This window comes from Furipterus horrens, unplaced genomic scaffold (assembly GCF_987537825.1).
Source record: "Furipterus horrens unplaced genomic scaffold, mFurHor1.1.pri manual_scaffold_17, whole genome shotgun sequence".
Taxonomy (NCBI): Eukaryota; Metazoa; Chordata; class Mammalia; order Chiroptera; family Furipteridae; genus Furipterus; species Furipterus horrens.
Window position 1 is genome coordinate 26,712,632 of NW_028327187.1, and position 72,089 is coordinate 26,784,720.

The 72,089-nt window shown below is 41.6% G+C and overlaps 1 protein-coding gene and 1 non-coding gene across 3 annotated transcripts; one reads left to right on the forward strand and one right to left on the reverse strand.

Moving 5' to 3' along the window:
* Nucleotides 1-15,934: 15,934 nt before the first annotated feature.
* Nucleotides 15,935-16,039, forward strand: LOC149990730 (U6 spliceosomal RNA). The gene has a single exon (XR_016508734.1). It is a non-coding gene; the product is annotated as a U6 spliceosomal RNA (small nuclear RNA).
* A 5,516-nt stretch (nucleotides 16,040-21,555) lies between these two features.
* ARHGAP36 (Rho GTPase activating protein 36) lies at nucleotides 21,556-52,631 on the reverse strand. Of its 2 annotated transcripts, XM_090264516.1 has the most exons (12): nucleotides 52,574-52,631; nucleotides 29,364-29,522; nucleotides 28,093-28,158; nucleotides 27,335-27,579; nucleotides 26,944-27,136; nucleotides 26,679-26,734; nucleotides 26,340-26,490; nucleotides 25,736-25,884; nucleotides 25,394-25,570; nucleotides 25,061-25,158; nucleotides 24,813-24,919; nucleotides 21,556-22,805 (listed from the first exon to the last, which is right to left on the reverse strand). In XM_090264516.1, exons 1-12 carry the CDS (start codon nucleotides 52,629-52,631, stop codon nucleotides 22,648-22,650), a joined length of 1,617 nt encoding a protein of 538 aa, XP_090120642.1. In that variant the 3' UTR covers nucleotides 21,556-22,647. The 2 variants fall into 2 exon arrangements, with proteins under 2 accessions (XP_090120642.1, XP_090120641.1); XM_090264515.1 differs by lacking the exon at nucleotides 52,574-52,631 and having other exon boundaries at nucleotides 29,364-29,616.
* Nucleotides 52,632-72,089: the final 19,458 nt, after the last annotated feature.

A 72,089-nucleotide genomic window follows, 5' to 3' on the forward strand; every position in this document is an offset into this window, starting at 1 on the left:
TCCAGTTGTCCACTCCCCCCCTTAGTCCATGACCATTGGTTGTACATATGGTTCTTCTCAACATCTTCCTGTATACCCCACTCCCTCCTACTATGCTTCTTAATTCCTGTACCATCTCCCTCACTTTACTCCCTTTCCCCTCCCTGCTCACCTCTCCCCATAATGTTCCCCATACCTATAATTTTTTTCTCACTCTCATTGCCTACTTAGTTTGCCTTTGTTTCGGTTCCCTGGCTTCTGTTGTTTGTTGTGATACAGTTTTCATTTTAATGTTCATAGTTTTGATCCTCCTTCTCCTAAACAAGTCCCTTTAACATTTCATTTAAGAGTGGTTTGGATCTGATGAACTCCTTCCGTTTTACTTTGTCCTGGAAACACTTTTTCTGCCCTTCTATTCTGAATGACAGCCTTGCTGGACAGAGTAATCATGGTTGCAGGTTTTTGTTTTTCATTACTTCGAATATTTCTTGCCTGCAGAGCTTCTTTTGAGAAATCAGCTGGTAGTCTAATTGGGACCCCTTTGTATGTAATTCTCTTCTTCTCTCTTTCTGCTTTTAAGATTCTCTCTTTATCCTTAATTTTTGACATTGTGTCTTGGTGTGGTTCTCCCTGGGTCCAGGTTTTTTTAACTCTCTTTGCTTTCTGGACCTGTAAGTCTATTTCCTTCCCCAAGTTGGAGAAGTTCTGCTTCATTATTTTTTCACATAATTTTTCAATTTTTAGTTCTTCTTCTTCACCTTCTAGCAACCCTATGATTTGGATGTTGGCCTGTTTATGGCTGCTCAATAAGTTTCTCAGCCTCTCCTCATTTTCCTCACTTTTTGTTTCCTTTTTCTGCACTGGTTGACTGTTTGTCCCTTCCCTATGTTCCGATTTGTTGATTTGATTTCTGGTTTTCTTTCCCTCACTACTAGTTTCATATGTGTTTTTGTTCATTTAAGCAGGACTAGCCTTCATTCCTTCCACATCTTGTTTAAGGTCTGCTGTTAGGTCTGTAAGCATTTTTATAACCAAAACTCTGAACTGAGCCTCTTTCTGATGGTCTGTTAGATTAGGTGTTTGCTGTCACCAGGATCTCTCTCATGATCTGTGCCATCCTGACAGTTTTATGTTTACCTTTGTTTCCTGGGTGGGGCTGTCACACCTCCTACGCTATAGGGGGCAGATCCCTGTGCACTCGTCACAACTGGGTGACCCTTCTCATCACGCTGTGCCGTTTTCTGTGGGGATAGGGGTCCAAGATGGATTCTTGACATTCACTCTCCGCTGAGAGACTGGGAGTCTTCTCCTCCATCCCTGCTTGCTCTGGGTCTCACAGTCCAAGGCAATGGAGGTCTGCCTTCCCCGGCTTTGGAATTGCAAGCTGATGCGTCTGGTCTGCAGCCTGGGGTGCTCCCCAGGTGCTTCTCGCCTACCCTTAAATACGGGTGTCTGTGCTTACCTCTGTGCTTACCACTGTCCCGCCGCCATCACTGCTGCTACCACCACCAGCACAGCTTTACCTCTCCGCTCTGGCTTCGCCCTTCCTACCCATCCAGACAAGCACCACTTTTTTATAACTTCATAGGTTGGACTTCCATTTATTTTCTAGAACTTTTGGTCATTTCTCGTTTGCAGTAGTTGTATTCCTTCTTAGTTGTGGAGGGAGATGGAGCATGTCAGTCTAGGCCTCCATCTTGGCCGGAAGTCTCCTGTGTGTGTTTGCCTCTGTGTCTTAGGTAGAGCTGTTGCTCCTGTTATATTGTAAGGGGCAGACCCTTAGGAATTCATCAGTACAGGGCAACCTGTTTCACCATGTCGTGGTGCTGTATGTGGGGGAGGAGTCTGAGAAGGAACAATGCCACTTAACCAGCACTCGCCCCTTTTCCAGGCACTCCCCCACTTCTGTATGGGACTGGTGCCTCTCTAGCTGTTGCTCTGGCTGTCGTTCCTAGAGTGGATGGGTCTGCAGATGTTCTAGGACTGTGGGGGCCCTTTAAACAAGCAGACTCTGCTGAGAGACTGGCAGTTTGTGCCTCCTCCCCAACCCCTACTGGTTTGCACAGTCAAAAGCAATAAGGCTTGATTTTCCGTGGTGCTGGGACCATGAGCTGAAAGGTCTGGTGAGGAGCTGGGAATGCTCCCCAGGTGTCCCTCCTGACTTTCTAAAATGTGCAACTGCGCTCTCCGCTGGCCTGCCACTGCCGCCGCCACTGCTACCACCACACCGCATCCTCTCCACCCAGCTCCACACGTCCTACTTGTCTGGATCAGTATTTCTTCTTTATATCTTTGTTTGTTGAACTTCCACGCAGTTTGATTTTCTGGAACTTCTGGTTGTTTCTAGTTTTGAGGTAATTGTATTCCTTCTTAGTTCAATATTTTGTATTTCTTTAATGTCAGTTGTTATTTCACCTCTTTCTTTTCTGATTTTACTTATTTGGTTCCTATCTCTTTTTTTCTTCTTGATGAGTCTGGTTAAAGGTTTGTCAATCTTGTTTATCTTTTCTAAGAACCAGCTCTTAGATTCATTGGTCTCTTTATCTTTTTTTTTAAACTCTATTTTGTTTGTCTATACTCTGATCTTTCTTATTTCCTTCCTCTACTCAAACTGGGCTTTGTTTGTTGTTGTTTTTCAAGCTCCTTTAAGTGTAAAATTAGAATGTTTATTTAAACGTTTACTTTTTCTTTCTACTTTTTTTTTTTTTTTTTTTTTTTTAGATAGGCCTGTAATGCTATGAATTTTCTGCTTTGGATTGCTTCCCCTGTGTCCCACAGATTTCAGATTGTTGCGTTCTTATTTTCATCAAGGTGTCTTTTGATTTCATCCTTGATTTTGTTGTTGACCCATTCATTCAATGTTTAATATATTATTTAGCTTCTGTGTCTTTGTGTGGTCTTTAGTGTTCTTGTGATTGATTTTTAGTGTTATAACATTGTGATCAGAGAAGATACTTGATATGATTGCAATCTCCTGAAATTTATTGAGACTTTTGTGTGTCCTAACACCTGTTCTAGCCTAGAAAATGTTCCATGTTCACTTTTACGGTATGTATATTCTGCTGCTTTGGGGTGAAATGCTTTGAAGGTATTAACTAAATCCACTTGATCTCTTGTGGTGTTTAAGGCCACTGTCTCCTTGTTGATTTTCTGTCTGGACTATCTGTTCATATAAGTCAATGGGGTGTTAAAATCTTCAACTGTGACTGTACTTCTGTCAATCTCTCTCTTTATGTCCATCAAGATTTGCTTTACATATTTAGGTGCTCCTATATTGGGTGTGTAAATGTTTACTAGGGTTATATCCTCTTGGTGGATTGTTCCCTTTATCATTCTTTGTCTCTTACTGTAGCCTTGGTTTTAAAGTCTATTAGTTAGATAAAAGTATTGCTATTTCAGCTTCCCCTCAGGCTAATGCCACTTGGAGAGGAGTGCTCTGTCTAGGAAAGATAGCCATCTGCAGTATGGGGAATGGTTCAGCACAGGGATCCTGGTGACTATTCCTTCAGTTCTCTCCCCAGAGCCACCAGCCCCAGATTCTCCTCACAGATCTCTAGTTCACTCTGCCCTCCCTCTGCAGGAGCCCTGGGTAAGTGGCTGCAAATGCAATTTTGTGCATTGGTCCTTTAAGAGGCTCTCTGCATTTCCAGTTATTTCTGCCTTGCATACAGAAAACCTCCTGCTTTTCACAGCTTGGTGTTATCTGGGTTCCTTTCCTGCCTCTGGTGATGTAAACTGAGGCTCCCAGTTTAGGGTTTAGATGGCACACTTCTCAGTGGAACCCCCTGGATGGTGAAATATCCCTCCATAACTTTAGCTGTTACCTGTGGGAGCCCAACCAGCCCTCTGTTGCTTTCTCCACACCCCCTACCAGTCATATTGTTTTGATGAGGCTTCTTCTGTCTGTCCATGGATATAAGGCTTTTCTCCAGCTAATGTTCAGTTAATTATTCAGCATTATTTCACTACGATTTTGTTGTAATTCTATATTGATCCTGGGAAGAGGTTAGTGTATCATCTACTTATTCCTCTACCATCTTGGGTCTCCCAGAGGAAAACTTTCAATCTTTCATTAGTATAAAGTGAGCTGTAGGTTTTTTATATATGGCCTGTATTATATCAAGGTATGTTCTTTATATACTCATTTTATTGAGAGTTTTTGTATTGAAGGGGTGTTGAATTCTATCAAAAGTTTTTCTGCATCTATTGAGATGATCATATAATTTTTTTATTATTTTTATTCCACTGTGGTTGGAATACAATATTATATTAGTTTCACGTGTACCCCCTAATGGTTTGACATTTATATACCTTATGATGTGATCACACAATAAGTCTTACAACCATCTGTCACTGTGCAAAGTTATTATGATAGTGTTTACTATATTCCCTGTGCTGTACACTATATCCCCATGTCTTATTTATTTTAAAACTGGAAGTTTTAACCTCTTATTCCCTTTCACATTTTCACCTATTTCCCTACTCCCCTCACCTCTGGCAATCATCAGCTTGATCATTGTATATATGAGTTTGTTTCTGTTTTATTTGTTCATTTGTTTGTGTTTTCTTTAGATTCCACATACAAGTGAAATAATATGGTATTGGTCTTTGTCTTCTGACTTATTTCACTTAGCGTAATGCCCTCAAGGTCCATTCATGTTGTCACGAATGGCAAGATTTCATTTTTTTAATTGCTGAATAATGTTCCATTATATACACATATAACACATCTGGTTTATCCATTCCTTTACTGATAAGACACCTAGGTTTCTTCCATGCCTACTGAATGGGAGAAGATATTTGCCCATTCATGTGAAAGGGGCTGTTATTTGAAGGGAATGATGCAGAAATAAAATATGAATGGGAGGAGTATTAGAGAAGAAGATGACTTGGGGCATAAAAAATGATTGCTGATTGGCCAGAGGACCCAGCTGAACTTGGAAATTACATTAGATGCACAAATATCTGGAGTGCTACTACTTTCTCTCACAGTTGTCAGTATGAAAATGGAGAAATTAGGTGTTTGGAAGGGCCCAAAACTGAGATGGAATAGTACAAATGATGTGTTTGGAGATCATGGGGATAACGATGCAGTAAGTTCTATATCAAATAGTCCTGAGATCCTGGCCGGATAAAGAAAGAAGTGAAGAGAAACGGGAAGGTTTGGAGGCACTGAACACCTCAATGAAGTCAAATAGCATAAGACAAGGGACCTAGTCATTGTTAGGAGATTTGAGTGAGATATTGGAGTTAAGTCTTTTATTTATTTATTTATTTTTATTTTGGTTTTTCAATTACAGTTGTTCCCTTTTCCCCTGATTTCTCTCCCCCACCCAACCCACCCCCTCTCCCGCAATCATGTACCTCCCCGTTGTCCATGTCCATGAGTCTTTTATACAGGCTCTTTAATTACACCCTTCCCTTCCTTATCCCCCTTCTCTCCCTCTCCCCTCCCCCCTATTGACTGCTATTCTGCTCTTTGTTCTATTTAGTTCCTTTGTTTGTGTTGTTCTTTAGTTTCCTGTATTAGGTGATATCATATGGTATTTTTCTTTCTTTGCCTGGCTTATTTCACTAAGCATAATTCTCTCTAGTTCCATCCATGTTGTTGCAAATGGCAGGAGTTCCTTCTTTCTTTCTGCTACATAGTATTCCATTGTGTAAATGTACCACAGGTTTTTGATCCACTCATCTACAGATGGGTACTTAGGTTGTTTCCAGCACTTAGCTATTGTAAACAGTGCTGCAATGAACATAGGGGTGCATAAGTTCTTTTGAATTGGTGTTTCAAGATTCTTCGGGTATAATCCTATCAGTGGAAACTCTGGATGAAAGGCAGTTCCATTTTTAATCTTTTGAGGTAATTCCATACTGTTCTCCATAGTGGCTGCACCAGTCTGCATTCCCACCAACAGTGCAGTAGGGTTCCCGTTTCTCCACATCCTTGCCAGCATTTGTTGTTTGTTGATTTGTTGATGATGGCCATTCTGACTGGTGTAAAATGGTATCTCATTGTGGTTTTTATTTGCATCTCCCTGATGGCTAATGATGTTGAGTATTTTTTCATGTGTCTATGGACCCTCTGTATGTCCTCTTCGGAGAAGTGTTTGCTCAGGTCCTTTACCCATTTTTTAATTGGGTTGTTTGTTTTCTTGATGTTTAGTCATATCAGCTCTTTATATGTTTTGGAAATCAGTCCCCTGTCTGTGATGTCATTGGCAAATATGTTTTCCCATATGGTTGGTTTCCTTTTAATCTTGTTGATGTTTTCTTTTGCTGAGCAGAAACTCTTCAGTTTGATGTAATCACATTTATTTGTTTTTTCCTTTATTTCTCTTGCTTTAGGAGATGTATCCGTGAAGAGATTGTTACGTGAGATATTTGATATTTTCTTGCCTATGTTTTCCTCTAGGACTTTTATGGTGTCGCGGCTTACATTTAAGTATCTGATCCACCTTGAGTTTATTCTTGTGTGTGGTGTAAGTTGGTGGTCTAGTTTCATTTTTTTGCAGGTCCCTATCCAGTTCTCCCAGCACCATTTGTTAAAGAGGCTCTTCTCACTCCATTTTATGTTCCTTCCTCCTTTATCAAAGATTAGTTGACCATAGAGGCCTGGGTTTATTTCTGGACTCTCTATTCTGTTCCACTGATCTATATGTCTGTTCTTATGCCAGTACCATACTGTTTTGATTACAGTGGCTTTGTAGTATTGTTTGATATCTGGTGTTGTGATTCCTCCTGCTGTGTTCTTCTGTCTCAAGATTGCTTTTGCTATTCGGTGTCTTTTTTGGTTCCATATGAATTTATGGAGTATTTGTTCTAGGTCTGTGAAATATGTCATTGGTATTTTAATAGGGATTGCATTGAATCTGTAAATTGCTTTGGGTAGTATGGCCATTTTGATGATGTTGATTCTTCCCATCCAAGAACATGGTATTTGCTTCCATTTATTTGTTTCTTCCTTAATTTCTTTCTTCAATGTTATGTAATTTTCAGAGTACAGGTCTTTTATCTCTTTGGTTAAGTTTACTCCTAGGTACTTTATTTTTCTTGTTGCTATAGTAAATGGTATTTTCTTTTTTGTCTCTGTCTCTGCTATTTTATCGTTGGTGTATAGAAATGCCTTAGATTTCTTTATATTTATTTTGTACCCTGCGATTTTGCCAAATTCACTTATTATATCGAGTAGTCTTTTAGTGGAGTTTATAGGATTTTCTAGGTATACTGTCATGTCATCTGCATATAATGAAAGTTTTACTTCCTCTTTCCCAATTTGGATGCCTTTTATTTCTTTTTCTTGTCTGATTGCTGTGGCTAGGACTTCCAACACTATGTTGAAAAGGAGTGGAGAGAGTGGACAACCTTGTCTAGTTCCTGAGTTCAGGGGGAATGCTTTCAGTTTTTGTCCATTGAGTATGATGTTGGCCTCAGGCTTCTCATATATAGCCTTACTTATGTTAAGATATGCTCCCTTTATTCCCATTTTGTTGAGTGTTTTCATCATAAATGGGTGTTGTACTTTATCAAATGCTTTTTCTGCATCTATTGATATGATCATGTGATTTTTGTCTTTCATTCTGTTTAGGTGATGTATTATATTTATTGATTTGCGAATATTAAATGATCCTTGAATCCCTGGAATGAATCCCACTTGATCATGATGTATGATCTTTTTGATATATTGCTGGATCCTGTTTGCCAATATTTTATTGAGGATTTTAGCATCGATGTTCATCAGTGATATTGGCCTGTAGTTTTCTTTCTTTGTTGTGTCTTGACCTGGTTTGGGGATTAGGGTAATACTGGCTTCATAGAAAGAGTTTGGGATTTTCCCCTCTTCTTGGATTTTTTGGAACAGTTTGAGGAGGATAGGAGTTAGTTCTTCCCTGAATGTTTTGTAGAATTCGCCTGTGAAGTCCAGGACTTTTGTGTGCCGGGAGATTTTGGATTACTGTTTCAATTTCCTTTTTTGTTATTGGTTTGTTGAGACTTTCCACTTCTTCTTGATTCAGTTTTGGAAGGTTGTATGTTTCTAGAAATTTGTCCATTTCTTCTAGATTGTCAAATTTCTCGTCATACAATTGTCTGAAGTAATTTCTAACTATCATTTGTATTTCTGAGGTATCAGTCGTGATTTCTCCTCTTTCACTTCTGATTTTGTTTATTTGTGTCTTCTCTCTTTTTTTCTTGATTAGACTGGCTAGAGGCTTGTCGATTTTGTTGATTTTTTCAAAGAACCAGCTCCTAGTTTTGTTGATCTTTTGGATTGTTTGTTTAGTCTCTATGTCATTTAGTTCTGCTCTGATCTTGATGATTTCATTCCTTCTTCTTGACCTAGGCTTTGTTTGTTGTTGTTGTTCTAGTTCTTGTAGCATTGTGGTTAGGTTTTTTATTTGAGATTCTTCTAGCCTTTTCAGATATGCCTGTATTGCTATAAACTTCCCTCTCAGGACTCCTTTTGCTGTGTCCCACAGGTTTTGGGCTGTTGTGTGCTCATTATCATTAGTTTCCAGAAATTTCTTGATTTCTTCTTTAATGTCATTGTTAACCCATTCATTATTTAATAGCATGTTATTCAATCTCCATGAGTTTGGGTGTCTTTGATTTTTTCCTCTGAGGTTGATTTCTAGTTTCAAGGCATTGTGATCTGAAAAGATGCTTGATATGATTTCAATTTTCTTGAATTTGTTGAGGCTTGTTTTGTGACCTATCATGTGGTCTATCTTTGAAAATGTCCCATGTGCACTTGAAAAGAATGTATATTTTGCTTCTTTGGGGTGAAAAGTTCTATATATATCAGTTAGATCCATGTGGTTTAGTGTGTTGTTCAATGCCTGTATATCCTTGGTGTTTCTTTGCTTTGATGATCTGTCTATTGTTGATAATGGAGTGTTGAAGTCCCCTACTATGAGTGTGTTGTTGTTGATATCCTTTTTGTGGTCTTCTAGTATTTGCTTTATGTATTTGGGTGCTCCTATGTTGGGTGCATATACGTTTATCAAAGTTATATCTTCTTGATGGATTGTTCCTTTAAGTATTATGAAATGTCCTTCTTTGCCTCTTTTTATTGTCCTTGCTTTGAAATCCATTTTGTCTGATATGAGAACTGCTACCCCGGCTTTTTTTTCCGGTCCCTTTCCTTGGAATATTTTTTTATATGCCTTTACTTTCAATCTATGTAAATCTTTTGTTTTCAGGTGTGTTTCTTGTAGACAGCAAATATGTGGGTCCTGTTTTCTTACCCATTCCGTTAACCTATGTCTTTTAATTGGAGCATTTAATCCATTTACATTTAAGGTTATTATTGACGTGTATTTATTCATTTCCCTTTGTACCTCTGTTCCTCTCCTCTCTTGTTTTTTTCTTCTTTTTTCTTAGAACACTCCCTTTAGCATCTCTTGCAATGCTGGTTTCGTGGAGATGTATTCTTACAGTCTTCCTTTGTCTGAGAAACTCCTTATTTCACCTTCTATTTTGAATGAGAGCCTTGCTGGGTAGAGTATTCTTGGTTGTAGGCCTTTGTTTTTCATTGCTTGAAATACTTTTGACCATTCCCTTCTGGCTTGTAATGTTTCTGTTGAGAAATCAGTTGATAGCCTTATCGGAGCTCCCTTGTATGTTATTTGCTGCTTTTCTCTTGCTGCTTTTAGGATTCTCTCTTTGTCTTGGAATGTTGCCATTTTAACTATGATGTGCCTTGGAGTCGGTTTTGGGGGGTTCCTCTTGATTGGAACTCTCAGTGCTTCTTGGACTTGCATAGCTTTTCCTCTCATCAGGTTCAGAAAATTTTCTGTCACTATTTCTCCTATCAGATTTTCAATTCCATGTTCCTTTTCTTCTCCCTCTCGTATTCCGATCATCCTTAAATTATTTTTTCTCATGCTATCCTGTAATTCCCTTACATCTTGTTCATATTTTTTCAATCGTTTTTCATTTTGCTGTATTGTCTGGGAGTTTTTCTCTACATTATCTTCTAACTCACTAATCCGATCCTCTGCTTCGTTTAGTCTGCTTTTGACTGATTCTACTGTGTTTTTCAGTTCAGAGATTGTATTCTTAAGTTCTTCCTGGTTCTTGTTAACAATTTCTATGTCTTCTTTTATGCTGGTGTAGTTCTCTGCAAGTTCCCTATAATTTTCTTGGAGCTGCTGGTAACTTCCTTGAAGGTTGTCATAGTTGATTTTAAGGATGTCGAGTATATTGAGCTTCTTTACCACCATTGTTTTGAATTCCATGTCTGACATTTGGGCTATGTCTATTTCATCTATCTCTCTTTCTGAGGATTCCTCTTTTCTTTTCATTGAGGGGTTATTTTTGCGTCTTACCATGTTGGATTCTTTTTGTTTTTATTTATTTATTTATTTATTTGGATTTTTTTTGGGGGCGGTAGTCTGCTTTGACTTCCCTCCTTTGTGGTGTAATATTCTTTATCGAAGGTCTGGGAGTTTCAGTGGTGCAGTCTCTTTGATATCCTCAGCCTTATGTTCTTGAGTTACCCTTTATGTTATTTGTTTATGCTGTTCGGTTATATTTCAGATGTTCTTTGATAGGATCTTCCTTCTGGCTAGTTGGTTGAGAGTCACTCTATCCGCTTTGTCTTGAGTTCTTTTGTGGATATGCTGTTAAAGACATAAACACACAGCCCAGGCAGGAGACCCACACCCTCAAAAAGTATCCCCCACTCTATCCTGCTGTCGTTAGCCAACTAGCCCATATTAATATAAATGTAAAGAGATTGAGCTGTTATACTATAAGAAGAATAGATAAGAGTTGTTTTGGGGGGGAAAAATATAATTTTTGATAGAGGGGTTGATAGATTAATAATAGTTGAGACTGTGTAAGCCAGTAAGTAATATTTACATTGTATGTTAATAAAAATAGAAGAAAAAGATAGAAAAATACATAATATAGTAAGAAAGTGGGATTGTATTGTATTTGGGTTTATATAGTAATTATATTATATTATTTAGAGTGATAGGGGGGCTAAGCTAGACACACAAACGAATAAACCACGATTAAAGAGAAAGAATGAGAAGGAGAGGTTATATGCAACACGTTAGAGATAAAGTTTGTTATTATTGGAAGAGGAGAAGGAAAAACACCCCCCCAAAAAATCCCCAAGAAAATAGAAGAAAGAAAAGAAAAGAAAGAGAAGAAAATAAAAAATTTACCACAACCCCCCCAAAAAAAACCCCAAAAGGGAAGAAAGAAAGGAACAAAGAAAGATAGAAAAGAAAGAATAAGGAGAAAGAAAGAAAGGAAAAAAGAGAGAAAAAATATTGAAAAAAAAATATGTACCCCCCCAAAACCCCCCCAAAAAAACCCAGGAAAAGAATAAAGAAAGAAGGAAAGAAAAGAAATAATTAAGAAGAAAGAAAGAACAAGGGAGAAAAAAATTGGAAAAAAAAATTGGAAAAAAAAATTAAAAAAGCAATGTTTTTACTCCGTTTTAGCCTTGGTGTGTTGCCTTCTTTTTCTGGGTCCGCAGCTGGTCTAGTGTGGCAGGTCAGAGGTTCTTGTTTTTTGCAGGACTGGTGTGCGCCCCCGGTTGCCTGCACGGCGCGCTCCCTTGCTGCCCACTGGAGCCAGTTGAGGTGCCCTTGCGTGCGAGCCCCTGCGCGCTCGGGCAGCCCGAGAGTTTGCCCCGCGGTTGGAGCCTATTGTTGCCGGGCCTCGGTGGTTCCCCGTTCTCGCCGAGGTGTCCCTGCGCGCATCCCTGCCCTCGCGGGCGGCCTGAGAGCTTTCCCCGAGATTGGCGCCTATTGTCCCCGGGCTGAGGTGTTTTCGCGTTCTCGCACCGCCCGTGCCCTTAGTCCCGCTGAGCCGAACTCCGGGAGTTGGTCTCTCACCTCTTAGGGCAGGGCCGGGGACACTTGTGCTCAGTGGAAGTGAGCGTCCGTGAGTCGCCACCTCCCGCTGTTCCCGTGCTGCAGCTGCCCACCTTCCCTCACCCGTCTGGGCGGGCACAGACAGAGCCTGCACTAGTGGTTTGCTTTCCGGCCTGGGGCCCGGAGCCCACGGGAGCTGTCTAGGGGTATCTGTGCGCGGTTCTCTGCCTGTTCAGTGGTCCCTCCCTGTGCCCATAGGGGCACTGATCTTATGTCCATTGGGGAGTGTCCGAGGGATGCCTGGACTCACGGCCCCGCGCACCTGGGCCAATGAGTGAGAGCACTTCCCTATGTGTGCCCCCGCGACCCAAGGGTAGGGTTGGGGAGTGGATGAGCGCGCCTCTGCGCCTGGGCTCCTCCAGAACGGCCTACCACACCCAAACTTTCCTCCCCTCTCCACCATCCACTAGAGAAAAATATAAAGGAGAATTATGTTCTCACTTGCCCGGCAGCACGCTGTCTCCTGTCCTTCAGCGCCAATGCCACTTGGTCGAGTCCCGTCTCTGCCAGCGGGCAGAGATCCGCTCTCCGCCTGACTCCTCTCCGAGGCAGCCTGTGGTCGCCAAAAAGCCTTTGTGTGCTTCCTGCCGCAGCTCGGGCAGCCGCCCCAGTCAGGAATCCCATTCCGTCCCCTTTTTCTCCGCTATCCTCACTAAACAGGTTGTTCCCAGATGGATTTTCTCTAATCCAGCAGTGCCTTGGCTCAACTCCCACCAATGTCCAGCTGCTCACTGAGATGTTCTGTCTGCAATTAGCCCAAACTGCAGATGGGTCTCCGGATCCTAAAACCACAAACTCTCCTCATTCCTCCGCCATCTTACCTCCCGGTCAGAGTTAAGTCTTTTAGAAGTGAATTCATGCTCAGTGATGCCAAGTGACTGAGGGTAGTTGAGGTGTTAAGAAGTTAAAGGGCAGGGAAGTGAAGCCGAAATATGTGGAATAGGTCTTTCATGTGCACATTGTTGAAGTTGCCTAATATAAGGACAGGATTTGTAGCCTCAGGGTTTTTGAGCTGGTCTATAAAATATGGAGAAGAGTGAGGATAATGCACACATCTATTCACTACTCTCAGCCCAAATCCCTTGGTTAGCAGTCATCACTTAGGAGGAATATAGGGGAATCAATAGGATCAGGAGAAAACCTGGTTTCAGGGAAGACCAGGAAGTTAAATAAACATTTGGAAACAATTTACTTTCTCATTTGTAATGTGATTTACTTGGTGGTTTTCAAACTGGAAAAAGCACGGGATACATTTTAATATTTTGGCCCCATATAGTCCTGGAATGGCAATAAGATGGCCTGCCTCAATCTTAATCCAGATTTCTGAACTCTGGTAAGTCATTATGAACCCTAGTGTGACCATATAACACAGGGAAAAAAAATTTAACATAATTCCTGATGAGTTCCATTTTTCAGTTGTTTTAGACTTAAATAGGCATGCTGATTTCAAAACTGCAGTTAGTTTTCTTCTATCATGACAAGTTTTTCTCTATAGCTTATCTTAATGTGACCACTCTAGGCTGGATTGAGCCTGGATCAAGGGAAGCACTAGTGCTCTCCTATTGACTAAGAGCAAACCTCCCTCGAGTGGGGAGGGGTAGGGGTGACCTTGGAGACCAGCGACAGGTTCATACTTGTCTAGGTTATTTAGTTACACATGAGACAGTGTGGTGAGAGGTTGTGTGCCACTCTATATAGAGAATCATATTCCGAAGTATATTCTGAGTTCTTGTCTGTATACAAGGAGTTAGCAGAATTTATTTTTTTATTTACATACATACTTATTTCCTTTCCTTCAGATTATGTCTGCCTCTGCTATTTCTCATTGTAAGTGCCTAAACAACCCTGATACGTTTTGTTATATCTGTGGCAGTTTCACCATTCCCAAAGGACAAACATCAGTGCATTTGTCAGGCAGGCCTATTTTGCATATTTTAAGGTAAAACTTGGTGATCAAGATAAGTCTTGGGCCCCTCACAAGGTGTGCAAGCAGGGTGTTGAGAGTTTATGGATGTGGACAAAGGGAACACGTGATAAATTGCCATTTGGTATACCTATTGTTTGCTGAGAGCCCAGAGAACATTCAAGTGACTATTACTTTTGTATAGTGAAAATGTCAGGATATAACAAGAAAAATAAATGTAAAATAGTGTATCCTAGTCTACCATCAGCTATATGCTCAGTGCCTCATTCAGCTGAAATCCCAGTGCCAGTTTTCATTGAAGTACCCTTTTTTGAAAAACAGGAGTATGGTGAAGAACTAAGTGACAGCAATGGTGAAGATTTTGAAACTGAAGATAACTCAGTTCATAAGGGATTTGATCAGCATGAGTTGAATGATTTGCCACGAGATTTGGGACTATCCAAAAAGGCTTCAGAACTCCTAGCATCAAGACTGCACAAGAAAAACTTGCTTGAAAAAGGAGCGAAGGCATCCTACTTTCAGTCAAGGGAAAGTGCATTTCTGCAGTACTTTCGAAGTGATGGTGGCTTTGTGTATTGCCATAACACAGATGGTTTAATGGAGGAATTCGGAATTCCAATCTAGAACACAACTGAATTGCGACTGTTCATCAATAGCTCAAAATGGGACTTGAAGTGTGTCTTTCTCCACAATGGCAATTTATTTGGTGCAGTCCCAATTGACCATTCAGTTTGTTTTTGTGAAAAATATGAAAACATAAAGAGGGTCATTGATCTGTTGCAATATCACAACCACAGTTGGGTCATCTGTGTTGACCTTAAAATCGTCTGCTTCCTTCTTGATCAGCAACGCAGATACACCAAGTATCCCTGTTTTCTGTGTATATGAGACATCAGGGCTTGTGAGAAGCATTGGGTGGAGTCGAATTGGCCTCCAAGATATGACCTCAAACCTGGTGATCCGAACATTCTACATGAGCCACTTGTTGACAGAAAGAACATTATATTCACACCTCTGCACATAAAACTGGGTCTCGTGAAGCAATTTGTTAAAGTTTTTCCAACTGAAGGAGACTGTTTCAAGTATCTCATTTTGGCATTTCCTAGTCTGTCATTTGAAAAGATAAAATACCTTAATATGTATGTTTGGTACCAGAACTTTACTACTTGTACACAATTAGACTTACAATAACAATATATAGCCTTTATATGAATAAAATAACTCTAAATAAACAGTAAATTATTCAGGTAATTTTTTCTTTATTTTCCTTTGTATGTACATTTTGTATGATTTTTGGGACAAACGGTGGGTATCTTGTACCTTAAAAAGTTGATGCGATAGAGAAAAAATGGGGTCATTTTTGGACTCAGATGCCAAACGTTAGTCAAAAACAAGTTCAGGTCTAACTCAAAGAAAATTGTGTTCCCCAGTGTAATAAGAGAGCTGAAATGGATGAACTCTACATTTTTCATTGGCTTTAATATCTAGGGGTTCTAGATAAAACTGCCAGAATATGCCAGAGATATGACAGCTATTCTCTAAAAGCATATCCCATCTGGAAAGAAAGAACCTATTACAAGGGAACATAATGCTTGCTTATTAAATGTGAAATCCCATCCAAAAAATACTGACTGCGGACATCACAATGTATCATTGTGTCTATGGAAGAATCCTAAAATTGATGTGCCAGTATAATCTTGTGGTTAAGCACTCCGGTTTGGGAGATTAACCTTTTTACACTCATCAGATTTGAAATTTAGGCAGGCTATTTGACTTCTTTGAATCTCATTTTCCTCAATAAGAAAATGAAGATGACAGTTGCATGTATTTTGTAGAACTGTTGTAAATATTAAATAAAATGGTGCATGTAAGGCTTTTAGCAGTCTCAGATACTTTTTAAAAATCCAATGTGTTAACTATCATTATAATTATTATAAAATAATTATAATTATAAAATAATAATTATAGGAGGGAACAAATGTTACATTTCTGCTGTCTAAAGCTCTATAAACAAGGAAACATTCTAAATAAAAGTATGTGAAAGTAAATAATATGCACAACTCCACTTTCTGGAGCCCTGTCCCTAACATGGGAAATTTCTGAACATGTCATGAAGTCTTGCACTTTCAGGAAAAGTTGGAGGGTGCTCGCTTCAGCAACACATATACTAAAATTGAAACAATACAGAGAAGATTAACATGGCCTCTGCACAAGGGTAATGCAAATTCATGAAGCATTCTGTATTTTCAAGATCAAGCTAGATCTTCTAACAGCCAGCCAGCCAAAAAAGATTTGAAAAACATAAAATTTTGACCAGGGGCAGATCCAAAAAAAGAAGACAGTGCCGAAAGGTTGTACTGGGTAAAAACTCTTTCTTTAATCTGTTTTCTACCTTCTCTCCCTCCTATTCTTCTTCTTTTTCTGTTTGTTTGTCTGTTTGTTTATCCTCCCTCTCAAACTAAACATATAGCATATAACTGCTATATAAACCTAATACTATATACTTCCACTTTCTCACTTCATTATTCATTCTTTCCTCCCTTTTTCAACATAAAATGTAAATATTACTTACTGTTTCACATAGCCTTGACCCTAATTGCTACTAATATTATTCTACTATCTTTCCTCTCAAAAATCATCTTCTTTCATTTAAAATAACTGTTATATGTTTCTCCTATAGTACAATAGTCTTAACCTCTTTACATTTATATTAATACTGGCTCATTGGCTGATGTTAGTGTGATTGTGGGTGGGGGATATTTTGGAGGGTGTGGGTTTCTTGCCTGGGTTGTGTGTTTATGTTTTACCAGCATCTCCACAAAAGAACTCAAGACAAGGTGGGCAGAGTGACTCTCAATCAACTAGCCAGAGGGAAGGATCCACCAAAGAGTAACTTAAATAAAACCAGACAGCTTAAACAAATGACATAAAGGGCATCTCAAGAGCATCAGGCTCAGGATATCAAAGAGATGCACCACTGAATCCCCCAGTTCTCCTATACAGAATCTCATACCACAAAAGCGGGAAATCAAAGCAGACAAATCTAAGAAACAAAAACAAACAAGAAGCATCCATCATGGTGAGACACAGAAACAATCTCCCAATGAAACAAAAAGAATCCCCAGAAAGAGAGATAGATGAAACAGAGGTAAGCAAACTATCGGACATAGAATTCAAAAGAATGGTAATAAGGAAGCTCAATGAGCTTGACAGACTCAAAGAAAACTACAAGTAACTCCAGGGGAATTACAAAGAACACCAGGGAAGCTACGAGGTACTTATGGTGACTGCACCAGTATAAAAAGGAACATAGAAACCATCAATAAGAACCAGGAGGAAATGAAGAATACAATTCTGAACTGAAGAACACAGTAGAGTCAACCAAAAGTAGGCTAAATGAAGCAGAGGATCAGATCAGTGAGCCACAGTACAATGTAGAAAAAAATTCCCAGACAATACAACACACTAAAAAAAAAAAAAATACTGAAAAAAAAATGAAGAGGGTATAAGAAAACTGCTGGACAACATGAAAAAATAATTTGAATCATAGGAATACAAGAAGGTGAATAAGAGGAGCATGGGATAGAAAACCTGATTGCAAAAGTAATGACAGAAAATTTTCTTAACTTGATGAGAGAAAAAGTCATGCACATCCAGGAAACACAGAGGGTCCCAATGAAGATGAACTCCAATAGACCCACTTCAAGACACATCATAATTAAAATGGCAACATTCAAAGACAAAGAGAGGATCATAAAAGCAGCAAGAGACAAACAGCAAATAACATACAAGGGAGCTCTGATAGGGCTATCAACTGATTTCTCAACAAAAATACTACAAGCCAGAAGGGAAGGGCAAAAAGCATTTCAAGCAATGAAAAACAAAGGCCTCCAACCAAGAATACTCTACACAGCAGGGCTGTCTTTCAAAATGGAAGGTGAAATGAGTTTCCCAGACAAAGGAAGACTGAAATAATACATCTCCACCAAACCATCATTGCAAGAGATCCTAAAGGGAATGCTTTTAAAAAAGAAAAAGAAAATAGATGGAGAGGAAAACAGGTACAAAAGGAAATCAATAAATAACTGTCAATAATAACCTTAAATGTAAATGGATTAAATGCTCCAATCAGAAGACATAGGGTAGTGGAATGGATATGAAAACATGACCCACATATATGCTCTCTACAAGAGACACACCTCAAAAGAAAAGGTATACACAGACCGAAAGTGAATGGATGTAAAAAAGTATTCCAAGCAAATAAACATGAAAACAAGCTGGGGTAGCTATTCTTATATCAGACAAAAGAGATTTCACAGCAAAGGCCATAAAAAGAGACAAAGTAGGGCATTTCATAATACTGAAGGGAACAATCCATCAAGAAGATATAACCCTCATACACATATATGCATCCAACATAGGAGCACCCAAATATATAAGGAAAATACTAGAAAACTACAAGAAGGATATCAACAGCAACACATTCATAGTTAGGGAATTTAACACCCCAGTATCAACAATGGACAGATCTTCAAAGCAGAGAAACACCAAGAATATTGAGGCATTGAACAACACACTAGGTGAAATGGACTTAATTGATATATATAGAAAATTTCACCCCAAAGAAGCAAAATATACCTTCTTTTCAAATGCACATGGGACATTTTCAAAGATAGACCACATGGTAGGACACAAAACAAGCCTCAACATATTCAAGAAAATTGAAATTATATCAAGCATCTTTTCAGACAACAATACCTTGAAACTAGAAATCAACCTCAAGGAAAAAAACTCAAAGACATTCAGACTTATGGAGAATGAATAACATGATATTAAATAATGAATGGGTTAACAATGACATCACGGAAGAAATCAAGAAGTTTCTGGAAACTAGTGATAATGAGCACACAACAGCCCAAGACCTATGGGACATAGCAAAAGCAGTCCTGAGAAGAAAGTTCATAGCAATACAGGCCTACCTGAAAAGGATAGAAGAATCTCAGATAAAAAATATGACCCTACAGCTACAAGAAACTTGACAACCTAGATGAAATGGACAAATTTCTAGAAACATCTAACCTTCCAAAACTGAATCAAGAAGAAGTAGAAAGACTGAACACATGAATAACAAAGAGTGAAATTGAAACAAGAATAAAAAAACTCCCAGCACACAAAAGCTCTGGACCGAATGGCTTCACAGGTGAATTTTACAAAACATTTAGGGTAGAACTAACTCTTACTCTCCTCAAACTATTCCAAAAAATCCAAGAAGAGGGAAATCTTCCAAACTCTTTCTATGAAACCAGTATTACCCTAATCCCAAAACCAGGTCAAGACACAACAAAGAAATAAAACTACAGGGCAATATCGCTGATGAACATAGAGCTAAAATCTTCAACAAAATATTGACAAACAGGATCCAGCAACACATTAAAAAGATCATACACCATGACCAAGTGGGATTCATCCCAGGGACAAAAGGATGGTTTGATATTCACAAATCAATAAATATAATAAACCACCTAAAAAAAGGAAAGACAAAAATCACATGATCATATCAATAGATGCATAAAAAGCATCTGATAACGTACAGCACCCATTTATGAAGAACGCAGTAGGAGGAATCACAATACTTGATACCAAACTATACCACAAAGCCACTGTGATCAAGAGAGTCTGGTACTGGCATAAGAACAGACATATAGATCAATGGAACAGAATAGAGAGCCCAGAAATAAACCCAGGCCTCTATGGTCAACTAATATTTGACAAAGGAGGAAGGAGCATAAAATGGAGCGAGAAGAGCGTCTTCAACAAATGGTGCTGGGAGAAATGGACAGGGACATGCAAAAAATTGAAACTAGACCACCAACTTACACCACACACCAGAATAAACTCAAGATGGGTCAAAGACTTAAATGTAAGCCATGACACCATAAAAGTCCTAGAGGAAAACATAGGCAGGAAATCTTGAGATATCCCACATATCAATATTTTCACTGATACATCTCCTAAGGTAAGAGAAATAAAAGAAAGAATAAACAAATGGGACTACATAAAACTAAAGCATTTCTGCTCAGCAAAAGGAAACATCAGCAAGATGAAAAGAATATCAACCATATGGGAGAACATGTTTGCCAATGATACCTCAGACAAGGAAGGGATTGATCTCCAAAATATATAAAGAATTTACACATCTCAACGCCAAGAAAACAGATAACCCAATTTAAAAAATGGGCAAAGGACCTGAACAAGCACTTCTCCAAGGAGGATACACAGAGGGTCCATAGACACATGAAAAATTGCTCAACATCACTAGCCATCAGAGAGATGCAAGTAAAAACCACAATGAGATACCACGTTACACCTGTCAGAATGGCCATTATCAACAAATCAATGAACAACAACTGCTGGCAAGCATGTGGAAAAACGGGAACCCTGGTGCACTCTTGGTGGGAATGCAGACTGGTGCAGGCACTATGGAAAACAGTATGGAATTACCTCAAAAAACTAAAAATGGAACTGCCTTTTGAACCAGCGATTCCACTGCTAGGATTATACCCAAAAAGTCCTAAAACCCTAATTCAAAAGAACTTATGCACCCCTATGTGCATAGCAGCGCTGTTTACAATACCCAAGTGCTGGAAACAGCCTAAGTGCCCATCTGTAGATGAGTGGGTTAAAAAAACTGGTACTTTTACACAATAGTATACTATGCAGCAGAAAGAAAGAAGGAATTTCTGCCATTTGCGACAACATGCACGGGACTAGAGGGAATTATGCTTAGCAAAATAAGCCAGGCAATGAAAGAAAAATACCATATGATATCACCTGATACAGGAGACTAATCAATGACACAAACAAATGAACAAATTGAACAAGGAACAGAATAACAGTTATCAGAGGGTTAGGGGGAGGGAGAGAATGGGGGATAAGTAGGGGAAGGATCTAGTCAAAGAACATGTATAAATGACACATGGACATGGACAGCGGGGTGGGGAATGACTGTGGGAGAAGGAGTGGGCTGAGTGGGCAGGAGCAATGGGGGGAAATGGGACAACTGTAATTGAAAAACAATAAAAAAATACAATATTAAAAATAAAAAAAGAAAGTTTGGAGGTCCCGTCAATCAAACAGCAGAATATTCTTCTCTTATCCTTGGAAATCCAGATGTTTCCAGGTTTTTATTTTTCACCAAATTAGGGGGAATTTCTCAATTGAGGATATCTAGTGATGTCTCTTTTTATCTCCCTTCCTTTCCCTTTAGAGGCCTTTTTCATAAGCTTCATTCCTTTCCCCCACTTCTCTTTCACGCCTCCTTAACCATTTATTCCACTTTAACACTTCCATTCTCTTTATTCAACTATAGCTCTTCTCCTTTCTTCCATTTTACCACCTTTATTCTACATAATGCCCTCCTTTTTATTCCACATCACCCTCCCCTTTATTCTAAATCACCTCCTCCGCTTTAGTCCACATAATGCCCTCCTCTTTATTCCATATCACCCCCTCCTCTTTAGTCCATATCACCCCAATTTATTCCACATCTCTCTATCTTCTTATACCACAACACCCTCTCTTCTTTTTCCACTCACTCTATCCCTTACTACTATGTCATCCATCCCCCTTATTCCACATCAACCTCTTCTTTACTCTTCTTCCTAACCTCTCCTTCCTCTTCAGCTCCAGCCAGAGCTACCCAACTCACTAAAAAAAAATAAATAAATTAAAAAAAAAACATAGTAACCATGAGTATGCTGCTGTCACAATACAGATGTTTATTAATGATTAAATGCCAGAGAAGTTTTAACAATCACAAATCTTCGAGCTCTGCGGTTGTTACCCAATATGTGATCAATTTCTATCCCTCAATACAATACACTCTTCATTCTATAGACCTTAGCAGTTGTTACCCCTCAATATCAGCTATAATTTTGGATGTCATACATAACCCATATCTGTGTGTTACCAGAGCATGTCCCGCAAATTTGTACCGTCCTGCATAGAGGAACTACAGAGACGATAGATAAGAACATTTGTAATCAGGTGACTTTTACTACCTGGAACTATGCGTCCATATCTAACTAGCTGTTTTTGCTGACAACTGGGTGTAAACGCCAGCTGTCTGTCTGTAAAGCAAATCCAGGTAATAAAATCAAATTTTTTCTCTAACTTTTGACCAAAGAAAACGTAGTTAGACTTACATTTAAGATTGCCCTGTTGGCTTTAGCTAAGAAAACTGCACATAATTTTGGGAGTGGCTGTTTGATGAGCCATTGGTCTAAATAATTTTGGGGAAATGAACTATCCTGAGGTGGTAGAGTTGCTGCGGGGACACGGCTATGAGTTGGTGTGACATGGTTTAGCATTGTTTATCAGCTATCAGTAGGCTGACCTAACATCCTAGCATGCCTCTTGAGGGCCTTTCCAATTGAGCTCTCGGGAGGAGGGTAGGAAAGTCAGGAAAAACATGCAATCCCCTTTGGGGGAGGGAAAGCACCTCGAGATTTGTGAGCTTCTCTGGGACAGGTGTTTACCACAAATGTCACATCAATTAAAGGAAGGGCTGTATGTGGGAAAGCCAGGATCAGGGGTAAAAGAGAAAGGCAAGGTAGCACCAGGGAGCCTGGGCATGACACAGAAACATCTCTGCTTTTACCAGCTGAAGGGACAAAGTGTTCCCAGTGAAGGGGCTGACAGCGTGTTTGGACTTCTCAGCCTGACCCGAGCATCAGGTGGAACTTCTTCTCACTCTCAGATCTTTACCTTTAAGACACACTCTAATGTTTCCTGTGACATCCCAGGTCTACCCCCACCCTTTTCCCCTGTCTGATGCCTTATGGAAGGAAAAAACATCTAGGGAAAGAAGTAGCCGATGTCAGTTTTGGCCTCCTTCTCCCGGGGTACACGGAGCAATGGACGGTCTTGCTCCAGAATGGGGGGGTTACCCGCTCCTTCCTCATCGTCATGGGAACAGGCAGTGCCGGGAGGCACAGCTGGCTCCTCAGAGGAACCTGGAAAATAGTAACAATGTTAACTTCTTACTTTGCATAACACCCAAGGGACTAAGACCTAATTTTGAGCTTCAAATATAGTATGAAGCAAGAAGTTAGGGCAGGAATGGTTATCCCCATTAGACTTGTAAAAAAAACTGCAGCCTAGGAGTAGAATATAGATCTCTATATCTAGGCACACTATGGAAGCTGGGGGTTAGGGCAGGAGGACTTGGTTAGAGAACAGAAAGAGTTAGATACCCCATGCTTAGAGCAAATAGAAAATACCTCTGAGGAGGCGGGGAAGAATGCAGCCTCTTAACAACCAGCACCACCCTACAAGCAGCCTAACTAATTTTACTAAGCAAATGAATAATAAAGCTGGAGCTAGAAGCTTACAGCACTTCATGGAGGGGAGAAAGCAGGTGTCAATCTTCAAGGACTCTGGGAAGGGCTTGTAGTTCATTACTTGACCGGGCCGAGACTTGTTTTTAAGCAGGGTGGTATCTACAGGAAATATAACATCTGCATCTTCTTTATGGAACTGGATTGCCTTTGGATTCTGAATTTCATTAGAGTCAAGATAATTAGGCACTGGTACTGTTTCCACATTCATGATTTCTTCAAGATTGATGGCAGGGTCTGGCTGAAGGTCTGGAATTGTACTTAAAATTGAGACATCTTCAGGTTCTGGAATCACATTGATAACTTCATCTTCTTCAAAAGTCTTGGCTTGGTCTTTCTGAGAATCTGAAATTTCATTGTGAATTTGAGCATCCTCAAGTACTAGAACCAGACTGAGAACTGAGTTGTCTTCAAGATTGGGGTTTTCTTCAGAGTCTTGGATTCCATTGATATCAGAGGCTTCTTCATGCCCTGGGATTTCTTCAGCATCTGTGGCTTCTTCATCATTTAGGGCTCCACTTACATCTGAGGATTCTCCCTCATTTTGAATCTCATCAAAATCAGAGACATCTTCAGGGCTCGTTACCACATGGAGAGCTGGGACCTCTTCAAGGTTGGATGCTTCTCCAGAACCTGCAATTCCATTCAACTCTGGAGTTTCTTCATGACCTGAGATTTCTTCAGTATCTGAGGTTTCTTCATCATTTGGAACTCCATCAAGAGCTGGAACCTCTTCAAGATTGGGATCTTCTTCAGAGTCTGAGAGTCCATTAACTTGTGGAGATGCTTCATGATTTGGAATTTCATGACCACCAGGGGCTTCTTCAGGGCTTGGGATCACATGAAGAGCTGGGACTTCTTCAAAATCAAGGTCTTCATCAGAATCTTGAATCCCATTGACTTCTGGGGCTTCTTCATGGTCTGAAATTTCTTCAGCATCTGAGCCTTCATTACTTGCGATTTCATCAAGAGCTGGAACTTCTTCAAAATTGGGGTCTTCTTCAGAATCTGAGTTTTCATCATTATCTGAGGCATTTGCATGGTCTGGAATTGCATCAAGGTAGGAAACTTCTGCAAGGTCAAGACTTTGGTAGTTTTCAAAATTTGGTCCTTCTTCAAGGTCATGGTTTGGGATTTCTCCAGGGTTTAGGATTTCTTGCACATCCGGGGCTTCTTCAGGCTCTGGGACCATATCAAAATATGGTATTTCTTCAAAGTCTGGAATTTCAATCAGTTCTGGAATTTCATCATCAGGATCCAGAATATCCTCAAGGGGAGGAAGATCATCAAAATTCAATGTATCATCATCATCATCATCATCCTCATTGTCATTATCATCTTCTTCATCAAGTTCTGGTATGTCTTCAAGAATTGGGCCTTGAATCTCAAGGTCATTTGGGATCTCGAGACCTTGGACTTCTCCAAAGACTACTCCTTGATTAAGATAGTCAAATACTAGCTCTTCATTAACTGTCACATCTTCCTCAGAGGACTCATCTTCCTCAAAGGGCTCATCTTCACCAAGGACCTGGCCTTCAGGAAGGGCCTGACCTTCACCAAGGGACTGACCTTCAGCAAGGGCCTGACCTTCTGCAAGGGTCTGATTGCCAGCAGGGAACTGACCTTCATCAAAGGGCTTGCTTTGACCAAGGACAGCGGCCCGGGCTTCAGCAGAGTTTTCCACTGGATCAGAAAGTAAAGCATCCTCTTCCATCTTTATACGTGCACTCCTGAATGAGAATGAATTTGAAAAAGCAAGTCAGTTTGTATGCTTAGATTGATTAACAAAAAAAAAAGATATTCTGGGATTAGAAACCCCCATAAAAGATTCTACTTCAGGCCAAGCATAAACAAGCTGAGAAAACACTCACTGGATCTTCCTCAAATTTCTACGTCTGATAAAATCAAGGGCTTCAGGACTGGATTTCCACACACGCTTAGCAACCTGCCTCTGAATATGGGGAGGCACCTGAGGGTAAAATTAGCAATGTTAGCCTTTATTATACAACTTTTTAAATTTTATATTTATTTCTATCTGTTACCCAGGACTAAAGGCACCATGACCAGTTAACGTGGGAAGAAATTCTAGACTAGAAGATTTTGAGGTACCTTTGGCTAGCCTCAGGGATATATGTACAACTTCTCCCTGCTTTATGAACAGGAGAGAGAGCTGTGAAATAAGTGTGTCCAATAATTTCACCTACCTGGAAGAGGATATCCCAGTTATCAATCATGGCACGGACCACATTGACAGAAGCAACATAGTGGTCAATCCCCAGTCTTGTTTTCCTGGATTCCCTCTTGGCAAATCTCCCCTTCTTTAGGAGAGCAGATCCAAACACCAAGGCCAAATTTGTAGAAGTCATTCGGTTGCCAGAAACCTAGGTGAAAGAAAGCAGAAAGTAGTTGATTCTGAGGTAGTAATGAAAGTTATACAAGTGAAAATATATTTTATTTTTATTCCCCTTCTCCTCTGGCTCTCTCTCATATAGTCTCACACATGTCCCCAGCCACAGCCTTCACTACCCTTTCCCAGAGCTTTTTACCAACTGTCCATCAATGCCAATGGAGTCTTCGCAGTTCTCAGTAATTTTATGCAGGGCCTTCAGCAGACGCTCCAGGGTGTCACTGTGGCAGGGTGGCATCAGGTAAACCAGCAATTGCAAGGCAGAGAGCTGATCCTGCGGCTTCAGGGCTAGAGGAAAGAAAACAAGGGTCTGCTCAGGGGGGCTAGCCTTGACAACAGCCCAATAACGGAAGAAATGTGATTCTGCTTGAAAATCACTGAAAGCTGTGGAGACAATCCCCAGTCATCTTTTCTTTGCTTATTACCATAGCATTTGAGCCCAGAAGCCCTAAAAGCAAGGATTCTCATCAAAATCAAACCCCTTTTGCAGAAAGTAGGTTCTTTGTTATCCCAAGAGGACACACAGAGCTTCAAGAAGCTCTGGAAAATTTTCCAAATATCAGACTTACAATGAAATATTATGAGATACAAGGAAAGTAGCGTGAAGAGGTCTTTTCATCTTTAGATGTTTATTCTTAGTTCTTTGGGGTACTGCAGCCTGAATTCTGTCCCTAAACCTCCATACTTCCTCTACTATTTCCTTTCCTTTCCCAGCAAGGAAGAAGGGAGAGCAGAATACTCACTTGCTGTCAAGAGGAAAGACATGTACAGATCATCTGGCAGCAGAGAGTCCTTCATGTCACGGAAAAACTCCTTGAGGAGTGCAGCAATATCATGCACATTCTGAGTGTCATCCAAAACTACATCCAGACCTTGATCAAATTCTTCACGGAGCTATAAAAAGGGAGAGAATACAAGGAATGTCTGCCCTGCCCACCACAGGATCCCTCCTAGGCTTCAGTGGAGGTAGCTGGTAATAGCATGTTTCCTGCTACAGGAAACTCCCCTCAGATATGGGGGAGTGTCCACCTCACCTGCTTTTTCTCATTCAAAGAACAAAAATGTAAACAAAGCGAGTTTACCTCATGCACTCTCTCCTCAGAGTATTCCAGGGTGAAAATCCCCACTGTGCTTAAGCCTGAAAGAAAAGACCAGGTATGCTAAGAATCTCTGGTCCTTTTCCCCAAGGGCATTTCCCTTCCCCCAGCTGCATCCAGACCCCAACTGGTGGCAGGGGAATGTTCCAAGCCTTTCATCTTGCAATCTCTTTTCTCTCCCCACTTCTAGAACATCTTTCTCTCTAATTGCCTTCTTCCTCGATTTAACCATCATTTTCAGCCCCCTTACCATGTTTCTCAATGAAGTTGCAGCAAGCCTCAACAACCTGGGGGATTTGTTTAGCAATAGGATTGAGGCTCATTTTCCTTTTGGATCCCAGAAGTCGCTGGCCAATTGGAAAGGAAATCCTGGAAAGTTGCAGCATCTGAAGCAGCAGGGCACCGTCCTCCAGTTCAGCCAGGCTATCCACAGATACAGCACCCTGTGGAGAAGCCTTCCTGAGGATTGTGTCACATTCATAACAGGAGACATTCTTTCTGTAGCAAGCAAAGTACTCCTCTCCAACATGTTCTGTTCGGCTCACCATCCCCCTGAGGTCACATGCCTTGACTCTTCCCACCCCACATCCCTGAACACCTCAGGAAGTCCCTCTGCCTGAACCTTGGAGGGTTTAACTCACCCGACGCCCACGGCGAGTGAACTCTCGGGGCAAGGAGGGCTCATCCCGTCTGCGATTGAAAAAGCGCCTGATGCGGCCAAACATCCTTTGCACTATGTTTCCCCGAGGATGGCCTGCAGTCTGACCAGCAGATTCTTCACTCTGCATCGCGGCTCTTAGTTCAAGATGCTTGCCACGGGTAAGTTCATTCACCAGCACCTCTTCCAGACGAATGCCAAACGTCTTGAGTGATTCGACCGAGGAGTCTGGGAGAGAAAGAATGAGAAACATCAACACTCTGCAGAGCTTAAATCAGGAGGAACTGCAGGGGCCCTAGCACTCCTCTAAGCAACCTCCTGCAGCCAGCCTCCACCCCTCCAGACCTGCAGCGCCCCTACCTGGGGAATGAGTCAAAACGACCCTACAGTGGTTTGGCCGAAGGACTCAGCTTCACTCAGCTACCCCAAGGGAGTTCAAGTTCCCTGCCTTAAGTCCTTCCAGGGCTGACTGCCTTTAAGCGCCAAGGACAATTTCTTCTGAGTGATCAGTCTGAGGTAGATCCTAAGCAGGAAGGCTTAGGCAGATCTGAATGGACCGCCCCAAGTGTGCCTGCAGTTAGTGTTCCATTTCCTGAAATCATCCATTACGGGGTTTCTGGGAGGGGAAGTGAGTGCCCCAAAGGGCAGTGGGCACAGCCCAGTCTCCAATATACAGGGACATGATACAGGAGGGGTGCAGCATCCCATTTCTTTACTAAGGGAAGTATAAGAGCTTCTCACCCCTCTGTTGTCCTCTAAGAACCAGAAACCACTTCTCCAAGGTGTTTGGACCGTCGATAGGCAGAGCTATGGGAAGTAAAAAGAAAAGACACGCACACTCACACAAATAGGATTTGATAAGTGAGTAAAGCATCTCAATGCACTGATCTGCAGGAACTGGGGGTGGGGGTGGTAAATAGCTCAGTCTAGCCCAGCGAAAAGTGTTTTTCTTTCTCTCAGCCTCAGTGTCCCTGTTCAATAACGGGAGTAATCCTATCTACCAAGTGTGAGACTACAAGGATTTAACTAACCAGACAATCTTAGGCTCCATGTGCGCACGCACCAGTAGTACCTCAACGCAACACGTAAAACATAAATTCCAGGGCTCTAAACGTTGGGACGGTGCAACAGGCGAAGGGAAGGGCTCTACTTGCGGCACCTCCGAAAGTAGGAGTTGCCAAGTTACTGCGGGCACGCTCACACCCAGGATGCTGTCTGCTCCACCCACTGCTGCGGGAGAAGCAGCAACCCACACTGTCCCCAAGCTCCGACCCCCGCAGCGGCCGCTGCCTGCGGGGTCTCCTCTCCCTTTGTTTTGCTACTTTCCGGCTGCTTCCCCTGTGCCCGCCTGACGAACCTACTACCCCTGCAGTTTTTATTACTGCCAGAGCGCCCCTCGGATCCTGCGACCCCCGCCCCCGGGCTGCCTCCCTTCAACTGCTAATCTGAGCCAGTACCCCTGAGAGCCCTGGCACAAACTCGGTCCATTGCTGGGTCCCGCTAGCTCCTCTGCATCCAGCTGAGCAGGGCTGCTATCTCAGCGCACCTCCCACCGTTGTTCTATGCTAGGATTGGCGTGTCTCTCTCTCACTGTCTCGCCGTCTCTCTTACTCTGTCTCTCAACTGCGCTATCTCTGTCTATCCCAGCCCTCTCTCAGAGTGTCCTTCTGAGCCTCCCTTCAACTCTGACTCCTTCTCGAATCATATCTGGTGCATCTGTCTTATCACCTGTCCTCTGTCAACTTGTCTGTCCCTGATATCTGCCTCTTGGGCTTGCTGCCTCAAGCTGCCAGTCTTTGACCCAAGTCGACTAATCTTTACCACTTCTGCAATTCAACAAACACCCTTCAACTCCCGCTTCCTTGGTTTTCAGGGCGCCAGGAGAACCGACCAGGTCAGAGACCAGGTTCCCACCCCTGCTACCCTTCTGGACCTCCAACTCATACCATCCCGCCCCGGAGGGTCGACTCTCAAGAGAGAGCAAGTACACCACACTCCGGGATACTGCTCACCTCGGTCAGGTTTAAATTCAGGGAGGAAATGTCTGGCCAGGAGTTCGTGGTAAGCAGTCTCTTGCAGCTTCAGACGCTCCAGCTCGGAGAGGCTGTGTATTGATATCATCTTCGTCTTGCGGTCCGGGTTGTGTCCTGGGGCTCCTCCCAGGACGTTCACTAAAAAAATGAAGGCAGACAACAACAGCAAAGGGGGCATGATTCTGGGGCACCGTGTCCTTGCTGCCTTCAGAAAAAGAATGCAGCCATCCATTCTGGAATCGGATGATTATCAAGGCTGCATCATCCAATTGTCACTGGACCTGGTGTAGGGAACTATGGGGTGGGGGAGGTTGGTAGAGGAGGAGGGAAAACTGGGAGGCGGCTTCACCCTCAAGCCGAACTGCCTCTGGTTGCTTATTAAAAAGAAAAAAATCCAATTAAAAAAAATCATCCCTAAACCGACAGTTCAGAAAAGAGAAAACCTAATTAAGCAAAAAAGAAAAAAAAAAGAGAAGAAAGAAAAATGAAAATAAAATCAACCTTACTCAAAATTTTAAAATGCACATTGAGACAAGAATAAGGTAATAGTTTCCATTAATTAGAACATTGATGAAGTTTATTTTTATTTTTTTAGTGATAATACTCAATGCTGTCCAGGTTGGGTGAAAATAGCATATTCATCTAAGCTAGGAACCCTGTAAATTTGTACAATTCTTCCAGAAAACAAACTGGACACATGAATCTTGAGCCAAAAGTCATCCCAAGGCCCTTTGACCCAATAATTCCCCTTCTAGGAATCTATCCTAATGGAATCTTCCTACGGACAGCACAAACCATATTTACATGAGCCACAACAGTAAAAAATTAAGGGTAAAAAAGCTAACCCAGCAATGAAATTAATTTTATAAATTATGGAATGGTCACAGTATGGAAATTTATGGAATCATTAAAAGGATGTTTTTTGTTTGTTTATTTTTTTTCCTTTTTATTGACTTTATTGGAGTGATATTGGTTAATGAAATCATATAGGTTTCAGGTGTACAATTTTATAATACATCCTCTGTATACAGTATTGTGTTCACCAACCCAAGTCAAATCTCCTCCCATTACCATTTATGCCCCCTTTACCCTCTTCTACTTCCCCCATATCCTTTTCCTTCTGATAATCACCAAAAATGATGTTTAAAAAAAGCTCTTAAACCACAAATACAAAATACATAATTTCATTAATTAGTATTGCAACTATATGAAGAAAAGCATGCATGAAAATAAGACTGAAAGAAGCGCACTCAAATACTAACAGTATCTGTATTAAGTGGTAGGATTTTGTTTGCCTTTCCCCTTCTATTTACTAAAAATTGTGCAACTTGGTTATTATTTTTATGAAGAAAATTCATTTGTACCAAAACAAACAAGCATCATTTCCAGGACATTTCTAAAGAGATTCCTTATACGGCATTGGTGATCAGAGTGAAGTTTGTCTTCATGTACTGGCAAGCCTGTCCCTTCTCCATGCTGACCACTATCTCATACTGCTCCCAGGCTTCTCAGGATCCCTCAGTGGGGATCTCCCTGGACCCCACACAGCATTCTTTGTGTACATCTTCACCTCTATCATTCCTTTGTTACTTCATTTATCCATAAAAAAAGAAACGTATTAAATGCCCACTTTGTACAGGCACTAAAGATTCAAATATGAGCAAGATAATACTAGTCCTTTCATAAATGATTTAACTGTGCAGTGAAAGAGATACACAGGTTAGCAACAATTTATAGAAGCTTGTGATAAGTCAATCTGCCAAGATACAAACAAAGTACTGTGAGTGCAGAAAGGAGGAAACCTCTAAGTCTGGCTGGAGACAGGGAGGGGGGAGCGTCCAGAAAGAGAGAACAGCTTGTGCAAAGGCAAGGAGATGGGAGAGAGGTTGTTATATTCTTAAAGATGTATAAAGGAGATGGAAGGAGATAATTCTGGATAGGCAGGGGTGAGATCATGAATGTCTGTGTTAGCTATGTTAAGAAGTTGGACTTTCTCCTGAAGGCAATAGGGGACTACTGCAGGGTTGTAAGTGGGGAGTGACAGAGTCAGAGCTGTAACTTGGAAAAATCACATAAAGTAGTGAAAAGCCTGGTTTGGGTAGTAAGCCTGAAGTAGGTAGATCAGCCAAGGGGTAAGAGAGGCTAACACAAGTCAGTGTCACTAGAGCTGGAGCAGGGCATGAATTTTATGTGTAGAATTGACATGATGTATGGAATTTTTTATTGTAATGGAAAAGAAAGGATTTAAAATAGCTCTGAGGTTTATGATTTGGGTGTGTGCATGCTAGTTGCTGACAGAGAAAATAATTTGGAACGTGGGAAACTAAACCTTTTGATAAGAAAGGAAGTTGTCACATGCCATTTTTCTGAGCTTCTCTTTCCCGTGGACTTTTAAGATAATATTCCATATATTATTGGGATGGGCCTTAAATTCCAAAGATCTGGTAATGTTACTTTGCCAGAGAAAAGATAGGAGTTTATCAATCAATAATTTATATAAATGAGCTTTATCCAAAAAAAAATCCTACTCATTTTTTGTTTCCAAAATTCTATTTTGCACACTTTTCTTAATGGTCAAAGTCATAGATGTTAGAAATAACTGATAGTTGGATAAGTGCAGTATGAGAAAGGATAAGAAGACTTTCTATAGATTTTGAACTGAGTTAAGAGGAAAAACCTTACCATGTTTTTTTAAATGTCCTTCAACTGCAAAGCACCATCTCCTCAACTCAAGGAGAATGCCTAAACCCAACCAACAAACTACATCCACAAAATGACCATTTTAACCAAAGGCACATGCACATAACCTAAACTCAGTCCCAGAGTAAGCCTCTAGCAATCCCCTATTCATAATTACAGGTCCAAAACCTGTTAGCCGGGGGTCTCATCCTGATACACACAACCTAGTTCTGGCTTCATTTTTCTAGCATAGCTCCTCCTCTCCCATTGTCCCTATTCAGACATTGTTGTACCTGTTTTGGAGTTGCAGCTATTTCTTCTTGCTGAGGCTTACCACATCTGGTTATCCAAAGAATATAGCTGGTTCTTTCTCCAAAAAATCAAAATGAAAATTAATTCCTCTCCCCTCACCTAAATAAGATAAGAACAACCTCAAAACAACACCAGCCAAAAAGAGAGAGAGAGAGAGAGAAAAGCCTTTGAGAGATGAGTCAGCCTTGATGCTTACAATTCCAAAGGAAATCAAAGGCCTTAGAATAAACCGTTTGTCATTGTCTCCTGCTCAAAGATACAGGGCTAAACTTAAGAGCAATCATATGCTGGAGTTCTGCCAGCAAAAATTGACACTGTCTTGCTTACCTTTAACCCTCTCAAGGCACCAGAAGAATACATGACAGAGGCAAGAATTAAGAAGGCCAATATGCCCAGAAAAAAGCAGATGGGTAGAGTTGGGAGGGGGGACAAGTAAACAGACTTCAACACTATGAAAGAGGCATATAACAGGTTATTGAGATCTGAATATTTGCCCTCAGGCCTGACTTTCCAACTGAACACAAAATGAAGTTTCTTATAGGCAATAAAATGTCAAAGGACTTCTTGCTCCAAAGTGTCTTCTCCTTCCCCCTGTAACATGGTGCTTGCCTGAAGTGACTATGACATCAAAAATATACTCAAGGTGAAAGATGAAAGAAAGCCTTCTTTCACCACAAACAATATCCTTAGACAAATATCTGTAGTGGCCACTGGAGTTGGAGCTAAATAGAACCAAGTTCAAAGCCAAGTTTTATGATTTCTTAGCTGTGTGACCTTAAGATAGTTAAATTCTCTGAGCCTCAGTACCTTCCTCTATACAGTATTCCCTAACTTATCATGGGTATTACATTCTAGACCCCCACCCCCCACGAAGTAGGAACTTTTCGTTTATTCTACACTCTTAAACCTATGTAACTTCAACAACATATGTATATAGTACCGCAAAATCCCATGATATAGTGAAAAATCCACAATAAGTAATTACATAGAATATTTTTTAAAATCCTGCGATACAGTGAGGCTATGATAAGTGAACCACGATATAGAGAGGGGCTAATGTAACATAGGGAAATGATGTAGTACCCATTTCAGCAGTTGTGTGAAAATCAAATGAATAATGTATTGTGATATTTAACATTGGTTTTTAATAAACATGTTGATATTGAAGGTATTTTTCAGAGGGCCTGACTTTACAGGAAAATACCAGGCTTCAAAAGTAATCACATAAAATGCGAATTTGTATAAATGAATCCAAGGACTTACTCTGTTCTATCTCTGCTAAATTTGAATTAAATTAAAACAGGTAAAGAGATATTGTTGGGAATAGAAAATCTTCCTTCTTCAATCTCCAATGGCATCAGGGCCAACACCTAGTCCAAAGCTTCCATTCTACAGTACAGAAAATTGAAGCTCAGACAGGAACAGGGGTTTGCCAAAGGCCACACAGCAGTTTCAAAACAGTCTAGACAAGACTCTAGTTCTTCTCAATCCTAGGGCTCTTTCCTCTGTCCTAACCACCTGTTATTGTAATAGCTGCAAAATATTTCATAGACAAATAATTTAAATCAAAAGAATGGACACAAAATCAAAGCCTGATTCCATAATCCAGGGGATGTCATATCCAAAGGCAGACAGCCACCACAAAGTACAACCTCTTTGTAAAATAAGTACAACCATCATTCTATAGAAAATGGGATGCCCTTTTTACATTTTATTGACTAAAGAAACAACTCAAGCTCAGGATAGTGCAATTCAATCTTTATGCCATAAATATCCCAAAAGATAGTGTGAACAAGGTAATGTGACATCAACTACAACAAGATATAGATATTCTCACTATTACCTGCAGTATGTGTCACAGTGCGTAACAGTACTGGCATCACAAGCTGTGTCACTGTTTAATCTTTTTTTTTTTTTTCTTTTGGTTGCTGATTCTATAATGTTGTGGCAGAAAAAGTAAAAAGTAAGAAATTCCGTCAATAAAAGGTTAAAAAAAAAATTACCCCATTTGTCTCGTGCTTTTCATTTTCTCAAAAACTTTCCATATGCCCCTTATTTCCAGACCCTAGCACACAGTAAGTGTTCAATAACTGTTTGTTGGGAGGATCATAAGATTATAACTCTGATGGCTTTGAGAGACTATAAAGGTTTTGTAACTAAAATAGCTACTCATAATGTATAAATAAATGAATCATGCCATTTTATTCTCACAACTCCTGGGAATGAAATAGGTTGGGTGATACATTTCCCAATTTTACAGATAACAAAAAACTAGGGCTCTGGAGAGGTTGTGACTTACCTTAAGTTGCACAAAAATGTCATAGAGATATATCATTGGGGAACCAGATGTCCCTACCTATACTTTCTCTGGTCTTGCCCTTCCTACCAAACGATGATATTTCTCAGTATGCATCAACAACATCTGCTGTCCAGAACTGGGACAGTCAAAGTCAAGACTACCTTCTTTCCTAAGGAGGTGGCTGGATTTTTGAGGTCTTGTTTATACACACTATTCTTGGACAATGGAAATGAACATAGATGGTTGATAGATTAGATAGAATGATATGGTAGATAAATAAGATAGATAGGTGTTGATGATGATGTTAGATAGATAGGTAGATATACATAGAGATACATATAAAGTTACATATATATGGTTTTGAACAAGACTATTATGAAAGATATAGAAGTGGAGTGAATAAAGGAGAAAGGCACCAAAAATCCTATGTATTCCTCCCACGACATCTCTCATTCTAGTCCACCCCCAAATTGATAGCATGAGATCCTGCAAAGGTCCTAAAGTATGGATTAGAACTTGGGTTCAAATCCCAGTTTCACCATGTGTAAGTTCACACACTCACCAACCAAGTGACTTGGAGAAAATTATCTCTCTTTCTGAGCCTCAGTTTCATCACTTAACAAAGTAAAAATCATGATATCTATTAGCTATGGCTGTGGTAAAAACTAAATAAAAGACAGGGTGGAATGAAAGAGTCCTCCAAATGGTACAGTGCTGTACCAAGGCGAGGAATTTCCCTTCAAAAGACCTGAGAGTCAAAATTGAGAGGAAGAATGAGCAAAATTGCTAATACCTGGAATAAGTCAGGTAGTGCCTCTATTGAAGAATGCTGAGAAAACATAAGGCTTCACTCCTTACAATGTAACAGGAGCTACAGCTCTACCTAAGACACAGAGGCAAACAAACACAAGAGCCTGTCAAGATGAGGAGACAGAGAAGTATGGCCCAAAGGAGGGAACGGATCAAGGTTCCGGTGGGAAAACTAAGTGACAAGGAGATAACCAACCTAACAGACTCGGAATTCAAAACACTGGTGATAAAGATGCTCACAGGCTTGACAGATCTGCTTAAGTACGGCAAACGCATAAGGGAAGAAATGAAGGTTATGCTAAATGAAACGAAAGAAACTCCACACAAAACTAATGGTGAAGGGAAGGAAACCGGAGTTCAAATCAATGATTTGGAACATAAGGAGGAAAACAAGAGTCAACCAGTACAGAATGAGGAAATAAGAATTTAAAAAGTGAGGAGAGGCTTAGGAACCTCTGGGACAACTTTAAACATGCCAACATCCAATCCATAGGGGTGCCAGAAGAAGAGGAAGAGCAAGAAATTGAAAACTTATGTGAGAAAATAATGAAGGAAAACTCCCCATATTTGGTGAAGGAAATAGACGTACAAGTCCAGGGAGAACAGGGAGTCCCAAGCAAGCTAGACCCAAAAAGGACCACACCAAGACACATCGTAATTAAAATGCCAAAGGTGAAAGATAAAGAAAGCATTTTAAAAGGAGTAAGAGAAGAGCAGAGAGTTACCTAAAAAGGGGTGTTGCCTATAAGACTAACAGCTGATTTCTCAAAAGAAACTTTGCAGGCAAGAAGTATTTAAAGTGATGAAAAGCAAGGACTTCAACCAAGAACACTATACCTGCAAAGCTATCATTTAGAGTGGAAGGGCAGATGAAGTGCTTCCCAGACAAGGTAAAGCTAAAGGAGTTCATCATCACCAAGCTATTATTATATGAAATGTCAAAGGGACTTACTTAAGAAGAAGAAGATGAAAACTATGAACACTAAAATGACAACAAACTCACAACTGTCAACAACTGAATCTAAAAAATAAGAACAAAATCCAACAAAGCAAACCAGAATAGGAACAGAATCCTAGGTATGGGGATCATTTGGAGGGTTATCAGCTGTGAGGGTCAAGGGGGAGAAATGGGGAAATGGTGCAGGGATTAAGAAGCATAATTGGTAAATACAAACTAGACAGGGGGAAGTTAAGAATAATATAGGAAAGGGTGAAGCCAAAGAATGTATATGCATGACCCATGGACATGAACTAAGGGAGGTGGGATTGCTGGAAGGAAGCGGAGTACTGGGCAGAGGGGAGCAAAGGGGGGAAAATTAAAACTACTGTAACAACATAATCAATAAAATATACTTTAAAAAAAGAAGAAGAATGCTTTTGCCCCATCCTTTGAAGGTACTCATCTCCTGTTAGAAGGATAAGTTGAACTGTTCCTCCACTGGGTCTTTCATAATCAGATATGCAAGGCAGCTAAGTGTGGGAGTGGGAAAATTAGTCTAGGCTGTGAAATGTAGAAAAAAGTAAACTGGCCCACAAAAGAGATTTAGTCCCTAGGTTTGGCTTCCTCAGCACAGTGTGAAAGTAATCCATATCAAGAATGGTGAAATAAAGGGGGAAGCCATCTGGAGTGGAAAGCCCCAGTTTCTGTCCTTGGGATTTTACAGCCTAGTTGGAGGTCACATAAATATCAGCAGTCTGAAAGACTGTCAAGAAAGGCCTATGGGTATAACATCATCCTTCCATGAACTAATTTAAGTACATTTCCTCCATTTTTTCCTTTTAGAAATATTGAGAATTGACTATTTCCTCAGTTCCACCAGCTCCGAGCAAACTCTTATTCTATTGTAGGTTTACAGTATGCACTCAGTAAACTCTCATTCATTTTTTTCCCACCTTTTCAACTCCTCTGGCCCTATAAGCTCCCCTCTTTAAGTCACACTCCCTACTAGACACACACAGTCCCTCTCACAGACATCCATGCACACATGCCTCCTCATGCTTTCTCACATATGCATTTTTACACACAAACAGAGAGAGAGACAGAGAGAGAGAGAGGCAGAGAGAGAGAGAGAGAGAGAGAGAGAGAGAGAGAGACTAGTCCTCTCTAATGTTTTTACAACAGAGAGAAAAAGAGAAATGAGACCCTCAATTAAAGGGAGGGCCATCAAGCATTTGTCCCTCCAGACCACAGCTAGAGTTTCTCTAAAGAGTGAACATGAGAGAGAAAGGACCAATGGGGACACTGCCCTAAACCATCTGGACAGATGCCTATCAAGAAAACTTTCAGAAGAAAGTTGTTCTCAGAAACTGTGCTGAGATTTACTCCTACACCATCTTTGTTTCCCCATTCCTACCTCCTTCTCTTCTCCTGTGAATTGTATCTTCCGAGCAAGCATCCAATTTTCTGCCAGTTTTCTCTTTTAAAATCTTGTTTGACTGGCTGTTAGAGGGAATTGGGGCTGTAGGAGATATTTTCCTGGTAGTTTTCATGATAGAATGTTACTTTAAAACTACATTAAAATACCAATATTTCTAAAAACATTAATACCTGTCTATCTAACTACCTATCTATCCCTCTTTGAAATTAGACCATTGTCTTGATTATGATGCAGAGAAAAAAAGCCCTAGACCAGGAGTCAGAAGGCTGGTCTAGTTACTAAGCAGGTGAGTGGCCTTTGGCAAGTCAGTGATCATCTCCAAGCCCTAAACACAACCAGGGCAATTTGTTATTATCCTGCTTATCTAAGAACAAAGTAGAGACACAATACCCACATCTGCAGAGTCCTTGATTCTTCTACAGGACTTAGCCAACTATAGGCCATGGAGCCACACTGTCTCTTTCCACTGCTGTAAAGGGAGCACGCCCTCCCCTCTGAAGACCTAAAGGGCTCCAGAGTGAGGGGTCTTAAGCAGATCTCCCTCCCCATTTTTACTAGAGCCCCGGCTCAACTCAGCAGCCTGCCCTGGACCCTGAGCTCAGTGATAGTGATGGTGGCAGCAGAAAGGGTATGGAAAGGGGGAGGGGGGGGTCAAGAACCCACCGGCAGCTTACTTTGCGCCCTCAGTCTAAAAGGGTAGTCTTGGGCCCTGGCTGCCCCTGTACTGCAGAGCATGGCCTGCAAGCTGGGCTCAGTCACAGGAGTACTTCAGAACTGCAAAGTTAATAAAGCCCCATGGATCACAAAGACCACTCTTCATGTCTACCCCCACAGAGAATTCGAAAAATTAAATCATTTGCGTGCATGGAAACCTGGGCAACTTGTTCAGCACTCTCAGGCTTCCTCACCTCCAACCCTTGCACCAGTCTCACTTCCACTTGGAGTGCCCTCACTTCCCACTCTGCCCCTGTACTAACCTCTTGGCGACTCTCCTGGTCTGGCCAGGGAATAGGTGGTGTCATGACCTGCTATCAGTCCTGCAATGTGGCCATGGCCTGTCCTGGGACCTGTTGCAAGTGCTGCTAGTGCTTAGTTCTGCTGCTCATTTTCCCCAACTCCCAGTAAAGGCTTCCACGGGGTGACAGGACCTAATTCATAGCAATTTTCCACATGGCAGCCAGCTCAGTGTCTTATGCATACCTGTTTGCTAAATTCCCTTGGATACTCCCAATGCTTCTCATTGTGCCCCACAATCTTCTCTCCCTTTATTTAAAGTTGATACCTCCTTCAAGATTCAGCCCAAGGGTCTGTTCCTCCTAGTGTTCTGACTTTCCTCTGCCCTGGTCGTGTCACACAATCTCACATTACAGATGAAGGAAAGCCAGACCTGGAAGTTCAGATGGCTAAGAAAGTTTCAGAAGGACACAGAGATAATTAGTGCCAGAGCCAAGAGGAAGTCCCATCACTCCTGGATTCCAGATCAGGACACCTTTTGCCACCCCCTCATTGCTTCCTTTCTGCCCTGACTTGTATGGTATTTGAGTGCAGGGAACAGCCTTTGTTGGCCATTTGCCTACTAGGAAAAATCCCTTCCTTCTTTGCCCAACTCTTCATGTTCCTTGTTCTCCATCTTATCCAGGGTCTGTGCTCTTCCAAACTCACAGAGAAAAAGATCATTTTGTTCAAAGTTCAATGAGCAACAAGAGCAAAGAGAAGCTAACTTCACAACATCCTCTGCACATCTGGATGAGAACAGTCTCAGAAAACTTCTCCACAGTGCATTCACACACACACATACACACACACACACACGTCTATAGTCTTTATAGTTGTTTTTCTATCTTTTTGGCACCTGGAGTAGTCAGAAGGCCATCCACACCTGCCCGGACTGTCTTACTTTCTAATGCCTCTTCTAAAAATGCCTTCTCATCTGCAGCCTAACAACCATATATACAGATCACTATTCAGCCAAACAAACAAAAAAATATTTGTAAGCACTAAATATTTTCATCTGGCACAACAAAGGCAATATGGGGTTATAAATGCAAGATCTCGAGTGGGGAAATACACAATTATACCCCCTCCCAATTGAATTTTCTCATTTCCTGGGTAAAGAAAGTAGAAAAGGGGAGATTTCTGTTGACACAGAAAGACAGAAGGGGGAAAAAAATGGGAGCTTGGCAAAGGAAAGGAGAGGGCAGCAGAGCCTAGGCAAAGAAGCAAAGGAAGGAAGGGAAGGGGAAAGGTTAGAGGGTAGCTTCTGACTCCAAGCATACATTGATACTGAGGCCCAGAAAGACATGGATTTATTCCCTAAAGGCTCAGAAATGGAGCTTTTAGGGACCTGGGTTAGAAGTGAGATCCAGAAGCCCAATGGCAAGCCTCTCTTACCGTCTAGCAAAGAGAGCTTCTGGTTTTGGCAACAGCATTGGCAGCATTATTTAAGTAGTATCACCTCACCAACATCACTACCAGGAAGATTTCTACTTCCTCTCCACATTTTTACTACCCCTCCCCAGTAATTGGATAAATCCTACCCAACACAGGAATGTAATTTGAATGGTCAAAGTGATTTTCCCTTCCATTGGAGAAGAGGATCTCTTCCTCTTTTCCTAGTGAAAATGGGCTGGGTGCTGCCCTTTTATATATTTTAAAGCACCAAATTATGAAAAGAGGGGAAAGGAAGGGAGTGGAAGTTTGAGGCCAGTTCAATTTGTCCCTGGCATTCTCACCACCACCCCACTGAGTTTTTCTGAAACCCCTCCTTCTGATTCTGGCAGCTCTGCTCCCCTTCCTCACTGCAACTTCCTGCAGCCAATTCTCCCAACCTTGTGATAAATCATTGATACTGGGGTGCATCTTTCTGGTGATGCTTGTTTTCTAATGTGGGATATTAAACTGATATGCCAGGGAAAGATTTGATTCAGGGATGGGTAGACATTATGGAACATGAAAACAGAAACTCAACCAGGTAGCCTTGCCAGCTGAAAGACATGATTTGAACCTGACTGCATAGGGAGCCATAGGCAGAGGACTGGCAGGTTGTTGGCTTGGGTTACAGTGATTACCTTAGTAACATAAATACAAAAAGATTGCATAATATGTTAGAGAGAAGGTTGATGACTGAATATCACCCAGCCTCGGTTATTTCAACTACAAAATAAAGGGATACAAGCTCAGCCCATAACACTGTGGAGAAGGGTGTGTGAAATAGTGTTGGTAAAATACTTATCTCAAGGCGTGTCACAGAGCCGCTTGCCCCTTAACTTCTCTTTGGTGTTGGACATAGGAAGGAAAAGGGCTTCCCCAGGGTCACACAGCAAGTAGCAGAGTCAGTATTGAAACCCATGTCTTCCAAACATCCCCCACCCTAGCCAGTAATAGTGCTTTCCACTTTACTTCCTCTGCTAAGAAGGCTGCCAGGGCTATCCTTCTGGACTTGGAGCAAGTGGAAGTGGTGTTGTTTGTAAGGAGGCTGACTCTATCCATCTTTATATAGGCCCTCTATCACTTAGTCCCAGACTCAAGGGCTCAGGCTTCTGCCTCATCCTCTTTCTCATCATCACTCAGGTAATCTCCCCATGCTGTCTTGGACTGATTCATTGCCACTTTAGCACCACCTCTGCTGTTCAGTTCTGAGACAGTGACTCACCCTCTAGTTGACCAGGGTGTCTGCCCTCCAGGAAAGAGGCTTTCTTCTTAATTGACTGCAGAAGCCTCCACAGCAGTGAGACAACACCCTTCCAGGCAGGCTTAGAGCTTGAGGGCTTTGAGAAGCAATGGAATAGATTTTTACCCAAAAGCTACTGCCCTCCATTCTCACAGTGCCTAGGGGGTCACTATTGGAGTCCTTTCTATAGATTGCTTATTATAACTCCTAATGTGCCCTCGGGCCTCAGTGTTTCCAAGGGATTTCATCCAGGCCATTGCTCTGGTGCATGTACACAGCCTGTGCTGTTAGGGCATTGTATTAGGCACTGGGGAGATATTATGTAAGAGGAGATATCCTTGACACCCAAAGTGTGTTCACTACAAAAACAACAACAACAAAATTGGCAACTTGGAAAGGGAGAGAAGAGTGCAGGGGGAGAGAACTAAGAAGTCCTTGAGAGGAGTGGAGGTGATAGGCAGACTGGCCGGCCTCATTGTAGCCTCAAGGACTGGGTTGTGACTTAGAATTTCTTGTGGCTAGTGAATGGCATCACTAAAATCACTGGTGTAGGCATTTCCCTTAAACACAACAGGATATTGAATGCTAAGTGAACCCCTGGCCATCGGATGCCTTTCTGATGGGGGGTGGGAGCATCATTTGGTGCCAATATCTCCCTCTAAGCCTCTGATCCCCCTTCTCCAAACCCAGATCTTTATCTTTGAAGAGGATATGGGAAAGGAAAAGAGAATATAAATCTTTGGGTCTTAACTTAAAAGCACTTTACATGTTTCCTCTTTTGAACTTCACAAGCACAGAGTGACATAAACCAGTGACTTGCCAAAGTAGTCAGCTATGAAGTAACAGAGCTAGGATTCAAACCTATAATGACTCTGAAGCCTGTGTCCTTTGCGTGGCAAGGCGCTGCAACGGGCAGAGGTTCTCTTGCTCCACTTTTCCTTCACCTGCTATTCATCTCAACAGAAAGCAAGCAAGCGGAGGACAGGAACCAGATGGTCATCTGGCTGAGGAGAATTCTGGAGTGACCCTGTAGCCCCTGCAGGAAGAGCAGACCTCAGTTTCCCAATGGGACTACCCCATCAGAAGTGGAAAGAAAGTACCTGTGGCAACTCTACCGCCCGGCTACCGCGGGTGGCTCCCTGGCCAATACCTATGTTCTCCTCCTGAGGGCTTGTGTGCTAAGTATTAAAAAAAAAAAACAAACAAAAAAAAACTCATCCACTGTTTAAAAGCTGTCTCAGGCTGGTTCTGGGCTGCAGATAGCCCTGACAGGTTTGGTGACAAAAGCTGGAGGGAGGAACATTTATAACGCCCTACAATGTGTCCAGCATGGTGTCAGTGGTTTCTTTCTCACAACCATTGCCTTTTATGTAGAAAATTAGCTGTTTTGCAAAATAGTGAGCTCTCCTTTAAGAGAAGTCTTCAAGCTAGATTTGAACAGTTTTCGCAAAAACCATGTCTGCAGACCAAAACTCCTTATTTCCTGAAACCAATAAAGTCCTCCACCCCTAATAGTTGTCCTCTCTCAGGTAGGGGAAGGCAGAACCAACCTCCCCCGGGTGGGGGAGGGGTAGTCAGAGGTCCAAGCAGTAAAGAGATCAAGGGATCTGGGGAGGGTGCAAAGAGGAGGAGCCTCTGGCAGGGTCGACAGTTTGCTGAATCAGGGTCCTCGCTGAGCTTTCGCGCTACTCGCCCACCGGCGGATTCCCCATCCCTTCCAGTTTCCCATGGTTCCGACTGAATCCCGCCTGGACCCAACTCACTCACTCCCTTTGCTTGGGAATCGGGAACAGGCACAACCCAGATCAAAGGGAAAAAAGCGTCTCTGCACGCACCTCCTGGCCCGCCCATCCCCCTTCCTTCCTTCCCTTCCTCCCCTCCTCGCCCCCTTCTCTTCCGCCTGGAGGGAAGGAGGGGGTGGGCTGTGTGTATGTGTGTATGCATGTTCGCGTGTATGTGCGCGCGCGCAAGTACGGTACTTCTATGTGTGCATTTGCTGTGTGGCTGAGTGTGTGTGGGGGGTGCGGTGCATGTTTTACCCCAAGTACTTGGTGTGGAGTTTATTTGGTTTGTGCTTGGACATGGAGCATGTGCTAGTGTGGTGCTTGTGTCTGCATGCTTGTTGGTTGTGTTTCTGCCCGTCCCATTATAGTGTGACTATGTGGGTGCGGTCTGAATGTGGGTGTGTTCAATGTATGTTTCTGCACGGGCTGGTTGTCGTGTTGTCGCGAGTGTGTGTGTATGAGTACTTACTCTTAAATATGCTGTGTCAATGTGGGTCTATGGGTGGTGTTTGCTGTTGTGTGTAGTGTGTGTGTTCATGTGTAAGGTGCTTTTATGTTAGCCTAATTAAGGTGTGCATATTTAAAGGTTTATGTATTTGAGGTAGCGGTATGTGTGTGTCTTTGGGTGTGATGTGTTTGTTGTGTAGTGGGGATGCATGTGGCCAGTGTATGTGCTGTGTTGGAGAGCTGGAAACCATGTATATCTTGTAATGGAGATGTTGCAGTGTGAGTGTATGGGTGTGGTGTGTGAGAGCACTGGGGTTGTCTAAAGAACCCAGGTGTGACTGTGTGCTTGTTTTTTTTTTTGTTGTTGTTGTTTTTAAATTGGGGTGGGGGCATTGTGCCAAGACCAGAGCAGCGTGCTTGCTCACCTGATCTGCCTCGTCTGAGTCTGCCCCCGGCCCCCATCGCTGTGCTCCAGCCTTCTGGGGCAAGGTGCGTGCTTACCTGTCTGCTTGGAAAGAAGAGGAGGGCGCTGCACATGATTGGCCAGGTAGGGCGCCTAGGGCGTGGTGCAGGGGCTGGTGGGAGTAAACTGGAAAGATTCTGGTCACTCCCCCCCCACCCCAGGGAATCCCAGTTTGTTCCCAGAAGAGCCCAACTATTTGTTCAGGGCCTGGCTGTTTCACATCTCCTTGGTTTTGTGTGGGCAGATCCCATTGCCCGAAATCCCTCTCTCCCTTGGGCCTCTTAATCTAAATCAAGAGTCATAAAACTTTCTCTGCTTTTCTGTACCCCTCTTCCTCAATTGAGGGCTCCTTCCTTTGAGCCACTATACTTACACTCTTTATACTTCTCATGATATAATCATGCATAACTGCAATTATTTGTCTCTTCTTTTAAACTCTGAGCTGTAGAGAATGCCCGATGTATAGTAAGAAAAATAATAGTGATCATAATAATAGTGTTACCACTGATTAAGCACTTATTGAGTACCAGACACTATGCTAAGTGCTCTTACATGCATTATCTCCTTGAGTCTTCACAATGACCCTATGCGGTAGCTAGAGCTATGATAATCTCTATTTTACACATCACACATTAAGTTCAGAGTAGTTAAGTAACTTCCTCAAGGTCACAGACCTAGTAGGGAGCAGAGTTGGTATTTGAACCCCGGTCTGTCATGCTTTCTAAGCTTTTATTCTGCACCACATAGCCTCACCAAGAGTCCCCTGATTCCTGCTAGGTATTAATGTCTGTATCAAACAATATCATTTCCCAAAAAATATTTCTTTTAAGTTTACTGACAGCACCAAGAGTGCTCAACATAATCATTTTCTTTGTCTCTCAGAGAACTGATACCTTCTCCACTTAATTACATGCTTGTTGACACCTCAAAATCTGTAATTACCCTAGGCTCATAAGCACCTCACCAGCTCCAGTTCTGGGAGCTCTTCTTAGGCTGGTGCTGAAAGAAAGCAGAGAATGAGCATTTTCTAGCCATAGGGTCAAGAGAATTGGGTATGAAGGGGAATAGAGGTAAAGGGGTCAGGATGGAGCAAGGGAATGATTTCATGGCTCCCGCAGATCTTTTTTTATTGCATTACCACCAGAAATTGGTAAATCTCAAGCAAATCAGTCACCTTTAAATCAAACTGCATATATAAAAACAAGCGAAGACCCCTTAGAAAAGATTCCTGAATGGGCCTCATTTTGTTTTATTCATGATTGAGGTGAGCACTTGTGCTTGCCAAATGGGGCTCACACTGATTTAATGCCTTCTAAGCAGCCTTGTCTAAGAAATACAAATTAAAGCAATACATTGCATTTAGGGGAGCACATTTATTAGGGAATATTTGAGCCTCATTCACAGCTAAAGGGCCACTGGAAGGACTGGCTTCCAGCTCAGCCCCCAGGGAACCAGCCTGGACTCCTGTGAGGAGGTTAGGGGGTGGATAAAGAGGGACAATTCAACGGTAGTGAGTTACTCTCCACTTTTCAGGAGGGGAGTGAGAAGCACGACTTAAATTGCTACTGTTATTACTATGCCCTTTCAGCTGGCACAAATGAGCCTGGTGTGCAAAAGAGAAGCAACTGCAACATCCATAAAGCTTTCCCTCTAGCTGGGCCTAGGTCAGCACCTCATCGTGGTTGGGCAGGAAAACATTTCCTCAACTACTATATAGCCAGCAAGTCTCCTTTTGAAAGAAAAAGAAAAAGAAAAGGAAAAAGAAAAAGAAGGCTAGAGAGGCCAGTCTAAGCCACCCAGCACACAGACAAGCTGAAGCCCCTTGGTAAGTCCCTACAAAGAATTCATGCAAACTTTGGTGTGTCCCAGCATCTGGTCTCAGGCCCTTGGCTTCTCTGCTGGTTTATAGCCAGTCTGACACCTTCTCATTCTCCTAGAATATAGTAGCTTAACTTCCATTCCCTCACAGTCACTCATGTGAGGCCTCCTCTCCCTCTCTGAAGGTTCCCTCTCTGCCTCCCACTCCCCCATCCCCACACCACTGGACCACCTATCTAAATCATGTTGTGCAAGTCCCACCTGGATTCATGAAGGCTCTGGTTCAATCCAGCTCAGTGGTCCTACCTGTGAAATTGGGGACAAACGTCAACTTTGAAGAAGCCAAAAGCTCTGGCTCCAAAGATGCAGTCTTGGACTAGAGACTCTAAATTTTCACCCTAAAAACAAGAACCTATAGGATCAGGGCACCATAATGTGAATTTTATTGAGAGATCTTGGTTTCCCCATGAGAGTAAAACGCTTTAAAGATCATGATCTTTATTTCTTCCATGAGGCAGAGGATCTTTGGAGTGAGACAACTTTGAGTTTTTATTCCAGCTCCATCACTTACTTCCTGGGTGATCTTGGCAAGACAACTTCATCTCTCTGAACCTCAGTTTTTATCTGTAAAATGGAGATGCTAACACCTGCCTTAGAAATGCTCAGATGACTTAAGGAGGTAAAATATAAAAAGCAGCAGCCTAATACTTAATATGTATATCAAATGCTCAAGAAAAGGTTAGTTAATTCCCTCCCTCACTTTATTCTCCCCACCCCCTCTCATAGAGCCCAGATTGTCTCAACCAGAGTATTCAGGGACTGAAGCTGACTGACTGAGTTGCCAATTTTCCTCATTACTGGTTTGTCTGACACTCTTGAAATAGCCCCTCTTCTTTTAGGATGATGTTTTGATCAGCCTAATGCAGCCCTGGAAGAATTGGACCCTAAGTCCAATTCTCACTCTGCAGTTTCTCCTGGCAGTGTTAATGAGAGTTTGGTTTCAAATGTAATACTCTAAACCGGAAAGTTTCTAACTACCTACTAGACATCCCCCACCCCAACACCCAACCCTCACTGCAGACCCAGCCTCAAGCCTATCTCCTAAATATGTACCATTGTGTTCAAGGGATTGATAGCATGAATATTTCCTGGCTGAACTGCCCCAAAATTCTTGTTTAATTTTTCTCACCTCGACCGTAGAAATTAAGAAGTGTTCCCAAGGCCATTCTTTTTCTAGCAGCTACCAAGTTTTTTTGAGGGGGTAGGTGGGTAGATGGGACAATGTGGAGAAAAATGTTTCTCTGAGATATACTTTGCAGCACCTAAAATACAGCTCCAATTAGTTGCTATTCATCTGTCTGCAGTTAAAGGAAAATAAAACCTACCCTTTACAAAAAATGATAAAGTGAATGAAGGACCCCTATCTGTGCCCTTCCCTTCCTGATGCTGTTGCCTCCCTCTAGAGATAAAAACAAGTCACTGCAAGCTAAAACTGTATTTCAGAAGGGACGGGTGGGGAAAGGAAGAAGTTGAGGGTAAGGGGTGTATATAATTCCAACTAAGAATAAAAAGGTTACAAGCTAGATAATTATTGAGCTTTGGGGCAGAAAAAAAGCTCTGAGAAGCCAGGCTTTGGGTGCTTCCAGTATATGGAAGATGCCTTTAACTCCTCCTCCTTCAACTCCTCTTATTCATACTGCATATTACCCCTCACTGACCCTATACTCCACCATGCAAGTTAATCTGTTAGTGAGTCCCTCTGAGGATTTAGGAATTTAGAAGAACTCTCTAGCTCTTACCTATGTCTGCTTCTGAGGAGGTTCTGTAGCCTCCATTTTGAAGAGAGAAGTGGGAGGGGTAACAATTAAGGGTCAATCATACCATAAAAAGGAATAATTGGAACAGGGGTTCAGGATAGGCCCCCACCATTTAATAAACTTCCCTGAGCACAGGGACCTATTGGTTGCTGGGTATTGGGTTCCCATCCCCAGGAAGCTGCATAGATTTTAAGAGGTGTATCTGAGATGTGACAGTAGCTGCCAAGGCTCATCAAACATGCCATCTACCTACTTCTGCTGATACATGTGAGAACAAATGATACTGCCAGAAGGAAACAGAAATCATTTCCTAGTGACTCAGAGCTCCAGCAATGAGGACACAGGTGGTATTTGCATTGCATTTTCCAATTTTTCATAGAAAGGAATCTATAAGTAATTGAATAATTCTAAAGACTAGACTTGGACTCTGGGCAAGGAGACATCATCAACATCCTATTGACCACCTGGTAAATGTCTACTGCATATCAGCATAGTGTTAGGAGCTTTGAAAATGTTGTCTTTTAAAAATTATCACTCAAGCTTTTAAGTCAGACCAAAGGAAGTTGTAATCCTTGCTCAGCCTCTGTGTGGCAGTGAGCAAGTTACTGAACCTCTCTGAACTTTGTCTTTAAAATAAAAATAATAATACCAAAGAGTTGTTATGAAAGTTAAATGAGGTTGTTTAGGAAAATGACCGGTACATAGCCAATATTTGGAGAAGGAATAAAATGCATCTTTTGATACCTCAGCCATAGAATACACTTAATATAATGATATTAATAATAATAATAATAAATATTTATAACCTGGAAATGTCAGCATTATTAAATAATTTTAAAAGAGGTTGAGTAACTTGCTCACAAAACACTATAAATTCAGACCTGGGATTCAAACCAATCTGCTTCTTCCCATCCAGTGTTAGGGAACCTTTATGATTATTGGGAAGATCACATATGGCTGACCTAATCTAGTCAATACATTTAATCTACAAATTGAAAAAAAATCCTTACATTAAACTATGTACAGTGGGATTTTAGATCATTGCTTGGAGTGTTTGCATATCACATATCTTCATTTAGACTTCAAAAAACTTTTAAAAATTATTAGAGTGACTTAAGAACAAACCTGATAGAGATTTTGGGAAACAGAAAAAATAACAATTATTCCACCAACTTAACAGAATCTGTTAATTTTATTTACCTTGTTGCTGAATTTTCTTTGCCTTTCAAAAACATATATTTGACAGTTACAATCATACTACTTTCCATCTTGCTACTTATTTTTCATAAACATCTTTTTATAGTTGTAGACTAGTTCCAACAAGTGGATATATGATATTAATTATTTAACCATTCTATTCTTGTTGGACATTTAGGTTGTATTAGTAGATCAGTGTGAATAAAGGAATGATGTTGCTTTCACCATTGCCATAAGCACCCTCTGGGACCTGGCGTCCTGCTCCATCAACGCCTAATATGCTTTCCATCATTTGATATTTAAGCATGATGAATGTCAGCTCTAACTCTAGAGCCTGAGGTACATTTGCAAGAGTATTATTTTCTGCCAGCATCCATCACCCAGATTCTGCATTTTATCCTCATGGTGGGTAAAGTGTGAGATAACTTAGAAACCTAAGCTCTAGAGTGCCATTTTTTTCCTATGGCAAAATGTTTTTTGAAGTGAAAGCAAGTGATTTACAAAGTAACTTTGGGAAGTCCTGCCATTGGTGAATGGGGATGCTCATCTGCTACCGTAATGAAGGGAGTGGGACGTCTCATTGGCAAACACACCCCAGCTCTAGAAAATAATCCTGTTACAGCTCAACCAGACATGGCCTCAGCAAATCAGTTGGATCCCATCTCCAAGAAAAGATCAAATTTGTATGTAAAGTGGGCCCCAGGGTCCCTTCAGCTTTAGAGTTTTGGCTGCTTTACAGAAGTTCAATTGTCTGAGGCTAAATCCAATGCTGAGAGTGAACTAGGGAGAGCATTTTCAAGTCGGTCAATCATGCTGTTCCTTTCTCTGAGAAAGAAGACTATTTGGGGGTCCACATTCTTCCCAGGGCTCAATGATACCTCTACCAAATGTCTTCATATGGTCCCCCATTGCCCACTGTCACCCTCAGAAGAGTGCTCTGACATACCAACCATCTCTTGGGAAAGAAAGGTGGGTGCATGATAGAACATATAGAATACCTCCCCTCTCTTCCCAGTCAGTGGTCAGCTACTTCCCCCGCCTCTGACTCCTGAGGGTTTCTGGAAGGCATTTGAAGAGAGGTACCAAAGTCAATTACAGCCCTACAGAATATCAATAGTTACCCACAAAGTTATCTTTTCATGTTGCACAGCATTTCTCAGGGGGAATGCAATGAATGGGTTCTGACCTGGTCAAAAAAAAAAAAAAACTACCAAAAGACTAATTAACTATTTGAAAGTGATGTTGTGTGATTAGTGAGATCATATGTATAAAGGACTGAGCCTAAGTCCAGCATCCGGGAAGTACTTCACATATATTTGCTGCTATTTTATGAGTAATAAAGCTAGTGTAAGCAGTGATGTGCCAATAGCATATGTGAGGGGACAGGTTTTATCAGACTGGAAATGCAATAGCAAATATATAAGGTCTTGTGCTTGGGTCTAAACACCAACTAAAAGAGAATGAAGACTGAAAATAACATGGGATTACTCTTTTAAAAAAAAGAGTAGCTTCAGTTGAAAGTACTTCAAACATAAATATACTAGTTGTAAGAACCATGTGGCATGTCCATGGAATTTGTGTGTGGTGTGTGCATGTGTGATATGGGTATATTGTGTTTTGTGCTAAAAGTATGGGACGCATGTCAAATGTGTGTGTGTGTGCATTTGTGACTTTGTATGTGGGCATGTGTGGGTGTGGGAATGTGTATGTATGTGTGTATTTATGGCTCTGTATCTGAGTAACATGAGTGTGACGTGGGCTTCCAAAAGAGGGACTATATTTACAGGGGCACAGCTGGAAATCTTCTTTTGGCCAGGTCACTGGGCATTCTCAACTTGGAGCACATTCAAAGAAGAGCAGCTAGATACGGATAGGAGCCTTACAGCCATGTCATGCATTACACAGATGAAGGAACTGGGAAGGTTTGGCCTGGATAAGAACAGGGGTGAATGAGAGTGGGGGAACAGTGACGTCTGGCACTGGTAACTTGGGAAGATCATGAAGGACCAGGACATAGATTTGGGTTCAGTTTAAGAAAAAGTCTTCTAATTCTAATAGACATGGCTGTCTTTATATGGGGACAGACTTCCTGGTGTGATAGTGGCCCCTTCCCAGTGGGGTTATTCATAAAGGTTCCTACACCCTGATGTAATGGTTCCCTCTACCCCCTTTTCGAAGGTTGGGTGTTTGAGCAGTAAAACCTAAAATGGCATCTTATAAAAAATCCTTATTTTTTTTCCACTCATCAGGATCACAAAAACAAAAAAAGTATACGGAACAAAAATTAAGCAGTGTGTATGTGCATCTCTTTCCTTCTCAGAGAACTTCGGACCTGTCAGTGACTGTGCTTGAACTTGCTAACTATGCTGCAGTCTCTTATTTGAAAGTCAGGCTCCTGAGATGGTTCTTAGTAGGGTGCTAGGGCTGCAAAGAACTAAAAGCAGGTTTCTGCTGAATTAATTTTCTGAAGCTCCTCCTCTCCGTGCCTCCCCTCCCTGCCAATGAGGGGGTAGAGGAAAGAGGAGACAACCCCAGGTTTGGTTTATGGCTGGTGACCAATGACGCACTCTCACCAATATAGAATTTGGAGGTGGAGACTATGGAAAAACAGGTGGCAGTGGGGGCAGATGGCAGCCTGGAGGGGGTGGGGCCTACAAGAAAAAGTGAAGGACAGTGTGTATGAGGGTCCTGGGAAATCTCAAAAAGAAAGCATCAGTCTCCTGAAAGTGTAAGGAGGGGGAAAATCAGTTTCCAAAAGGTACTTTATAGAAGCAGTGCTAGGAAAAGGATGAAATGCCACCCACATATCCATACTGGTGCTGTGATCCTTGCACACCTATATCCTCAACTCCATAGGGATAGGGGAACCAAGCATTGATCTCAAATACCCAAGGAAAGACCCAGACTAAAGACCCAAAGCCTATGTCATTGGGCAGTTTGGGGCAGTGGGAAGTTGGCAGAACTTCAGCAGAACCTGATTTGCTGACAACTCCTTCTATGACCTTGGGCGGGCCTTTCCCATCACTGGACTTCAATGTCACCATATTTTAAAAGGAGGGATTGAATTCAAGGACTATAAGGAGCCCATGTTGATATTCTGTAGTTGAAAATGGGACAAGGGGGACAAACTTCAAAGCAAAAGCCTCCCTCCCACCCACCTTCAGGGCCATTCATCTTTAGGCCTTTAGGGCCCTTGCGTTGTGGGAGGTGCTTCTTGCTTGTCTGGCCCCAATGCTCTGGCTGTCCCTGAGGACCGCTGAGCCAGCGGCTCCGCCCACACGCTCGCCCCGCGTCCCGCCGAGCCATTAGTGCGATTGCTCCGTGTTCCGGGCAAAACTGATGATTTATGCCACGCCTCGACGGGGCAGTCCTTTGAGCCAGGAACAATTAGCTAAAAGCCAGCAGGGAAGGGGCTGCCAACCAAGCCCCAGAGTGCCCAGCAGGGGCTGCAGCCGGCGGCCACCCCGCCCCCCGGCCAAGAACCCCAACCCCTCTACTCTGTAGTCCCCACTCACCACGGCGGGGGCGGGGCTCAAAGGCCGACGCAAACAGGCAGTCCAGAATCCACGCCATGACCCTCGCTGAGTGCCTGGCAGCCTGGAAACTAGCTTCCGATTAGTCCCTCACACTGACCGCCCTAAGTAGCCCCCGGTGACCACGCCCTGAGCCGCACCCTGCACCCTTCTAAGAGTGTCTTGGTCACCGGACACCTCGGACATGTCACGAAGGGGGCAGGGCCTCAGGGGAGCCCACCCCACCCCACCCCCCGCCGTAGGGGAAGCCGCTGGTCCCACAGACCCTTCCTCCATGCGGAGGGAGGCTACGACACAGCTCCTGTCCCGGGAAGCTCTGACTGAAAGCAAGACCCTTCCCTTACCCCAGGGATCCCACAGTCTAAGGGGAGACGCCATCTCAGTCCTGGTGAGCCCCAAATCTGAGAGGGAGGGGAGGTCCCTTGAACCCAAGAACCCGTAATCGGGCACATAAGAGCGGTTCTGTCCGCAGAAGCTGGAATTTGAGGGCGAGATGGTGCACCTGTCCCAGGGACCTTCAGATCTGAGGGCAAGACCGTATCCCAGACCTAAGAAACCCCACGTTTTAGCGGAGACATCATCTCAGGCCTCAGGAGGCCCAATCCAGGTTGCAAGAGGTGTCTGCCTCTGGAGCTCTGAACCGGAAAGGGAGGTACCGCCAAGCCCTTGGGAACCCCCTACCTTACAGTAGGCATCACCTCAGCCCTAGGTAGCTCCAGGTGTGATTTTTAAGCCACTGCTACATTCAAGAAAACCAAGAATGTGAGTGGGCGATAAGAGTTTTGTCCCCCAATGGGCCCCAAAGCTTTTATTGTCCCGTCCTGCGTGTCCCTCTGGAAGAGGGAGACCTTTTCTTGTCTGGGAACCTTTGTTTTGAGGGGTTGACCCCCAAATGAAAAATCTCAGTGTAAAGTATATATAAATAAAGGGTACCGCCCAATTGCTGCTGACTTGTGGACTCCACCACCTATGCTTTTGCTCAGGGCACTGGTATAGGAGGGGCACCAACATTTGTTTTTAGAAATAATTTGATATTTGGTATTTCAATGGGGAGTGGTACTGTGTTGGATTTCATTACACTTGTATTTATGGCTTTGTATTTTTAAATTTTAAATACACGTGGGAGCGCATACTTTAATGGGTTCAGTGTTTGGGGCATTTGGTGGTGGTAAACCAGCCATGCCCCCAAATCCCGGGGTAGAAGCAGCCACCAGAGTTGGAAATTTGGTGGCAAGAAGGGCTTCTAAACAAAAATTCCTTTTCTATTTAAGTTCAAGGGCCCAAATTAATTTCTCCTTTCAATTCTCCATTGGCAGTTGTACAGACGTGGTGACTCTGTGCCTTGTTTTTCTCCACTGGGAAAATGGGACTCTGTCAATCAAAATGCTAGTGAGGAGATAGAAAGAAAGATGAAAAACCTTCTTCCAGGCCTGAGGAGTGGAAGCTGCAATCACAGGTCCTTTAGTGAGAGCAGTTATTACATTTGCTTTGCTAGCAACTGATATTAGCATTAATGTGGCAAAGGGGTGCATAAAATGGAAAAAATCATCTCTATTTTGCCATGCAATTCTTAACAAAGTAGAGCTGTAGTCATAGTTTTAAAAGTTTCCACTCATTTTTCTTCCTGTCTGGGAAACATGCTACCTCTTTGCCTTTGCATCAATTTCTAAATCATTTCCAATTTTCTCTGTTTTCTAAAAGCAATCAATGATAACAAACATTCACCAGGCCTTCTCTTTTTACCAATTTATGCTGTACAAATACCTAGTCATCCAAGCCAAACAAGTCTGACATCTAGAAATCTCCAGTTTCAGCCTCTGGATATTGAAAGCTTGGCCTTGGCCTTACCTCTTCCCATGAGCTTATTCACCCCCAGCTTTTGTAATGGCCTCAATGTTTTTTCCCCCAGCTGAATGAGTTTGTTTTTGTTTTTGTTTTTTTGTTTTGTTTTAAGTTCCTTGTGGCAAAAAGGCTCCTGCCCATACCAATCCAATGGGCCTCAGTAACTGAAGTTTCTCTGATTCCAGAGTAGTTTTATCTGGGGTACCAACTCATGACAGCCATCCTTTTTCATTGGTTTTTTCTGCAAGAGGTGTGATGTAATAAAGGAACAAAGCTAAGGATGCTCACAGACCTAGATAGAAAGCTCAATTCTGCTATGTACTAGCTATGCAATCTTAGGAAGATTATTTAACCTCTCTAAGGCTTGGTTTTCCTCATCTGTAAAATGGGGACATTCACAATTGTGAATGAGCTCCAGGCAAACCAAAGTATATTCTTTTGAGAAAAAAAGAGAAGAGGAAATGCAAAGTACAGAATTTAAAAAAAAATATTTAAGTCCCTTTTCTTTGACCCATCTCCTCTGCCACTTAATTACTTAGCATTAAGTTTCCTTTGAAAATATTTGCCCTGACTAAATGTTACATAATAAGAGAATGCATTCATTTATCTTTCCATCCATTCACTCAACAAATATTTGTAAAATGTCCTCTGTGTGCAAGATACTGAGGTATGCATATATGTCTACTCACTCAATGAATTACTGCACAATTATTCTTAAATATGTAATTTAGAAACCTATATGATAATTTGAAAATACACTTATGTTTATTTTAAATAAGAATAATCAAAATGCAAAATGTATGCACACTACTATATAAACAGTGGAAATAAATAATAAACCTAGAAAAACAGGAAATGCACCAGAATCTTAATAGTGATTGTATTTAAGCAATGCAATTATGGGCAATTCTTAACTGTTTTATTATTTCCATATTTCAGCACTCTTCAAATTTCCTTTAATAAGCATATTATTTTCTGGAGTTAGAAAACACTACTTAGTAATAGAAAAACATATAACCTTGCTCTTCTGAGTAAAGGACTAAGCTTGGTAGGAAAATGACTAGGGTTTTTAAGCTGCAGTTGTGCTACTGGCATTGGACACTGGGGCTGGCTTTGGTGACCAAGAAAAGTTGAAAGTTGGTCTGTGGGTTTAATGCAGGACTCCCTTCTTGTGCAGGGACACATAACCAGTTATGGTGCTTCTTTTCCAAGAATGCAGAGGTACTTAGCACCCCCACTGAGCAGCCACAAGCTTGCTAGCCTGCACTTGAAATCCCTCACCCCAAGATATGTGCTCACAAAGGGCACATTGGGTATATCTGCCCTCACCCTGACAGCCTAAGGCCTAGAGCTCAACAACTTACTGCTGCTTAAGGCTATCTCATTGCGATTCCAATTAATGGCTAAGCACCCTGCTCCTTACTCAGGTCACTGTTTGCAATGAGGTTTGTAGCTGGAATAAAACATATTCTAACTTGGAAGAAGGCACAATGATAAAGTCAAGCTGGGGGCTTATTAACTGTGGGAAGGAAGGCTTCAACCTCCCTGTGTTTTTCCTGAAACTCAAAAGTATACTTGGTTAATAAAATTATAGGTTTCAAATTAAAAAAAAAAAAAAAAAGTACTTGAGACCCAGGCAAACAGTTGCTAATAAAAGGGGATTCCAAGGATCAAAGGCCCATAAAAATGTCAAGGATTAAGATATCCTAAGGTATGGTCCATTGGACCAGATACATCAGCACATCATTTGGGATGTGCTGTAACAGTGCAGATTCCCTGATCCCATTCCAGATTTACTGGACAAGAATTTCTGGGCATGGGGACCAGAAAACAGCATTTTTTTTTGCAAGCACCCTATGGGAGCTCTTATACAATAAAAATTAAAGAAATTCTAATATAGAGGAAAGACCTGTTTTCCTGTAAACCCTCGATCACTTTCTCTTCCCACTGCACTCCAGCTACAAGAAATACTGGTGAAGTCATCAGGAAAATTTGATTCTTTTAACCCCACTCTACATTTTTTGGGTGTGTGGGTAAATATGTAGCATGAGAAACTGAGCAAACCTTAAAATTTGACTCCTAATAGGGGTTAGTAGTATTCAAAATAAGCATATTTCATAAAGGTCATTCATTTGGATTTTCTAAGAATTCTTGTGTGCCTATGTAGCATTTTTCAGTCAGGTTATCTTGTTTCAACTATCTACCTGTTGTGTTCCTTGTATCAGGTAAGAGGCAGCTGAAGCACAGTGGAAAGAGTATGGCATTTAAAGTTAAAATATCAGGAGTGAGGCTGGGCATGCTGACTGACAGGCTGGATGAGTGCAAGTATGTCTGCTTTCCAACCTGAGCCCCAGGCTCCTCCTCTCTGAAATGGGAATCCCAGTCCCCTGCCCATCTCCCTCAATAGATTGTTATGTAGGTCTCCACAATTTCAGGAGTAAGATAACAAAGAACTGTACTCCCAGGCCCATGGAGAAAACTGGCATATTAGCAACCCTGCCTCCTAACACCCTCTTTCAAGAAGTCCTTTCAGGAGGTACACAAAATGTGTACAGAGATCATACATGCTCTCAAGACTGCCTCCCTGATTTTCTGTTGGGGAAAGACTTATCTGGGTTTATGGTGAACATTTAGTAAAATCATGGGTGATCTCTCTGAACTTCAGAAGGGGCACAGTTTTCTCAATTCTCAAATGGGGTTATATAAGGAAAACTTGAAGTTCCTTTCCAGCTGCTAGGATACACTGCATCCATGGCACTCCCCTCACCCTGTGGCTGTATTACTTCCAAATAATTTTATGTCACAGAAGCCTGACAAGGTCATGGTACCATTTTTGTGAGGTAGAAACAAGAGAGAAGTATTCTTATTTTTTAAGTTATGAAAAGCTGAGGCAAAAGACAGTAAGTGATTAGCCCAAATTCACCCAGTGAAGGGGAAATGAACTGAGATAACCTTCTAGATCTCTCACCCCACCTCCCTGCCTATTTTTTTTCAAGTACCCCTCACTAGATCCCAGGAACTGTCTGTCAGTGTGCTGACACCACTCAGGAAATTCAAATTTCATTCTAACACCAGGAAGACAGAATTATGATTACACTTCAGTCCCCAAGGAGGCAGGGAAATTGCTTTTAGTTAACAAGTGCATCTCCCACACATGTAACCCTCTGGTTGAATGAAATGATAAATCAAGTTGAAAATCCCTAATGCTCACTTAATTTTGTAAAGCATTTTGCTCTTTGAGCTAAGGGTAGGCAGGATAAGAGACTCTTCCAACCCTAGAAGTCTCTACAAGGTGGGAGGGAATAGTATAAATTAAGAGAGAACACAAAAAAATGTCAGAAAGAAGAAAAAGTAGAGGAGAAATCTTTTTACTTTGTGTCATCATAATCAATAAAAAATGGACTTAACTGAAAAAAAGAACTAGAAAGAACTGGGATGTGTGTTTATGCTTTTGAAAAACTGCAAAATACATGAGTCACTGAGATTCCCATTATAGATGAAAATTCTGGGACTTCAAGTAACAAGAATTTGGGGGATGAGCAAGGGATCTATCCACATCCAGAGACCTCCAGGCCTGAGCTTCACCAACTCTGAAAGTCATCTCTGCAAATTACTTGTTCTTATGTGTTTAAGTGTGGCAGCTATCAATGTGCTCTCATATATATTTCCACATCTGAACCACATACAGCTTTGGGAAGTTGGCAGGACAGAGATTAGCATAACCCTATTTTATAGATGAAAAAATCTAAAGTTTCAGGAAGGGAAGTGACTTTCCTGAGATCATTATGCTTCCTTTTCCTCCTCCCTCTCTCCCCTCCTCCTTCTTCTTTCTCCTTCTTCTCCTTTGGGTTTAGAACTTGTACTTGAACCACTGTCTGTGCCTCTTTCCTTTGTGCTTGGATCCTTCTCACATTACCCATATCCAGGCTGAAATCTGATGTTTAGACCTCATCTACTCCCTGACCGTCATTGGACTGGAGACTTTCCCCTAGATGAGAAATGTAGAGTTTTTACAAAATTTCCTAAAGCTCCTATTCTTAGAAGATATATGCTGAAGTATTTCAGAGTGAAGTATCATGATGTCAGCAAATATACTTTCAAAGTGAGAGAGGGGACGTGCAAAGGAAGGATAGTATGCACATATAGCAAATTGTTAATGAGCGTATGTAGTAGTATTTATTGTGCCATTCTTTCAATTTTACTATAGGTTTAAAAGTTTGAAAATACAAACTTGGGGGAAATCTCTCCCTGTAGGTAGCCACCCCACCTGCCTATACTAAAATCTGTGGGTCACTGGTATATCCTTTCTCACAGAGTTCCACTTCAAGCCTCCATAAAAATATTGACACAACCCTAAGCATTGAACTAGCTAAGCAGGAGGAACAGGCTAGGTCCATGAGTAGTTTCGATGTCGGAGATGGAGCTTGAGTGCTGGGAAATGGTTGCATTTACTGAGTGGGAACTTAAGGTGAAGGACTTGGTGGCAAAGCAGTTAAATCCTAGCCCTAGAGAAAAATTCTCCCCCCAAAAATTCTTATCAGAGCTGGAGTTTTTCCAAAATATGTGTTTTTTAATTCCAGAGTTCACCTATCAGGGCTGGACATATCATTAGAGGTAATCTAGTTCAACGTCCTCATACTGATTTACTCAACGTAATTCAACATAATTCAGCTGAAATGCAACTAGAAGCAAAATGTCCAGCCTTATAGTTCAGGGCTCAGTCTATTACATCATACAGTCATTCTACCTTGGGATTGTGGGCTCTTCAAAGGTCATATACCCACCCAAGCCAGGGCTTGCTCTCTTCAGACAAACATGACATTTAGTGGATTTGCAGCCAATGATAGCCCTTGTCTCTGGGCACAGAGCCAGATGCCTAAAGATGGCACCTGTCATTTTCCATTGGAATTAAAGACCACCATCTGAAACAGAGATGGGTCAGGCAGAATCTGGGAAGAGCACCTTAAGAGCAATCAGTCCAGGCCTGCATAGCTTAAGTGCCAAGGACAATCAAGGCAGAGGAGGTCAAAGTATCCTGAGCACTGTGCTGGAGGGTTTTCCACCTATCTTGAACCCCAAGTGATTTATTGATTATTTTTAGGGCAGTCACTCTGGTTTTTTAGTTTAGCTACCATTAACCATGAGGGGGTGGGGTGAGGAGAGTCTGTTTGCTGCTACCCCTGTTCTATCTGCTCACAGGATTGGATCATGTGACAGCTCAGCTGGACCCTTTGAGCCTGATGGGATTAATGGTATTTGACTGTAGATCCTGAGAAATCACATCAAGTCAATAGCTGTGGGTGGAGGTAGATGGAGCAAGATGGAGGCAGGCAAAAGAGAGGAGTGGAGAAGAACTAAAGGGGAGGGAAGAAAAAGAGGAGAGAGGAAAGAGGGAATATGAGATGAAAGAATTGTCTATCTTGCACACTGACCACCGAAATTTTTTAAGTATATTTTATTGATTATATTGTTAAAAAAGTTCCAAATTTTCCCTTTTGTTCCCCTCTGCCCAGTATCCCCCTTCCCCGAGCAATCCCACCCCCTTTAGTTCATGTCCATGGGTCATGCATATAAGTTATTTGGCTTCACCCTTTCCTATATTTTCCTTTTTTAAAATTAATTAATTAATTTTTATAACAATAAAAAGTAACAATCCCCCCCTCAGACTTAGGACCCTTTATAATCTTATAAAGGACAATGGGTGAAGGTCTCGTGCTCCTCTAGCTGCCTCAATCTGTACATGGTCGTCATCCTACCTACCCTTGCTTGGGTCCAGAAATCGCTGGTAAGAGTGGGGGTGTGGAGAGGAGGGTGGCCTTCCCACATGAGGAAGGACCTTGCAGACTCCAGGTCAGTTAGCTGTTCGAACAACAGTGTCCTTGGTTTAACAGGCTGGCATCCTTGTTGTATTCTGGGGGCAACAGATTTGGCAACAGGGTTAAAAGGCATCATTCAATCCATAACCACTAGAAGACAAAAGGCAGGGATTAATTTTTCTTATTTTTAAGTATATTTTATTGATTATGTTGTTATACTCACTAGTTCCAATTTTTTCCCCTTTGCTCCCCTCTGCACAGTAACCCCATTCCCTCCAGCAATCTCACCTCCCCTTAGTTCATGTCCATGGGTTGTGCATATAAGGTCTTCAGCTTCATCCTTTCCTATATTATCCTTAACTTCCCCCTGCCTATTTTGTACCAACCGATTATGCTTCTTAGTCCCTACACCATTTCCTCCTTTCTCCCCCTCCCCGCTCCCAGCTGATAACTCTCCAAATGATCCCCATACCTATGATTCTGTTCCTATTCTGGTTTGCTAAGTTGGATTTTGTTTTTATTTTTTAGATTCAGTTCTTGATAGTTGTGAGTTTGTTGTCATTTTAGTGTTCATAGTTTTCATCTTTTTCTTAAGTAAGTCCTTTTGACATTTCATATAATAGCGTCTTGGTGATGATGAACTCTTTTAGTTTTACCTTTTCTGGGAAGCATTTCATTTATCCTTCCATTCTAAATGATAGCTTTGTTGGAGAGAGTAATCTTGGTTGTAGGTCATTGCTTTTCATCACATTTAATACTGCTTGCCAGTCCCTTCTTGCCTCCAAAGTGTCTTTTGAGAAATAGGCTGATAGTCTTATAGGCACCCCTTTGTAGGCAACTCTCCACTTCTCTCTTGCTGCTTTCAGGATTCTCTCCTTACCTTTCACCTTTGGTATTTTAATGATGATGTGTCTTGGTGTGGTCTCCTCTGGGTCCAGCTCGACCAGGACTCTCTGTGCTTCCTGAATTTGTATGTCTGTTTCCTTCGCAAAATTTGGAACGTTCTCCTCCATTTTTTTTTTCATGTAAGTTTTCAATTTCTTGCTCTTCCTCTTCTCCTTCTGGCACTCCCATGATTTGGATGTCGGCACGTTTAAAGTTGTCCCAGAGGTTCCCAATCCTCTCATTTTTTTCAATTCTTGCTTCCTCATTCTGTACTGGTTGACTGTTTTTTTCTTCCTTATGTTCCACATCATTGATTCAAACCCCGGTTTTCTTCCCTTCACCATTGGTTTAGTGTGGATTGTCCTTCATTTCACTTAGCATAGCCTTCACTTCTTCCCATATGTGTTTGCCATACTCAAACATATCTGTCAAGCCTGTAAGCATATTTATCACCAGTGTTTTGAACTCTGTGTCTGTTAGGTTGGCTATCTCCTTGTTTGTTAGGTTGACTATCTCCTCATTTGTTAGGTTGGCTATCTCCTCGTCAGTTAGTTCTCTCATTGGAACCTTGATCTGTTCTCTCTTTTGGCCCATACTTCTTTGTCTCCTCATCTTGACAGGTTCCTGTGTTTATTTACCTCAGTTTCTTAGGTAGAGCTGTCACTCCTGTTATGTTGTAAGGGGCAGAGCCTTAGGGATTCATCAGTACAGGGCGACCCATTTCACCACATTGTGGCGCTGTATGCAGAGGAGGGGTATGAGAGGGAATAATGCCACTTGCTCAGCACTCGCCGCTTTCCAGGTACTTCTCCCTGGAGAAGTATGGGACTTTCGTATGGGACTGGCACCTCTCTAGCTGTTGCTGTGGCTGTCATTCCCAGAGTGGGTGGGTCTGTGGATATTCTAAGACTGTGGGAATCCTTTAAACAAGTGGACTCTGCTGAGAAACTGGCAGTTTCTTCCTCCACACCAGCCCCCACTTGTTTGCACAGTCAAAAGCAATGTGGCTTTGTTTTCCCCGTACTTGGACCATGAGCTGTGTGGTCTGGTCTCAGTCTGGGAATGCTCCCCAGGTGTCCCTCCCAACTTTTAAAAATGTGTGACTGCTTTCTGCTGGCCTGCCACTGCCGCCACTACTGCCACTGCTGCTGCCACCACACTGCATCCTCTCCGCCCCGCCTCCACCCCTCCTACCGGTCTGGATGAATATCTCTTCTTTATATCTTTGTTGGACTTATATGCAGCTCGATTTTCTGGAACTTCTGGTTGTCTCTAGTTTTGAGGTAGTTCTTTTCCTTCTTAGTTGTGGAGGGAGGCACAGCATGTCTGTCTAGGTCTCCATCTTGGCCGGAAGTTAGAATTCCTTCTTTTTTACTGATGTGTAGTATTCCGTTGTGTAAATGTACCATTGTCTTTTTTTTTTTTATCCATTTATCTACTGATGGGCACTTAGGCTGTTTCTAGATCTTCTGCATTCCCACCAACAGTGAGTTAGGGCTCTCTTTTCTACACATCCTTGCTAGCACTTGTTTGTTGATTTATTAATAATAACCATTTTGGCAGGTGTGAGGTGATATCTCATTGTGGTTTTAATTTGCATTTCTCTGATGGCTAGTGATGTTGAGCATTTTTTCTTATGTCTATGGGCCATTTGTATGTCTTCCTTGGAGAAGTATCTATTCAGGTTCTTTGCTCATTTTTTAACAATGCAATCCCTATTAAAATACCAATGACATATTTCACAGATCTAGAGAAAAGATTCAAAAAGTTTATGTGGAACCAGAAAAAAAACAAAATAGCCTCAGCAATCTTGAGAAAGAAGAACAAAGTTGATGGAATCACAATGCCAGATATCAAACTATACTACAAGGTCACTGTTATCAAAATAGCCTGATAGTGGCATAAGAACAGACACATAGATCAATGGAACAGAATAGAGAGTCCAGAAATAAATGCACACCTTTATGGTCAATTAAATTTGGCAAAGGGGGCAAGAGCATACAATGGAGTAAAGACAGTCTCTTCAATAAATGGTATTGGGAGAACTGGACTGGTACACGCAAAAAAATGAAACTAGACCACCATCTTACACAATACACCAGAATAAACTGAAAATGGATAAAAGACTTAAATATAAGTCATAATACCATAAAAATCTTAGATGAAAACATAGGCAATAAAATTTCCAATATCTCACCTAGCAATATTTTCACTGATATATTTCCTAGGGCAAGGTAAATAAAGGAAAAAAATAAACAAATTGGACTACATCAAATTAAAAATCTTCTGACAGCTAAAGAAACTATCATAAAAATGGAAAGAGAATCAACTGTACGGGAAAACATATTTGCCAATGATACATCAGACAAGAGTTTAATCTTCAAAATATATAAAGAACTTATATGACTCAACACCAGGAAGCTATTCTCACTATTAATCACCTCTTTTGCTAACTGACATTTGTCAATTCAAATGTCCTTATCTACTATAACTCAATCCTGAGACAACTCAAATCTGAAATAGAGACTCAGGGCTAGTTCTAGAGCCTCATTTTTCCCTAGCTTGTGAGTTGTTTTCCCTTCTCCCTTGCATTCCTATGTCCCAGGCACTGTGGAAGCTGGTATATGAACACTAGAGCTAGCCCCAAGGCAAAATATCCTGAGAGCTGACTTTATCTTCCAAAGTACTTTGGATCTGTCACCCACCCAAGGGCTCCCTCTCCTAAGTTCTGAAACCTAGCACCATCTGCTACTTTCAAGCACCTAGCACTCGTAACTGCCCTGCCATTTCACATTCCTAATCCCAGGAGACTTGTCAGACTGTAAGGTAAGGGGCAAGGCAAGGAAGGGCCATCAGAGCTGTATCTTCTGAGGACCAGAGAGCAGCCATGCCAGAGAGGAGTGGTCATAGCTGAGGCCAGATCAAGTGGCATTAAAGGCATATGACACATACAACAGGTTGTGTGTGCATGTCAAAAAGTTGAAGACCAGTCTATATTCAAAAAGTCCTTCTCTTATCCTCAGTAATGTTTAGGTGCATCACAGGACTCTGAGCCCACAGAGCCTTAGCAAATAACAAGAAAACTCAAGTTACTGAGTGACTGTGGACCCTGACTTTCATTTCAAGAGGGGCTCTAGGTTGGTGATTTCAGGGAGGAGAGTGGGGAAAATAGACCATGTGGCGTGGGTATAAGTTATAGATGGTAGGCTTTCCTGGCTGGGCCACACTTTGAGGCCCAGTATCCTGGTACTAGAGCTACAGTTCCTTCCTACCTCCCTAGGGAGAGAGCCACCAGAATATCCCACAAAATCATATACCTTGCTGTCCTCAGAGATTGTTTCTCAAATCTACTCAGTGATAGTGAGATACCCTGAAAGGTTTGGAATCAGGAGTAATGATATCAGTGCCCAAGTCCAGGTTCAAGATTCAGGGGCTGAAAGAACTTTAGCCTCCCTTTTTTCCCTTCCCTCCTACTTCAAAGGAATAAAGGAGCCTCTCTTGGACCCTCCTCACTGATACTTAGCCCCTCCTGCGGTTGCCGTCTCAGCCTTTCACTCTTGTCTCTTCAGCCTATCCCCCTTCCATGGACTTCTTCCCTTTGCCTACCCACCTCATTCTTCCCCATAAAATTCAACCTTTTCCTCAGCCTTTCTCTACATGCACTTGAGTCTGCAACTTCTCAAATGTATGGTCTGTGCCATCCACTCACTATTTTACTTCTTCCCACTCCACACCCACTATTGAAGACCCTCATGGCTTCTTTATTCTAGATGCAATAGCCCCTTGTCAGTTCTCATTTCTCCTGACCACTTGGCAACATTTCTAACCCCATGGCCCCTTTCTTATTATTGATTGAAAGTCATTCTTCCCTTAGCTGTACCTCCCAGGTCTCATCTCTCACACTTCTGCCTGTTCAGTAATCCTTTCTCTCACCTGATTATTCATCTTCTCTTTCCCTATGGGCTTATTCTTCCCCATAGCCAACAAAAATATTCAAACTATCCTATCTAGCTATCATCCAATCTTCTTGTTCTGTCTTATTCTTTAGCACCTTCACAAAATAGTGTAGACTTGCTCTTCTCACTTCTTACCATACACTCACTTCTCATTCCACATCAAGAAGGTGCCTGATTTCCTCAAAACATGCATACACACACACACTCCACAGAGATTCCTTTTACTGCAGTTACTAATGTCCTTTTGGAGGCATAATCCAAGAGGACACATCTATGTCTTAATTTCATTTGTTTTCTTAGCAAAATACTACATTATGAACTGCTCTCCACTTATTGAAACTTTCCCCTTGGCTCTTACAGTGCAGTGTTATACTAGTGTTCTCATTAATGATTTCTCCTTATGGCACTGCATTTTCCTCTGGTAACCTGAATGGGAGCATCCCTCAATATCTTGTCCTTAATACTGTTTTGGTATAGAGGGGATCATCCAATCTAATGTCCCTGATCTCTCTGGGTCACTCACAGCACCTAAAACAGCGTTCTTCATATAGGAGAGAATAAATGTTTACTTAATTGGTTAATTGCTCAGTACCTTGTACATAAATGTTTATAACAGTTGCTATTGGTGTTTGCAAACATTTCCTGTATATTTACCTGACTTCATCCTTGTAATACCCTAGTGAGGTTAATTCTTTATTATTCCCATTTTTTACAGGAGAGAGAGGGGAAAGAAGCTAGCATTTGTTTTCTGCTTATTCTGTGCCAAGTGTTTTCTACACGTTTTAATTTAATTTTTACTACAACCATGTGAAGTAGGTGTTATTGGCCACATTTTACAGATGAAAAAAAAAATGAGGCTCAGAGAGCTACCCTCCATCACAAAGAGAACAGTAGTCCCTCTCTATATCGCGGCTCACTTATCGCAGCCTCACTGTATCGCGGGATTTTTTAAAATATTGTATTTAATTATTTATCGCGGATTTTTCACTATATCGTGGGATTTTGTGGTGCTGTATACGTATGTTGTTAAAGTTACGTAGGTTTAAGTGTGTAGAATATGTTTAAGAACATAAGTAATGTTTATAAAAGTGTGGAAAAGTTTAATAAGGGAGTGGGAAAGGTTACTAAGGGACTAGGAATGGTTTATAAGTGTGCGGAAAGGGTTTATAAAAACCTTAAAATATATAAAAATACTAAAATAAATGGAAGGTTCCTACTTTGCAGATTTTCACCTATCGCGGGGGGGTCTAGAACGTAATACCTGCAATAAGTGAGGGAATACTGTATATCATTTACCTCTCCTGCTATTTCATTGTTCTGTAAATTTGATTATACCAAATTTAATGAGCAATATTTGGGAGGCATATAAAAAGTAACACAGACTGATATATAATTATTGTTTACGTATAAGTACTTTCTGAGTTTGCACTCTTGTGAAATGTAGTGTTGAGCATATAAAGAGCTAAAGAAAAAAGTAAAGCCAAGCCCTTCTGTTTCCAAACATTCCCTTCCTTTCCCCCTTCCTGCATATTATAATAATGGGAGCTGATTATTGAGTGCTTATCATGTGTCAGCCATTAGGCTTAGTGCCTCACATGTGTGTTTTCATTTAATCCTCACCACCACCGTATGTGGTAGGGGCTACTGTTACTCCATAGTTTATACATAAGGTAATTGCACCTCATAGTAGTAAGTAACTTGTTCAAGGACTCTTAGTTTATGAGGTGATTGAAATTTTAAGTCATGTTGGTCTGACTTTTCTCAATGCTAGTAGGCTGCCTTTACAAGAGGATAGGTATAGGGAAACGAAGGCTCAGAGAGATTGTGATGTCAGTTCTCGTGACTCTGTTTCTTATTTATTTTACACTTTGCTCCAGTTGCTTGCATTTTATGTTGAAGGGACTGCTTTATGTTGTCAATGATTTTTATGTCTGTGGTCTTTCTCTCCAACCACATTGTCAGCTCTGCCAAACCTCTTTAGAACCCCCACAGAGGGTTCTCACTAAATACTTGTCAATTGATAAGCACAGGGCTCTCTTCAGTTGAGAGAATTATTAATAAACCATCAGGCTTTGACAAAGCCCTTCTCATTTCCAAAGGAGTTGAGTCCTTCGTGCTTAGAAGATGTATTAATTCTTCCCCTTCCCACAGCTTGAAGTCAGGATCCCACACTACCCACCTCCACACAGCATCCAATCTCCAGGGAGCCTCAATAGCGTCAGAATCATCTCACTGAAGGCTGAATTATGTGTGTGACTCTGAGAGGATGAGGTCCCTGTGAAGGGGGAGAAGAATGTGAGCTGTGATTCTGCATACAGGTGGACCCTGGGGATGTGTCTTCCCATCTGAGATGATGTGTCAACCTCGAGCAGTCACACTCCATAGAACAAGCTCTAAAAGCTCTAAAGATTGATTGTTAACTGTTATTATTGAGGATATTAATCATTATTTTTACATTTGTACAGTGAACTTCCATTTACGCAAAAGGCTCCTGCACAGATTTTATTAGTTTTAGTTTTTGCTGGCCTTCTGCAAAACCTTTCAGCTTCAAGACTCCCCAAAGGGAAAAAATGTCCTATGTTCAGCTTTTGAAGAAGGGAACTGCCACAGGAAACCTGACAGCTGAGACCCTGAGAAGGAGAATGTTAGGCAGCTGGAATTGACAGCCAGCAATTGATCCTGCTGAGCAACATGCTGCTGAGACATGTTTAGGGCCTGAACACAGATCCCTAACCTCCTCCCTTCTCTATGATTGTTTCCAGAATCCCAGAAGTGGCCAGTCCTCCCAGTCCAAACAGAATCCTTAGCTCTTCCCACCATTAGAATTCACTCTTCCATGTCCCTTCCCCAATTGATGGCTCAGGAACACCTCTGTGGAAGGTGGCTCATCAATTATCTCTTTACCTCCGCCAGACCAATTTTCTCAAGCATTTATATGAGTTTGCTTAGCATCCTTCAAAGATACAGGCAGTAGTAATAATTACAGCTAACACTCATGGAGCTTTACTGTGGGCCAGGCACTATATTAAACACTTCACATGCATAATCTCTCTTCATCCTCATAACAGTCCTATGAGGAAGTTTTATTAAGATCCCCATTTTATAGAAGAGGAAATTGACATTCTGAGTGAGTAACCTGCCCAAAGCCACACAGCTAGCTAACACACAGCTAGGATTCAAACCCAGTTATATCTGATAATTTGTCCCTACAGTTTATTGTCTCTAAGTATTGGTTTCCATTTCTCAGCTAGAACAGTGAAACCCAGAGATTAGAAGGCCATCCATCTAGCATTCAGAGGAAAGAGTCTCAGGAAGCCATAAAACTAGTTTTCCTTCCATTTTTGCCAATAACAGGCTAGATGACTTGGTGAGTCACTTAAAAGCCCCTGCTTCTGAATTTGCAAGCTGGGTCCGCAGCATGTGAGATTCAACAGCAATGAGTCAAAGAAGGCTAATCTCCTCCAAATCTGTGAAGTTTAAAAGCACCATGCAAATGCAAAGTGTTCCTTATCATAATCCTTAGTATGATTATTCCAGCCTATTCATCTACCAGTGAACCTGGGATAGAGTCCTGACTGTGCCTCTGGATTCTGGTGCCATTTAAATGCCAAAACAAATGGTCTTAGGGAGTCTGGGTGATCCATTATCCAGATATAGATTATTTCTCAGGAGTAGATCGTTAGCCCTCTTGGCAGCTGATGAATTCTCCCACCATACCTGAGGGCTCATTGCTCTGCATGGGACATGCAGGGAATGCAAGCACTGGCTGGAGTTGCAGTGTGAATTTGCAGACAGGGTCCTGGGGGCAGGAGTGAGAATAGTTTGGTCAGGTTCCAAGGAGCAGCAACAACCTCATCCACCATTGTATGAAAGGACAGATAATGAATCCCACCTACCCATAGCTCAGCTCAGGACAGAAAAGGACTTCCTCTTGATGTTTGAAGCATCTTTGGGGAAGACAAAGTACAAAAGAGGATGATGGATGTATAGGAACACAAGGACCTACTGATAGAGAGATGAGAAGAATGGGTAACAGAAAGAAAAAAGAAATGGAGACAGAGATTTAAAAAAAAGAGACAGGGAAAGATGGAGAGAAAAATGAATCATGGATCACAACAAATGAGACACATGGAATAAGAAGAAAAGAGGAAAAAGAGAAATCCAGAAATAAGAGTTAAGAGGAAAGGGAGAAAGAAACAAAAACAACCCTGGTGAGGTGGTTCAGTTGGTTGGAGTTTCATCTCATACACCAAAAGATTGTGGGCTGGATTTCTGATCAGGACAAATACCTAGGTTTCGGGTTTGATCTCTGGTTGGGGAGCATATAGGAAGCAACCAATCTTTCTCTCTCTCTCCCTCTGTAAAATCAATTCACATATCCTCAGGGGAGGATTTTAAAAAGGAAATAAAAACAGATTAAGAAAGAAGACAAAAAGAAAAGAGATGAAGAGAAAAAAACAAAAAAAATAAGGAAAATATATGGAGAAAGATAAATCTAGAGAGAAAACAAAAATAGAAGAAGAGAAAGGAGGAGAAATAAAATAGAAAAAATAAGAAAGGGATATAAAGAAATAGACAAATCAGAGACAAAGATACAGGGTAAAAGAAAAAGGGATGGAGGAGGGAGATTGGGTGGGAAAAAACAGATGAAGAAAGTAGAGAAACATAGAAGAGACTAAGGTCTTTAGGAGTACCATAAATGACTTTTTGTTTGTAAGGAACATATGATTTCAATGTGATGCCACAGGGCTGGTCTTAAGCATGGTCAGAGTCACCAGGTTTCTCTCCTAGCTCAGAAGGTTCCTTCCTCCCACTTCCACCATTAGCCATTCTTGTGGGGTAAAGCACTGAAGGCAGAAAAAGAAAGGAGCAGACAGCCACCTACTGAAATGAAAGCCACAGATACAGAATGCTTACTACATAGAACACATGCATACACACACGCACATGCACATGCACATGCACACCCACAAAATCAGACAGACACATTCTGAAGCAAAGAAACAGACAGATGCTGAAAGACTTAAGACATAGGTAGGGACAGATCACAGGAGACAGGTATCAGCAGAGCCAACCTGAACACATGGATGGGCATGGGAAGAAAGTGACAAGGAACTAGATACATTGCTGTGGAAGGTGACACAGAGGCACAGAAAAAGATGGACACACAACTAGACAGGGGCACAAGTAGATACCAGCTAAGGTGAGAGGAGGAGGTTCCTCCTCTGATTTTCCCCTCTTCCTTTTGCCTTTGTGAAGTACCATAATAAAGGACATTTACTTCCCTTTGTCTCCTGCTCTCAGGATTTTCCTCTGGACTTTAGACAGTTGGTGGCAATGTGTTTTATTTAAATAAACTCACTCCTGCTAATGAGTCTGCTAGTTATTGTGTCATCCTTCCCAAGGAATGGATGTCCACAACCAGTTAAATTACCATATCTAAAAGGCCCCTTCAGGCATGAGTTTAAATGGTGGAATATAAGATCCTGTGGTTAAGATAAATTTGGAGTCTGTCTTGACTCCTACTCCAAAGCAAGGACTCTACCCTCCCCCCACCACCCAGCATTCCATGATCCTTTTTAACTTCATTGAACTTTGCTTTTCTCCTCTGCAGTTTGAGGCAGGTGAGAGGAGGAAGCCAAGCAAAAAGATCTAATACCTACATCCCCGCATGAACGAGAGGAGCACTATGAGATTTCACTGGATTAAAAAAAAAGTGTTTCTTGCAAAAGAGAAGTTTGAAAAACTCAGGGCGACACAGGGCCAGATGAATTCTAAGGATCTTTCCAGCTCTGACATTCTAGGATTCTATGACTAAGAACTAATTCATTCAAATCTAAATCCACAACAACTGGACAAACTTGATTAAATTTTCCAAGCAAACATGGCGTCACTGTCTGCCCCAATAAATATTTGCTCTGGCTCTGGTTTATTGATTTTGTGCAGTATCAATATTTCTTGGTACAATTTCCAACACTGACTGGTAGGCTCATGATTATGTGAAATATTCAGGCTCAAGATGGCCTCCCACAAAAGCCACAGATGATTGTTGGTGTGTTCATCCGTTGGGCTGACACACATACTCACCACTCCTTCTGGCTTATGCTGGGCATGTGGAAGAGTGAGATAACTGACTTTGAAATGTGCATAATGATGGGATGGATAGGTCGAGTTGGCTTAGAAGTTAAGGGACAGTATAGCCAACTGATCACAAAGAGAATGTAAATGAATGGTGCTTGCTTTGTGAAGATCTACTTTTTAAAAAGTATATTTTATTGATTATGTTGTTTGTACTTTTACTTTGCCTTTATTTTTAATTAAGTTTATCAGGGTGACATTAGTTAATAAGATCATATAGGTTTCAAGTGTATGTTTCTATAATACATGATCTGTATATTTCATTGTGTGCCCACCACCCAAACCAAATCATCTTCAATCACCATGTTTGGCTCCCTTTACCCTTTACTACCCCCACCTACCCATTCATCCTGGTAACCACCATAATGTTATCTGTGTCTCAGTTTTGGTTTTATATTGCATATGTGAGTGAAATCATATGGTTCTTAGCTTCTACTGACTGATTTATTTCACTTAGCATAATAGTCTCAAGGTTCATCCATGTTGCTGCAACTGACAGTATTGTATCCTTTATTATGCCTGAGTAGTATTCCATAGTATATGAGGTCTGTCCGGAAAAAAGTCCAGCTATTATTAATATAACGAGAATGTTTTGCATGACATTGATGTAACCTGGCAGCCAAGGAGAGTGAACTAGAATGCACATAGGTGAACAATAACAACTTCACTGTACTTGTCAGTGGGGGGCAGTAAACACCATTGAGTGAGCATATGTACTGTTTGGCCATTGCATTCAAAATGACTGAGTGAGTAGAGCAACAAATATGCATCAAATTTTGCATTATCCTTGAACATTCTTCCATGGAAACTATTCAGATGATTCAGAAGGCCACAGCCATGAGCAACTGGTGATTGACAGCT

Coding starts and splice junctions, on each gene's coding strand:
- ARHGAP36 (XM_090264515.1), bottom strand. CDS start 29,616: ATGGATGGCTGCATTCTTTTTCTGAAGGCAGCAAGGACACGGTGCCCC. Junction 25,885..26,339: donor GTCTTTCCTCTTGACAGCAA/GTGAGTATTCTG, acceptor TCTTTCCTCTAG/CCCTGAAGCCGCAGGATCAG. Junction 25,571..25,735: donor TTGGCATTGATGGACAGTTG/GTAAAAAGCTCT, acceptor TCTTTCACCTAG/GTTTCTGGCAACCGAATGAC.